The sequence below is a fragment of the Malania oleifera genome, chromosome 7, assembly GCF_029873635.1.
Source record: "Malania oleifera isolate guangnan ecotype guangnan chromosome 7, ASM2987363v1, whole genome shotgun sequence".
Taxonomy (NCBI): domain Eukaryota; kingdom Viridiplantae; phylum Streptophyta; class Magnoliopsida; order Santalales; family Ximeniaceae; genus Malania; species Malania oleifera.
In genome coordinates this window covers 81,290,300-81,362,388 of record NC_080423.1, presented here as the reverse complement: position 1 = coordinate 81,362,388, position 72,089 = coordinate 81,290,300, and the positions used below count along the sequence as shown (strand labels likewise).

Below are 72,089 nucleotides of genomic sequence, written 5' to 3'. Positions count from 1 at the left end.
TGACCTGAGGTCTGATTGACCAACCCAAAGGCAATTTTCCTTTTAGCGTGATTCGATCTATCGAGCTGATGATTCGGTCTGCCGGATCATCCTCACATAAATGCCGGTTAACCGGGCTGATGATCCGGTCAACTGAGCCCTTTAGAAAAATTAGGTTTCAGCTATCTTTTAACTTTCGTCGACTAGGTTTATGATCTGGTTGACTGGCCCCTTAAAAAAATTTGAGTTGCAGCCAATTTTAAGTTCAAAACCATTTCAAACCTTTTGATTTTATTTATCATTTTTAATAAAAAATTTTCCATGAAATCTTGAGTTCCTAGGGTCAATCTATGGTAATTATTGAGCATCACATCAGATCAAATAAGGTATGCATGGACAATTTAATCTAAATACATTACAACTGAAAAAAAAAAATACATGTCTTCACTCTATGCTCTTCACTTTGCCATGGAATGAGCCACGTGATATGTCATTTGAGTGCCTCATGGCTTCCATATTGCATTGACTATTTGTATTTTCGGAAAAATAAATCTATTCATATACTAAATGCATAAATGAGATGCTTATGATTTGTAATTATCAAAATGGGATAGGACTCAAAAAGTCAACAATCTCTCCTTTTTTTATTATGACAAATATATGAGCAAAATGAGTTTAGTCTGACAAGGCTCCCCCTTACAATATGCATAATGTAAATATTAACAGTGTATTTCAAGCATATCTAAAATGAAGACTTTGGAATTTTTTTAAGTTGATAAAATTTGAATTTTAGCTCAATTCTGCATTTTGTATTGAATTTGATTTTGAAAACAATCTCTTCAAATTAAATCTAAGCCAATTTTAAAAATCAAGAAGCATGGTACATTAAAAATGAATTTTGACAATTTTTCTTAGACACTTCTTCCCATTTTGTCATCAACAAGAGGACTAAGCTGAGCATGGAAAGAATCCCTCATTTTGAAAAGCTCTCCCTTTTTGACACAAAAAAGGACTTAGATAATAGACTTATAGCTATTTGAAAATTTTGACAATTTTGTACACATAAACAGTATAAGTGGCCTTTTAAGTTCAAAATGACATGTTAAACATGGTAAGACAAGAAATATCCATAAACCATCACAACTCTAATGTTACACAAGGCTTGTAAAGATTGGAGTTCGAAAATAAGGCTTACGTAATTTAAGTGTTGGTTTGAGCATATTTTCAGTTTATTTAATGGACAATTTCAGCACGACAACACCTAATTTGGTAATAATTGGCCAGCATTCTGTTATTAGTTTGTTCATCATGTCATCATGCAATCATCCTAATCAACTACCCACATGCAATCACAATCTCTACATCAACCATGCAGAGGGTATCAATACAACCAACATGCAATAACCTAATCAACTACAACTTGCAATTCTCAAGACTCTACATCAACCATGCAGGGGGTATTAAAATAACCACTATGCAACAACCTAGTTATCTCTACAGCATGCAATTTTCAAGTTTCTTCATCAACCATGTAGAGGGTATCAATCAATTCAGTATATCCACAAATAGTTCATGCTATAATAAAGAGATAATAACAATCCATAAAATGAATTTAAACATTCAACAATATATGGATAGTAAAATTTAGTGATGTGCTCACAAAACATAAAAACACAAATTAGATAAGATAGTGAGTGTTTATAATTTACAAAACCATAAAGTCAAATTGTTTATAAGACAAAATTGCTTCTCCCCCTCAATTAAGCAACCTAATCATCACGCCCATTATGTTCTCCCTCGGAAGAACCTGCCTCACCACTGTTGACCTCCATCGGATTTTTCCCCTTCAAGTTGTTGATGCCTTCCAGGTCATTGAAGCGGTTGTTAATGATGGTAAAGTTGGATTGCACAATATATGTTAATTTAATGAAATCATTATGAATCATGATGAACCGAGAATCAACAGAAGTTGCAAACTCATTAAAAGACTTGGAAAGCCTTTCAATGGCAACTAGGATTTCAAAATTGGGGGATTGATCAGGCTGTTAGGGCTAATCTTGTTTAGCTAGATACTAATCCCTTGCCCTCCTACGCAATGGAGCCTATGCTACCCATATTTTACCAACCAGTTCATAACCAATCTGTTTAAGCATTGTGGAGGAGAAGACATCAGTGGAGCGGTGTTTGACAAGCAACGAGGGTCCATGGGTTAGGCCTCATTTCTCAAAAATTTGATTGAGTATCCCCCCGTATGGCGTGATAATTCGATGCCCAGTGGTCTTAGCAAACATCAACTTAATTATCATATTGGGAAGGTCAACCTTCATGCCCATAAACAGGAATACTTTATGAAACAGTCTAGATATGAAACATAGACTCGGGATCCACTCTTAAGAAAAATATTATATGAAATTAGGTGGTGGATCACCTTGGCCTCTAGGGTAAAAGTTTTATATGCTGGAGGATGGTTTAGGTTTATAACTGGATATTCCATCACTTGATTTAGAAAGGCCTCGGGAGTGAAACCTTACTCATTTATCCAAGTGGAGCCAAAGTTTGGACAATCAAAATATCCTCTTTCTATCTCAAAGGTTTTGGCTAATAGATCGGCATCAAACCTAACAGGGTTGTTAAAGGATCTAAGTATAGTACCATTGTCATCATGTTCTAAGTTTGCATAAAAGAGGTGAACTTGATTTGGCTACACTCCCCTAGTTTGGAATGAGATGAATTTTAGGCAACCTAAAAATCTAAACGTTTCCCTCACATTTTGGAAGTACAAATTCATAAAAGCTAAATCTAAAACTTTACCGATGAATTTCTTTCTCTCGTTGGCAGAGATGTACCACTTCCCAGAGCTTTCACCTGCCTCATTAACATATTTCCTCTTCTCTTCCCTAGGTATGATGAAGTATGAAATCAAAGGATATGAGTTTTGTGGATTAAAGAGTGGAGAAAGGCTAGGAATTGAAAGAGAAACCCAATAGAGGGCCGGTAGGGAGGAGAGGATATGTTTGGAGATTAAGAGAGGGGAAGAAAATGAACCTTTGTGCATGTAAAAGTATTTAAACCCCGACGGTCAAGTCGACTGAGGCCAGGTCTAGTCTATTAGATCTTCATTAAAACTGTTCACTTTTCCTTCTATTCAGTTGACTGGGGATAGGTCCGGTCGACTGGATTTTCATAAAGGGCTCAAATTCCACTGGTCCGGTTAACTAAGGAAGGGTTCGATTGACTGGAGGGCACAAAAAAGGTTTCGGTCAATAGTCCAGTTTACTAGATTGCATGCGAAATGGATATGAGGGGCAAACAGAAGGTTCCGGTCGACTGGTCCTCTGGTCCAGTCGACTGGGCCTATACTTCGGTCGACTGAACTTCACTAATATTGAGATTTTTTCTTCTTTTTCACCTTCTTATGCCTTAGATGCTTAATCATAAGTTCTTATACAATTTCACTATTATATAATAAACCTAATTCAAGTCTAATTTGGATAAACCTACTCTCTTGAAGTGGTTTGGTGAATATGTCAGCCCATTGTTCATCAGTGCACAAAAATTCAAGTGTCACATCCCCTTTTTGCACATGATCACAAATGAAATGATGTCTCATTTCAATGTGCTTGGTTTGTGAGTATGAGATGGGGTTCTTTGAGATGTTTATGGCACTAATGTAATCACACTTGATTGGAACTATATCATAGTGCAATTTGTAATCCATAATTTGTTGTTTCATGTAAAGAGTTTGAGCACAACAACTTCCAGCTCCTATATACTCAGCCTCGACTATGGATAGTGCAACTGAGTTCTGTTTCTTGGAAAAGCAAGAAACTAGAGATTGTCCTAAGAAATGACAAGTACCACTCGTGCTCTTCAAATCAACTTTGTTACCAGCAAAGTCTGCATCGGAATAACTGACAGTCTCAAATGAGGTATACTTAGAGTACCATAAGCTTAAATCAATGGTTCTGATGAGGTATTTAAGTATCCTATTAACTGCAAGTAGGTGTGACTCTTTTGGTGTAGCTTGGAATCTAGCACACATACATACGCTAAACATAATGTCTAGTCTGCTAGATGTCAACTATAGCCGACTAACAATCATACCTTTGTAGAGCTTAATATCTACCAATATACCTTGCTCATCTTTATCTAATCTGGTGGAAGTGCTTATAGGTGTCCCTAGAATTTTGTCATCTTCCGTATTGAATTTCTTGAGCAAGTCTTTTACATATTTTGATTGGTTAACAAATGTTCCATGTTTAGCCTATTTAATCCGAAGTCTAAGAAAGAAAGTAAGTTCCTCCATCATGCTCATTTCAAATTCTTCTTGCATGCATTTGACGAACTCATTGCACATCTCTTCATTAGTTGCTCCAAATATGATACCATCTACGTATATTTGCACAGGGAGCATATTTTCTTTTTTAGATTTTATGAAGAGATTTGTGCCAATTTTTCCTCTAGTGAATCCCTGATCAAGGAGAAAACCACTCAGCCTTTCATACCAAACTTTAGGAGCTTGCTTTAGACCATATAAGACTTTTGATAGTTTAAACATATTGTTTAGATGTTTGTGGTTTTTAAAGCCTGGAGGTTGCTCAACATAAACTTCCTCGTTTATATAGCCATTTAAGAATGCACTTTTAACATCCATTTGATATAGCTTGAAGTCTTTAAAAGATACATAGGCTAATAACATACGAATGGCTTCCATTCTAACCTCTGGAGCATATGTTTCCTCAAGGTCTATTTCTTCTTCCTGGTTGTATCCTTGAGCTACTAATATGACTTTATCCCTAATTACAACCCCATTTTCATCCTTTTTGCTTCTATAAACCCACTTTGTTCTAATGATTGTACGATCATCTGGTCTGGGTACCAAGGTCCAAACTTTGTTTCTTTCAAACTGGTTTAGCTCTTCTTGCATTGACATCACCCAAGATTCATCCTCTATTGTCTCATGCACATTCTTAGGCTCTTCTTGAGACAAGAATGTCATGTGACAATACATATTTCTTAGTGATGAACGGGTGGTTACTTTATGTGAAGGTTCACCTATAATTTGGTCCTTAAGATGATTTCTCATAAATTTCCATTCCTTAGGCAGCTTATGAACCTCGCTCTCTATCTAAGTTTCCTCATCAGGCGCTTCTTTAACTTCTATGCCATTTTCTACATCATTTTCAATGGTCAAGTTTTCTAACCGTTTTCTTATCTCTAGATCATCTTTATCAGTCTTTTTAGAAAAGGGATTGGACTCATCAAATACTACATGGATAGATTCTACAATAGTTAAAGTTCTTCTGTTAAACACTCTATAGCCTTTACTATCTAGAGCATATCCTTGAAATATTCATTCATCAGATTTTGCATCAAATTTTCCCAAGTTATCTTTATCTCTTAGGATGAAACACTTGCACCCATAGACATGAAAGTATGAAATATTTGGGTTATGACCATTCCATAGTTCATATGGGGTTTTGTTGAGAGTTAGCCTAATTAACACTTTATTCATGACATACCGCTTCAGCTTAGAAGTATGTGGGAAGGTTGTGTTCATTTAACATAGTCCTACCTATTTCCTATAAGGATCCATTCTTTCTCTTAACTACTCCATTTTGTTGAGGGGTTCTAGGTGTATAAAAATTATGGGATATGCCATGTAAATCACAAAAGTTCTCCATATCCTTATTTTTAAATTCTCTTCCTCTATCTCTGTGGATATGTGTGATTGTATAGCCCTTTTCATTTTGGATTTTTCTACACAATTTGGCAAGTCTCTCACATGCTTCGTCCTTAGATGCTAGAACCCACGTGAATGTATAGTAATCGTCAACAATGACAAAAGCATAGCATTTACCTCATAGACTTTGGATTTGATTTGGACCGAATAAGTCTAGGTGAAGCATTTTTAGTGGCCTACTAGGGGAGATGAATTTCTTCTTTTTAAAACTAGACTTGGTTTGTTTACCGAGTTGATAGGCATTACAAATTTTATCTTTTACAAATTTTGTCTTAGGTAGGCCTTTAACTAATTCTCCTTTCACTAGTTTTGAAAGCAAGTGCATACTAGCATGACCTAGTCTCCTATGCCAAAGCCAACTAGCCTCATTAATTGCAGAAACACATTTTACATCTTGTGAGGTTAAGTTGTCAAAGCTAATAGTGTAAACATTCTTATGACGATCAGCAGTAAAGAGTATTTTATGCTCAAATGAATTTTCAACAATGCATTTATCTTGTTCAAAAGTAACCATGTACCCTTTATAAGATAATTGACTAATGCTTAACAAATTATGCTTCAAACCTTATACAAGCAAAACATTATCAATAATAAGAGAAGGTTCCTTTCCGACCTTCCCGAATCCGATGATTTTTCCTTTGGCATTATCTCCAAAAGTGATGTATCCTCCATCTTTTGCCGTAATGGATGCGAACTTTGCTTTATCACCTGTCATATGTCTCGAGCATCCACTGTCCATGTACCATTTATCCCTAGAGGAGGACGTCCTAAAGCATACGTGCAAGAAACACTTAGGCAACTACTTTTGGTACCCAATTTTTTTTGGGTCCTTTAGGGTTAGTACCTAATTCTTCTTTAACTCTTTAGACCATTTTAGATTTAGTGTCCTTGTTTTTGAAAGGACAGTCAAATTTAATGTGGCATTTCTTCTTACACATAAAACATGTGGCATGCATATAAGAAACTTTTAACGGCGTATAAGATTTTGATTCCCTTACAATATAGTCCATGAATAGATTATTCTATTTCTAATTTTCTTTTCCATTAAAACCAATTCCTTCATTGTCTAAAGATTTTCTTTGAGCACCTAGGAGTTTTTCAAAACTGCTTTTTCCTTCTGTAAACTTGTAAATGATTTTGGAGTCATCTTCCAATTTTCTTTTTAAATTTATAATAATACATAACATACTAATAATAATAATAATAATAATAATAATACTCGTACCAATATAACACATACCATAATAATATAAATATACCTATATAACACATACCCTAATAATAATAATCACGCATATCTTAATATATAATAACACATAATAATAATACCGTAGTAATGCTACCCGAATAATAATACCATAATAATAATATAACACATAATAATAATACCATAATAATACTACATTAATAATACTACCATAATGATAATATAACACATAATAATAATACCATAGTAATACTACCCTAATACTAATACCATTATAATAATATAACACATACTATAATAGTAATAACACATAATAATAATAATAATAATAATAATAATAATAATAATAATAATAATAATAATAGTAGTAGTAGTAGTAGTAGTAGTAGTAATAATACCTTAATAATAACACATAAATGGTAATAACATGCAAATAATAAAAACCCTAAATAGTATAACATAAATAATACTACTATAATAATAATAACACATAATAATAATACCATGGTAATACTACCTTAATAATACTACCATAATGAATATATAACACATACTATAATAATAATAACACCTAATAATAATACCATCATAATACTACCCTAATAATAATACCATGATAATAATACAACACATATAATAGTAATAACACATAATAATACTACCTTAATAATATAACACATACTATAATAATAATAACACATAATATGCAACGACCTCAATTTCTTAACATAAAATGTAACATAATGAATAGAAAAGACGACCCGAACCCGTGGGTAACGGGAACACCTGTCAATCATAGCGGAAATCTAAGCAGCAGTAAGTATAAAAATCTCAAACATCCAACCATAAAACATAATACAAGAGTTTACTATATCATCAAAATATTGTTTCTATATACAACCTCTAAAAAGTCAAAATACACTAGGATCGTACAACAAAAATTTCCTGATCCTAGTTCAACACTTACCCTTCTAGTAGGGAAGCTCCGATCACTCAACGGCGGCCTTGTCCCGCCAATCTCTCTGATTTCCTGAAAATCATTTAATGTTCGGGGGTGAAACACTTCTCAGTAAAGGAAAATAAATTAAATACAGCTGTGTCGCAACATGAATATTTAATGTAATTATACATATACAGTACATTTCAAATATCTGTAGACATTTATCATAACATACTGAATAATCATATACTTTCATAATTGCTGATAAATCATATCGTACATAAACATCTGTTATACTGATAATATTGAAAACATACCCAAGATGAATAGCTAGTTGATGTCATGTATTATCCCCCCAAGACGGGTTATACAGCTCGAAGGCGAGACCCGACAATGGTTGGCCGACCATTGTCGAGTCAAAAATGTCTGTAAGTACGATGAGCCCGCCACACCCTGGTCCAAACTGCCAGGTAGACGTCCACACTCTACTGAAAGCCACATCAACTATCCATCTCCTACCCCCCTCGTGGGGTGGTTAGCACTAATTTGATCATAAACGTCTGGTCTATAAGTTACGGTACCGAACTCCTGAACCAAACTAAACTAACATCAGGGTTCTGATAACATATAGTACATGATTATATAACATCTTTCATAATTACGGCCTCATGCCGAACATATCATAATTACGGCCTCATGCTGAACATATCATAATATCGTTTTGAAATTACATCAATTACCATGCATTTCAAAATCATCATAATATATTGTACTCTTTCATAATTTCACAAAACATATTTCATTCGTATCATCGTCGTATCATGATATTCTTACATGGAAAATAATATTCATGCCACACATATGTTGTATAAAACCATACATTATATTCTAAAAATCATAATTTCTAATATCTCATACATATATATACGTTTCATCACATTGACAGTATTTTTCTCAAACATACATTTATTCCATAATATTTAAATATTGTAAATACTTTTAGGAAATCAAGTTACTCGTAATTAATAATAATTTGCGTAAAAAGTAATTGCTTTAGTTTATTCCCTTACCTGGCTACTGAGAAAGTCCCTAAAGTATCCTAGTCTACCCCTCGTAGGATTTCCTGATCAATACCCTGAAACTGAAAACTCTCTGTATTAAACTTTAGTATTCTCACGCATACCTCATATCCTATAACTGTTGTAATATCAAATTTGGCTTAAAAAGCCTTACCTCAACTCAGGGATGATTTCCAACTTGTTTTCACCAACGATCCGCTTCGGCAAATTTAGAGAGAACTTCCCCAAAAGCGTCATGGTGACTTCGAAATGTTGAACCGGCGTAAATCCAACCCAAAATCGATGAGAGAGAGAGAGAGAGAGAGAGAGAGAGAGAGAGAGAGAGAGAGGACTAAAGAGGAGAGAGAGAGGAGAGAGAGTTTGCTTAAGGGTGAAGTTAAAAATTCAGATTTTTCATATTTATAGAACTGGATTCGTCGACGAAATTCAGTCGGCTCAAAACTTTCTCAGTATTTCTTCGTTGACAAAATTTAGTTTTCGTCGACGAATTCTCTTAAACCCTCGTCAACGAATCTCCTGTGTTTGTCGACGAGTTCTCTAGTAATTTCCTTTCATCTTTATTATTTAAATTCCATTTTTATTCGGGTTGTCACATAATAATAATACCATAATAATACTATCCTAATAATACCATAATAATACTATCCTAATAATAACACCATGATAATAATATAACACATACTATAATAGTAATAACACATAATAATAATAATAATAATAATAATAATACGTAAATAGTAATAACATGCAAATAATCAAAACTCTAAATAGTATTACATAAATATGACAAGAATACAATCAAAACCCTAACTATAATATTCCATACTCAAAACCTTACAATATATCATGCAATAATCAACACCCTAAAAATAATATGCAAAAACCCTAAAGTATATAAACAATAATGAAATAATTAAAACCCTAAAATAATATAAACAATAATGAAACCACTAAAAATATACCATGCAATAATCAACACCATAAAAATAATATGCAATGATAATAATAATAAAAAATAAAAAACCTAAAAATACTACCTTTCAAGAAGAGAGGTGGGTGAGGATGGTTGTGCGGCTATATGTGGTGGAGCAAGGAGGCTGTATGGAGAGGGACTGACTAGAGTTGCAAGAGGTGTAGTAGAGGGCAGTTGTGGTGGGGTGGTGGTGTGCACGCAACAACTGAAGGAGGGTTGGGGCTATTGTAGTGGCTGTTGGAGGTGTTGCCGAGGGAGAGAGAGGTTTGTGTGTGCGAGGGAGAGGGAGCTAGTGTAAGAGGAGGATGGTGCTGCGCAGGGGCTACTAGTCGTGGGTGGCTACAGGTTTTGAGAAAGGGGAGAGGTTGTTGGCTGTGAGGAAGGGGAGAGGCTGCTGGTCATGGGTGTGTGTGGAGTAGTGAAAGTGGGTGTGTGTGTGTCATAAGCCTATGATGGGGGTGTTGCGGCTATGTGGTGGAAGAAGGTGGCTGGCTGCGTGGGGGATTAGAGGTTGCTGTGTGGACTGGAGGATGAAATGGGGTGGTGCTATAGCTCCTTTGCTCATGGTTGTGTGTGTGTGTGTGTGTTCTTGGGCACGATTGCCTCTTTCTTGTTGTCCCCCCTCCCTTTGTGTGCATGTCCTTATTTATAAACCCAAAAACCCTAAAAATAAAACCCTAAGACCCTTTGAGTGTATCACCCCTCCCTTCTTATGTTTGTATGGGCCTTAATTTGCATGGCCCATGCATTCCCCTTAATGGCCTATTTTATCCTCAAAAATAATAAAGAGGCCCAGTAGAAAAGTGAACTTAATTCTCGATGACAGGAGGACCTGGATTCAAATTAATAAAATGAAAGGGACTCAATTTTAAAATTAAAGGAGCTTAATTTTGAAATTAAAGGAGCTTAATTTTAGAATTAAAAGAACTCAATTTTAAAATTAAAGAAACTCAAATTTAAAATTAAAGGAACTCAATTTTAAAATTAAAGGAACTCAATTTTAAAATTAAAGGAAATCAATTTTAAAATTAAAAGAACTCGATTTTAAAATTAAAGGGACTCAATTTTAAAATATCACGGGCTTAAAAATAATGGGGACTCAATCATAAAGGCTCGAGGCTCAATTGGATTTTTCAAAAAGAATCCTCCAATTCTCGGGATACAAAGTTGACTTCGTATTACGTATGGTCCCCTTGGAAAGAAAAAAAAGGCCTAGTTAAAATTGGGGTGTTTACAACTATCCCTCTTTATAAGTTTTGTTGTTTTAAGGTAATAGTAGGAATTTTCCTATGTTATCTTTAACAACAAGTCTATAAAGATAAAAGACACATATTTTGGTCGAGCCACACAACTGCCTCATGCTTTTAGATCAACCAGGTACTGTTTCCTTCTACCAAAAAGGGAGTAACTAGGGCAACCTAGGAATGTTAGTGGTTAGTAAATTTTCCTAGGATGTTAGTGATTAGTAAACTTTCCTAGAATGTTAGTGGTTAGAAAACTTTTATGGAATGTTAGTGAACTTTTCTGGGATGTCAGTGAACTTGGTGGAAGATGACTGCTCGGGGATTTGACCTCGAGGTAGCCAGAGTATTTTCTTGGTTGATAATGATTACTTGAGGATTTGGGCCCGAGATAGCCAGAGCATTTTCTTGGTGGAAGATGACTACTAGAGTGTAGGATCCCGAGAGCTAGAGCATTTTTTGGTTGGAAGATGACTACTTAGGTGTAGGATCCCGAGACTGAGAGCATTTTCTGGTTGGAAGATGACTACTCGGGTGTAGAAACTCGAGAGTCATAGCATTTTCTAGTTGAAAGATGATTACTTGGGTCTAGGATCTCGAGATCCAGAGCATTTTCTGATTGGAAGATGACTACTCGGGTATAGGATCCCGAGAGCTAGAGCATTTTCTAATTGGAAGATGACTACTCGAGTGTAGGATCCTGAGAGTCAGAGCATTTTATGATTGAAAGATGACTACTCGGGTGTAGGATCCCGCAAGCTAAAGCATTTTCTAATTAGAAGATGACTACTCGGGTGTAAGATCCTGAGAGCCAGAGCATTTTCTTATTGGAAAATGACTACTTGGGTATAGGGACTCAAGAGTCGAAGTATTTTCTAATTAGAAGATGACTACTTGGATGTAGGATCCTGAGAGCCAAAGCATTTTGTGATTGGAAGATGACTACTCAGGTGTAGAATCTCGAGAGTCAAAGCATTTTCTAATTGAAAGATGACTACTCAGGTGTAGGATCCCAAAATTTAGAGCATTTTCTGATTGGAAAATGACTACTTGGGTGTAGGATCCCGAGAGTCAGAGCCTTTTCTGATTGGAAGATGACTACTCGGGTTTAGGATCCCGAGAGCCATAGCACTCTCTGGTTGGAATATGACTACTCGGGTGTAGGATCCCGAGAGCTAGACCATTTTTTTTATTGGAAGATGACTACTAGGTGTAACATCCAGAAATCCAAAGCATTTTCTGGTTGGAAGATGATTACTTAGGTGTAGGACTCCAAGAGCTAAAGCATTTTCCTTGCAGATTTTATTTTTTAGATATGGAGGAAGATCGAGAAATTCCACTTATTCTTGGTCGACCATTCTTAGCCACCGGAAGAACTCTTATAGATGTGCAACGAGGGAAACTAATACTACGGGTGCAAGATGAACTTGCTGCATTTAATGTGTTTAAAGCAATGAAATATCCGTCAACAACCAATACATACTTCAACATAGATGTGATTGATGAACTCATGGTAGACACTTTTGAAGAGAGTTATCCCAAGGAACCACTTGAGGCATGTGACTCACTTCTAAAAATAAGTAGCATTAGGGCTATCCCAAGTATAGGAGCTACGTCGTGTAATAATTAGCTCAAATATGTTAGATCATTTCCACGAGGAATGTAGATTAGTTCTAGACTAGCGCGAAATAGGCAAAGAAAATAAGAAAACAAATTTCACTGAACGTGGTTCATATTCAAAATCTTGAAGTTTTTTGAGATTTTATGTTGAAATTAAATGACGCAAAACCTAAAATGTGAATCTAACACGCATAAAACCAACCAAACAACTCACCACTTAAACATTCAAATAACAAAACAAGGATAACTAAGATTAGACTTCAACAATAACTTAAGGATAATGAACCGACTCTACACAATAGTGACTTAGACAAAATGGATAGATCCTACGATACCTAGACATAAACTGAACCTAACAATGACTCAACTAATTGAACATAGAATAAACTAGACAATAAATAAAACTCAACTAAACAAATTAAAATAAACCTAACTAGGGATCTCAAAGGGAAATTAATAAATCATGGAAAACAACCGACATTAACCCATGACCCAAGTTATGAAACTTTGCCCCACATGCTTGCAATCCAAAATTTCCTTGTCAAATTACTTCCACAGTAAATATTTACAATAATAAAATAAAAGACAACAACTCAAAAGGACAATAAACTAGATGTCTACTAAAACTAAAAGAAAAATAATCAATCCACCCTATAATCATTCCAAACATTAAACTAAATGTATACTAAGTTAAACAACAAGTTAAACTAACCTAGAAGCATTCAACATAACAAACTTAAAGACAAGAAATTAATTAATCAAATAGACCACTGAAATAATAAAGTAAAAATTGATACTTAAACCCAACATTAACTACCCAAACAATAGATTTAAATAACATTAAAGTAAAGAGCCAAGATAAGGGAGAGGTAGAAACCCAACACTCATTGGAAGATAAATATTCAATGCAATAAATAACTCAACTACACTTTAAAATATCTATGGAAGATGACAAAGAAAAAATAAACAACAACTTAACAATACTCTTTAAATAAACAACAAGAGAGAGAGAGAGAGAATAAGAGAAGATAGAGGGGAGGTCGTGAGCTCCACAACACAACAGCGTAGCTACTGTCCTCCCTTTGCTGCAGCGCCGCTTTTACCCAGTGGCCCACACGGCTCCTTAAAAACCTCCTTAAGAAAACCCTACCAAAGCCCTACACTCCCCTTGCTTTTTGACCCTAGCATCCCTTTCTTTTTCTTTTACTTTTCATTCCCCTCCTAGCCACCTACTCCAGTTAATGCCAGCGCACCTCCCTTAGCATTGTATACACGGCCAACCCATTTGTTTGCATTTTAGAAAGGCCCTCCAACACATACACACTCCTAGCTTCCAAGCACTCCTCACACATACACACACGGGCTACCCATTGTTAGCTTGCATGGCCGGGTCACATCAAAGACCCGACCTTACTCTTTTTTTTTTTATTCCATTTTGGTTCCAGCCACTTCAAAGACCCATTTGCATACCTTATGGGCTCCAACATGTACACACACAACACAGCCCAGCATCTCAAAAGCATGCTCCCTTCTTTTTTTTCAATTCCAATTTTGGTTCTCACTCATGGGCTTGCTTTTGGTGTCCTTGCTAACGCATGGGCTCCCTAGCTATTGTTTTTTTTTTTTGCTTTACTCCAATTGCTGCCAGCGTACAAGTAATGTACCCGGCCCACATCTTTTTATTTCTTCAATTTCTTATTTTGTTTACTTCATTTTAAGTTTCTATCCCCTAGCGAACAAGTCTGATTTCGACCATACTAAAGTCCGTATCTCTCAAAGCTCAAAACATAAAAGTTATAGATCTTTTTCTCAAATTTCCCCAGAATTTTGAATCGTCTCGATCAGAGCTCGTACAATAAAGTACATCCAAATTACGGAGTAATGCCGAAATAGTCCATAAAACAATGTATGGTAACTTCACGTTCGATTTTGACCTTGATACAACTAGTATTTCTCAAAACGCAAAACATGAAAATTGTAGAGTGTTTTCTTATCTTTTTACATCATCTTCAATCATTGGAATCAGAGGTTGCATAAGAGAGTTACGCTCAGATTACAAAGTACCATCGGTTTTTAGCTTCCAATAATCGTCATGCGATAAAAAATATCAAAAATTCATAATTTACTCAATTAAACCCAAATATTTTAAACAGGACACAATGTTAATTTATTGAGATTAATTAGACATTTAATTAAAAATATAATTCGTAATGCATGAATTAAAATACCTAATTATGCAATTTAAGTGCGTAATCAGCATGTATTGTTCAATTTGGCACTATTGAATACAAGAATTCCAAGATAAGCAATTGTGCACACTACTTGGGAGCATCTCCACCTTACTTGCCTAAAGGGAAGCCAAAAAACGTAATATTGAGCCAAAGCACTATTCCACAAAAGCCATCCATTATTGAGGCTCCATCTTTAGAACTCAAATCTCTTCCTTCTCATCCTAAATATGCATATTTACATGACTCTTCTTTACCTGCAATAATTTCTTCATCTTTGACAGGTCTTGAAGAAGAGAAGTTACTTCGAGTTTTAAGAGCTTTAGGATAGACTATACCCGACATTAAGGGAATAAGCCCTTCACTTTACATGCACGAGGTTTTAATGGAAGAGAATTATAAGCCTACGGTGTAGCCACAAAGGAGACTTAATCCGAACTTGCAAGAAGTTGTAAAAAAAAAAATTTCCCAAATTGTTGGATGCTGGAATTATTTACCCTATTTCTGACAGTTCATGGGTAAGTTTGGTGCAAGTAGTGCCTAAGAAGGGAGGAGTGACGATAGTAGAGAATGAAAATAATTAACTCATTCCAACAAGAACATTCACGAGGTTGGAGAGTGTGCATAGACTACAGCAAGCTCAACGATGCCACACGACCATTGCACTCATACAACATTTTCAGGGAAGTTTACTTTTATCCTTTCATTTTTTTTTATTTCTTTCATTTTTTTTCTTTACATTGGGGACAATGTGTTCTTTAAGCTCGGGGGTAGGGGCAGTTTATTTTAGAGTATATATATATATATATATTCTCATTTTGTTTTGGTTTTGGGTCGATGATCACAAGCCTATGATATTGCTTGATTGAAATTGAATTGAATTTGTGGAAAATGTTAAATTTATCTTGTTTTGTGTTTAATTCTTATGTTTACTTGATTTATTTGAATTCCTTTGAACACTTTTGCACAATACCATGATGAATAAGTTGCTTTGTTGGCTTAGAATATATTTATGTGAATTAGATATTTGATATGATCTCACTGAACTCTAGAACCTATTTGATAATCTCTTGAGGCGAAATCCTAGGCAACACACCACTAAAGAAATTATCTAGGTCATCTTTGGAACATTTGAGTTTTTCTAGCCTACCCTAATTATCTATCTCTAGTCACCCCTTCAAGCCTTAAACACATTGGCCATTTTTCTTTCATTAACCCACATTAACCACGCCTTTTAACTCATAAACACTCATCCTACCTTTTCAAGAAAATTTGTTATTTGCTTAGTCATTGGAGAAGAGAAAAAGTTTGTTAGAGAGCTAAGAGAGCAAGGGCAAGTTGTGTTGTTCTATTAAAAAAATTAATAGTACAAATAAGACAACCTAAATTATAAAAAAAAAAAGTTTGGGGTTGTGGAATTGAAAAAAAGAAGAAGAAGAAGAAGAAGAAGAAGAAGAAGAAGAAAATATAGATGAATTAATTGCTCATAATTTGCTCTAGGAAGTAAATGTAAATATTTTTTTCTCTCTCTTCATTGGTGAAGCTTGTGTTGAATTTTCTTGCTTTGAATTCCATACCATTTTTTTTCTTTTGCCATTACCCTAAGCCGAACATTACAAGCTTTTATTAAGACCTTTTGATCTTTTGTGGTGTGTTTGTACTACATTAGTGGAGAGCTGATTTGAAAAATACGCCTTTCCCCTAGAGATCAATCATAATTCAATCAAATTTGCATAAATTTATATGAGTTAATAGAGTAACAAGTTGAGATTGGTCACTCACACTCAGACTCAAAGGTTTTAATGTAAACCTAAGCATGCTCTTGAATTAATCTAAAAACTTGTTAAAATGTTTAGACTTTTCCTTGAATCAATTTCTTTATGCGATCCATGAGGCAATCATTGTGAGAAATCAACCTATTCTATTTGTTTAATTTTTATTTTCTCTTTTTCTTTTTTGCTCGAGGGCTAGCAAATCATAAGTTTAGGGGTATTTTGATGTGTTTAATTTCTATACAAGTTTTGTCATACTTTCACTCTTATTTTTATGCTAGTTAGTGTTTAATTTTATAATTTATTAGAGTTTTGATTTATTTTATTTATTTTTGTTAAGGAATAAATAAATTAAAGGAGTCATGGGATTAGGAGGAAACTTTCCTTTTCAAATTCAAATTCTCTTCATTAAGAGTCTTTTTCAAACTCAAATTCCTCTCCCGAATTTCCTGAAATACCCGTCAGTATTTAAAACACAACTTTTACTAGAAAACTCCAAAAAGGACGATCTTGGTATCCATAGAAAGCTAAAAACAAATCCCACTCCTTTCATGTTGAAGATTTTTGAAGATGGGAAGATCTCGATAGAGAAAATCGCACATCAAGGTGACTGCAGAAAATGATGCAATTTGGATGATCTTGTTTTGGGAAGATAAGAAGGGAGGACGACCAGAGCTTTATAAAAGGAGGGCATTTGAAGCTAGAAAAAAAAAAAAAAAAAAGGAGGATTTTCTTCACCATTGGAGAGGAATTCGAAGCTTAGAAAATGAAGAAGAAGAAAAAGGCCGAATTTGAGTTGTTGACAATTGAGATTCTCGATCTGCATACAATTTCCTTCTTACTTCTTTCATCTTCTCTTTGTACAATTTGCATTATGAATTCTAGAATTATTATGGGTTGTTTTAATTCTATTATGAACTAATTGCTATTACTAAGACTACGATATAACATTTCCATGACAATTTCGAATCTTATTTCTATGCAATCATAATTTTATCATTTCTTTTGAGTATACATCATTGAGTTTAGTGCTTCCAATTATTTGGCCAATAGTTGAATTATTTGTTGTGCATGTTAATTCAAGAGATGATACATGTAGTTTAGCTTCGTATGATGTATTCCATGAATTAAGCGAATGACTGGAATGTGCCAACGTGATTTGTGCGGCTTTAAGGTAAAATATTATTAACCTTAATGTACTCAAATGCTTTTAAATTCGCATAGCTAATTCTACTTGAGAAAAGGTCTTAGATAAGTTAGAATATTTTGCTGTCAAGTAGGATGATAATTAATTGATTGCATGATTAGAATTTGAGATTAGATTGGTTAGGTGAGTCAGATACCTTAGTATTTTCTTCTTGGGCGAAATCATCTTCTTTTTAAGTATTTAGTTGATTCAATTTTATTTGTTTTTATTTTATTTTTCAGATTTAAAATCCACCACTTTTCTTGATTTTCAAATAATTTCGAATTAGAACAATTTCAATAGTTAATAGGTAAATAGTCATCGTGGTTTCGATATCCTTCTTTATCACTATATTACTTGTTACGATTTTGTGCACTTGCAAATTTTCACAACAAGTCGCAACCCACGAGATGTTTTTTGAGTAGCTTAGTACAAGGGACGATTCCTTGACGAGCCCCGAGACAGAGCTCTTCTGTTGACTTTTTGAGTCTGATCCCTATTTTGATGTTGACAAAACACTTGGAACTAATGTGTGTGCTTAGTTATTGAATAAGTTTATGATTCAGCACACACATGAGGTAAAGGAGAAATGGAAGCCCGAATGACTTATAGAACAAATTGTCCAGTGTATTCCATGAAGAACCAGAAGAGTAAAAGAAGGAGAAGAAGACATTTATTGTTTTATCTTGTAATGCATTTAATTTTGATTTGGTCTGTAATAATGCATGATATGATAGTTAAACTAAAGATCAACCATAGACTGACCTTAGGGACCATAACTTTCACAAAAAAAATTTCATACTCAAAATTAAAATCATACAAAGGTTTTAAAATGTTTTTTAAAGCAAAACAGGGCCAAAATTCAATGTCACACATACCTCGGTCGACCGACCCTTGCATGTTCATTTTACCCTAGCTGACCGACCCTGTTTATTGGCCAATTTTAAATTGCCTCAGTCGACCGACCCTTAAATGCCTTAATGTGCTCAGCCAACCGGGCTTTAGGTTTATCCGACCGGTCCTAGGGCCAACCGACCGAACCTACGAAGGTTTGGAAAATCGCCTTAGCTAGCCAACCGACACTTTCCTCGGTGGACCAACCATATTTGAAAATTCAAATTCTTGTGTGAGGTCAGTCGACTGGCGATGCCCTGGGTTGATCGAACCTCTCGGGTTCATGTAAATTTTTAGTACTAATCCAGGTTTAATTCTAAAATGACCAACGTGTCCCTAACGGTTAGATTTTTTAGAAACTCTATATATACCCCATTCATTAGCTTAATTAGTAGGAGATTAAGAAGAAAAATCCTCCCAAAATATTTTTGTCCTTTAATTATTTATACTCTCTTATCTTTATTATTTTGACAATCTTTTTTAAGAGAACATACATTTTGGGCATTCATTCTTCATAGCAAAAATCATTTTCCTCTCTTTCCCACATTCATTTGAAAAATTCTTTTTGAAAGAGAGCACTTTTTTTTAGGCATTTATATGTATTATATATCAAAGGCATATACTCTCACTCAATCTTTGTTTTGAAAATCATTTTGAGAATTTGCTTAGAATTTCTCCCAATTATTTTTCTTGATAAATATTTTTAGGAGTAAACTTTATATAGGTTTGTGAATCTTTGCTCTTCTATAGCAAGATTCAAAAGCTCACTTGTTCATATTTGTAAAAATCCTTTTTGAGCACAAGCCCTAACTTCCCTTGAACATTATTTGAAAAATTATTTTGGGAAAATTAGTGGGATATTGAAAGGAGAACCTTGAGCATATTTTTATAAATAATATCTTTGCTTGAAAGGTCTCTTATATTTTTTGAGAAAATTATTTTTCACACTCTCAATTTTAATTGAAAAATATCTTTGAGTGAAACATGTACATGCTCACGTGACCTTTATTTCATATCTATGTGAGTGCATTGTAGTGTTTCACTGTGTACACCTCTGCTTTTGTAGAAGCAATTTGTTTGTACAAAAATATTATTATCCTTGTATTCCAAGCGTGGCCTAAAGAGGGCGACTCGCCCTGTGAAGAGTCTTGGATTGGTTCAGACCCAGTTAGGAGAACTGGGATTTGCACCATCCCATAAAGTATGCATAGTTTGGCTTAGCCTGGTGAATTAAACTGAGGTGTCTCCGCCTTGTAAGAAGAATTGGTTGTGACTTAGCCCCGTAATTTGAGCCAAGGAGACTTCGCCATGTAAAGAAAGTGTAAGTGGCGTCACTCCGACCAGTTAAAGTGAGCACTAGTAGAATCCTCTTACTTGTTAGCTTGAGGGGGGGGACATAGGCAGGCTTAGCCAAACCCCGATAACAAATATTGTGTCGTTCTCTCTTCCCTACACATTTTAATTTTTGCACTTTAATTTTTGCTTATGTATGCTTAATTATATTGTCTTGTTTATTTGCATACATCATTATTAATGGGATTTGAGACTGATTGGGAAAATATTGAGACTGCTATTTGTGTTTAAATATTTGCTCAGTTATATGTTGTTGGGTTTGTAGTTGATTAGAAAGACCCTAGGTTGCGAAATATTGTTTTTGGATTTTGATTTAACCTAGGAAAAAATTTTAAATACCCAATTCATCCCCTTTCTTGGGAATACACCAATTACATCATCTTCAATGATGACCTACTCCAAAGGGAATGAAGGGAGCAAATGAGACTTCTAGGCTACAAAGATAGTAGAATTAGTTGCGAAGCAAAATGAATAGAAAAACAAAAGGAAAAATAGGATAGCAGATATCACTATCAAAAGGGGTTGACTAGGTGTGAGGGCCATGAAAGTTCAATTCCCCAGTTGTAAAAAAGAACCTAAACTTCCATTAATGCCTTGAGGAGGCGGCAAGGGTGAAGTGTTTAGATTTTTGGAGGCAGTTAAAAAAACCACCTCATTTTCAGTAAAATGCTTTCTGATATGGTGGCAAGATTAAAGTATCTTGACTGTAGGTTGGTGGTCCATGTTGATGAGAATAGTTGCAAAACACACTAGAGTAAGGTAAGAGTTTGGAGCCAGCTGACTAGGAGATAGATTGTAAAACGTAGAACATCAGAATAAAAGGATGGAAGGGTAGCCTAAGTCTAGTTTCAAAGTAGTCAACATACAAACAGACTTCATCTGGACTTGGCTGAAGGGCCGATTTTGAGCCACTTGGAACCTTGAGTCAAATGTTACTTAAAATAAAGTACAGGCTGCGTAAGCTCAACGGATCATTCGCAGAAAGGAAAGATCCGACGTTCCTTATACTAACTATTATTGAAGAAAAAGCTTAGGAAGTTTTCACTCTTTCAAAGGCTCCTAAAAGAAGGATAAACAACAAAAAGATGCTTTTACTCAACTGGTAAAGATCAAACGAAATTTCCTTTGGGAAAATTTTGAAGAAACCTATGAAGAAAACCAATAACACCAAGAACATGAAGAACACTATGAACAACACATGAAGAGTGCACCCAAAAAAAGAAAGTATATACACATGCTAGTAAAACTCCGAACAAGAGTATAAAGCAAAAAGAAAAAAACAAGGTACTTGCTGGCTATATGGGAAAAGTTTCTTGTGGAGACAAGAAAGAAATGAGTTAAAGGGGCAATTTATAAAGTCCCAACCATGCGAATCCCAGTGGCAGGAATTTCAACAACATGAATCGGTGGGAATTCCAAAGGCGCGAATCTTAAATGGCGCAATATTTAAATAAATAGCTCATATCACCAGAAATGACTAAACTAATAAGCACAACTTATAGGGCCCATAAGACATGCCTAGTTGATGAGCACGACTCATGAGGCAGCAAAAAGTGAGCACTGCTCACTGGAAATGGACCAATTGATAAGTACAACTCATGAAACCCAAAAGACACACCTAATTGATGAGCACGACTTATGAGGTAGCAAATAGTGAGCACTGCTCACTAGAAATGGCCCAACTAATGAGCATAACTTATAAGGCTTAGAAGACACGACCAGTTGATGAGCACAACTCATGAGGCAACAAAGAGTGAGCACTGTTTACTAGAAATGGCCCAGCTGATGAGCACAATTCATAAGGCCCAAAAGACATGCATAATTGATGAGCACAACTCACACGACAATAGAGCACTGTTCAATAGGAATGACCCAACCAATGAGCATGGCTCATAAGGCCCCAAACATAAGACCAATAAAGGATCCCAACTCAAAATTTGGCAAAGTGTGATAAAAGTATGATGTATACGACTTGGATTGAGCCAATTTGATAATTACACGATGAATTTGACTCGAATTGAGCCAATTGAGTCTTCCTATATCAATTCCAGCTTAGATTGAGCCGAGTAAATATGAATCTAGCTCGGATTAAGTCGATAAAATTCGAGTCCAGTTCAGATTGAGCTAAATATGGATGCATGTGGCTTGAATTGAGCCAATTGAATCATCATATGCCTAATCCAGCTCAAATTGAGCCAATTGAGTCATCCTATATTGAATCAGGCTCTGATTGAGCAAAATTGAATCATCCTATATCCAATCGGCTTAGATTGAGTCGAACAAATACGAATCCAACTTGTATTGAGCCGAATATGGATGTATGCAGCTCATATTGAGCTAATTGAATCATCCTATGTCGAATCCAAATCGGATTGAGTCGAACAAAGAAGAATCCAACTTGGATTAAGCCAAATACGGATGCATGGGGCTCCGATTGAGCCAATTGAATCATTATATGTCAAAATTGGCTTAGATTGAGCCAAATAAAAATGAATTCGACTCGAATTGAGCCGCATAAAAATGAATTTGGCTTGGATTGAGCCGAATAGGGATACAACCAGTTCAGATTGGGGAGAGTAGTGCTGTACATGGCTCATATTGAGTCGAGCAGTGATGCATATGGCTCGGATTGAGCCGAGCAGAGGTGAATTCGACTCAGATTGAGCTTTATAATGATGAATCCAGCTTATATTGGGTAAAATTACATGCACTAAGCCAAATGAGAGGAAATCCAGCTCGAATTGAGCCGAATATTAATGCAATTGGCTCGAATCGAGCTAAAGAAGTAGGCAAACGACTCTAATTAAGCTGTAGACAAAAAAGAAGAAAAAATAAAAAAAGGGGGGCTCAGATAAGCTAGCGAACATTGAATCCCTTGAACTTAAGAAATCTGTTTAAAAAATTTGAGTGTAGGGGAGGGGCAACTGATATACCCATAATATACCCAATAATGAAGGGAAATGGTTACAGAACCATTATTAACACTAATTCGTAACTGACATACTAAAATCAATATGCTTACTTATGAAGGGAAGTAGTTTAAAAACCATAATTAAAACTCCCATATAAATGCCCTTAAATTTCCATAACCCTTATAAGTACAATAATATGCTCATCAATGCCGAATTGAAAGAGGGTTAACCTCCACCACTGCAAAAGAAGATTTTGAGAAGAGGTAAGAATCTCATTCTCATCTACTTATTTTTACTGTTTGCAATTCAAAACTTCCCACAAGTCTCTAACTTAAGCATAAGAGTAATCCTTTGGAATACACCCCAAGTCCTCAAAGCCATTTACATTTGGTTCTTTTCATGTGGTCGCAGTTGAAGGACAATTCACAAAAGTCGTTCGATTTTCAGCCACAACAAATCCAAATAAACCTAATATCTCCACTTATTTTACCGTTATGCACTTATATAATAAGAGAAAAAAGGGCAGAAGACACTAATATTTTCTAAGGTATATAAAAAAAAGATATTGACTTCTTATAAGATTTCAAAAATTTCAAAACATATTATAAAAATCTCACGAATCTTCCACACTATTTGATTCTTATGGCAGTTAGACTACTTAAAAAATTTATCTTCTTATAAAATATAAGGAAAAATTATATTTTTTAGTTAATTTTAGGAATTTTGTAAAATTTTTGAAACATTATGAAAAGTTTGTAAAATTTTTAAATTTTTCATAAATAAAAGGTAAAAGTTTGTATATTTTTACCAAATAGAGGTAAATGCTTTTGGCACCAAGAAATAATGAGATAAAAGATATAGTCCAACACTCGAACCCAGAAAGCCAATGGCAAAACCTGGAGTGGGGGGCACCGAACCTGTCACCGCGTGTTCGAACCAGGGAACGAAATCGACCTCCAGGGACATTGGGAGAAATACGAACCGCTTTTGGACGGATTCCTCTCCTCATTAGTACGACAATGGAGAACCAGCAGACGAACAGCCCTAACCGTAGCACCGCGAAGAAGAAGAAAGCGAGGAAGGAAGAATTCGAGTTCTGCGAGGTGTGCAATCTCAATCACGATCAAGGCCGACGCCACATTTACTTCCCGAACCATAAGAAGTCTCTCTCCTCCTTTCTCTCTCGGTTCAGCGCCAAATTATCCGACGTGCGATTCTTCCTCAAGAACCCTAACTTTCTCCGCCCCGAACACGCCTCTCGCAATCGCTTCTGGTGCGTCTTCTGCAACCGCGATGTCGATGAGCTCGGAAGCTCCTTTGCTTGGTACAAAATTTTTTACCCCCTGCAAATAGCCCCTGTTTTGTTGCTTGAAACGGGTAGGGAAAGAAAAGAGAGTGAAGTATTGAATCGCATGACATTTATGCAGTTTTGGTTAAATGAAAATTTAAAACATCTCCTAAGCTAATGTAAATAGTTAAATTTGGCTCATCTGTGTGCATAACGATATCACGAGCTTGGAAGCTCCTTTGCTTGGAACAGAAGTCTTTTTTATTTTTGGTTTTCATTTTTCCGTGAATGTTTATGAGTTTGCCTTCCTTTGGCAGCTTGGAAATAGCAAGCGAAAGTAAATAAAGTTAAATATTGAGTTGTATTGTATTTATGTTGTTTTGGTTAAATGAAAAATTTTTTTCCTAAGGTTCTAAGCTAAGCTAAATAGTTGAATTAGGCTCCATTAAGGTGCATACTTTTTTGAAAATGATCTTCTTGTAGCCTTTTTCAGCAAGCAAACATGGCTATTTTCGTTTTAATTCTACTGTTATCTCAAACATCATGTCGTTGGATTCTGTTATCAGTAGCAATGCAATAAAGCATTTAGCAAGCTCGGACCATTCAAAGACTCTGAAGCATTTTTTCTGGAAATACGGTGCTGGGATGGATAGTGTGGACTCTTTCAGGATCTCTGAAGACGATTTAGAAAAGGTTTCTCTCTCTCTCTCTCTCTCTCTCTCTCTGGTATTAGTCACTCTAGATTTTCTGCGTATATATATATATATTCTGTAATTGTAGTTTATTTAAGCAGTAAATGTTTTTCAAAAAATTTGCAATGATGCTTACTGTCTGAGAATCATTACTCTGTTTCTCCAAGTATCATTCGATAATTAGATCTAAGACAAGGTGTAACACTTATAATTGTTAAAATTTCAGGTCTGTCAGTTTTATCTTATTAATTCATTTTTTTTGGAGGAACTATTATGAGTGCAGAACATCATCTTTATCTGGGTATTCGCAAACTCGGTTTGGCTCTTCCATCAGTTCCATGACTGATGAAAAGGAACTTTAGAAAAGGAAATAATGGGAAGGAATGATCCATGTTGTAAAAATTGTTTGCCCCTTGGTGAAAATTGAGCTTTTTGGTAGTGGCTGAAATGTTTAAAATTTCCAAAACGTATATGCCATTTTTTTTGATAATAAAGCAAATATATTAAACCAGAACTCATTACTACAGTGGAATGAGGATAAGAAATCCTCCAAGAAGAAAGTGCGAAAAAAATGAAAAATACTACATCAAAGCTGCCTTCCAATCCCTTTGAATATCTTACAGAAAAGACCCCACAAAACCCCAAAAGAATGAGCTAAAATAGATGCAAGAGCATCAACTTTCTCCCAAAGAGAGGTCTTTTGGTTTTTTAACAACTCTAATATTCCTTTCAAGCCAAAACAACCTAAGAATTATAAAAACTGCATAGTCTCAAAATGTCCTTCCTCTCTCCTTACTGAAACCCCTTAACTTCACCTTCAAAAGATCCTGCATGGCAGCCGGAGCTGCCCAATCCTCATAAGAGTACAAAAACAAACTGTTCCACATGTACCTTGCTACCTATGAATGAACATATGTCTAATAGTTTCATTGGACTCATAGCATAATATACAAATATCTGTACTGAGGGCTTTGTAAGGCCTGCTTATCTGTAGCATATCTTTCATATTGATCTTATTGAAAATTAAAGTTTAAATGAAAGCCTGAATTTAAAAGGAGCCTTTGCTTTCTAGACAGCTTTGTGTAGGAGGCAAGGGCTAGGGGTTGTGGATTTTATGAGACTAGAAAAGAAAGACTTTGAAGAGACAGACCTTTAAGTGCCCCCAATCCAAAGCCTCGTACCTCACGGTCAATTTGGCAAGAAAGAATCCAACATACCTAGTAAGCAAGTTAACTCATCAACCTCTCTTTCATTGATACTCCTAAAAAAATGGAAATCCCGAGAAAAGGAGCCCCTTCCACCTCCCTTCCCCCCATTTTCAAAGAATAGAAAACTTGGTGCATTGTGAACAAAGTAAACTCTAAGCAAGTGCGACACCAATAGCTCCAACGAAGACTCACCAACCCAAATGTCCTCCTAGAAATGGATTTTATCCCCATTGCCTGCTTTGAAATGTGTGTGACGAAAGAAAAGGCCATCAACTTGGGAAACAAACTTCCCAGGACTCGCATGAGTGGCATTACCACGCCCTCTTGGATCCCACCCATTCTTGTGTATTTTGTATTTACCATAGGAAATTAGATTCTAAGTGAAACATCTATAACCATTTCCCTATTAAGGATATGTTCTTAGACTCAAACCCCCTCTGACTTTGGCCTCTTAACAACATATCAACTTACTAAATGGTCCCTTTTCTTCTCCCCGGTGCTTTTGACCATAGGGAATTTCTCATAATCTTCTCCAACTTCCCTACCACCCTAAAGTGAATTTTGAAAAGAGATAGAAAATAGTTAGGAATATTAGCTAGTGAAGCACTATTGAGAGTGATTCTACTCCCTAGTGAAAGACAGGCCTTATTCTACCCCTCTAATCTATTCCTTACTCTCTGAATCACTGGGTCCTGAAAAACATCCGATAAAGGGTTACCCTCTAAAGGAAGACCAAGATAAGACGAAGGCCAAGCTAAGGATCCACAACTTGCTAAAGATCTAAATCTGAAGCTCCCTGTTGCACATATTAATACATGCTAATCTTCAAACTCTAGATTTTTTCACTAATTCTAAGCGATGTTAGAATCTTGCAAAGTTTCACAGCATTATTCTTGGGGAAAAAATTTGCAAACTGAAGGTGAGACACCTCCACCCCTTCCCATTCTATAGATAGGCAGCTAATAACCCTCAAGTTTTGGGCTCTAGAAGTCATCCTACTAAGAACTAAGAAGTAAGAACATCAACAATCACAATAAACAAGAAAGGGGATAACGGGCCTCCTAGCCTTGACTCTTGTGAAAGACCGAACTAATCCGTGGGCTGCCCATTAAGAATCACCGACATATTAGTAGAGTTGAGGCACTCTCTTTTCCACTTGAGCTAAAGATTCTTAACTCCCTTTTTCTGCACAACTTTCTTGATGATCATAACCTTTTGTTTAGAAGGATTTTGGGTATTCTTCAAGTTCTCGAGAGGGTTTATGGGCTTATTATTAATATGGGAAAGAGTGATTTAGCAGCCTGAAATGTATCCGTTAAGAGAACTAGTGATTGGGTTGTTGATGTGTGGTGTGGTTTATTGGATTGGCCTCTTAACTTATTTAGGGTTTTCGTTGGGATGGAATACTAGAGGGGTGAATTTTTGGAATCTAGTAATGGAAAGTAAGGCTGCAAACGAACCAAGCTGCTCATGAGCTCGATTCTGTAAGAGCTCATTTGGGCTTGTTTATTTCATAAATGAGCAATTTCCAAGCCCAATTTTCAGCCTTGTCTACTAAATTAGTCAAGTCTGCACAGAGACAGGATCATCTTATTTTGGATCATGAGTAGCTCGGTTAAAGGCTCGATTAGTCGTGATTAATAATTTGAATTAGGCTTGTTCATGGGCTCATTTAATAAGCTTAAGCTTAAGAGTAATAGGCTTGTTTAAATTAGTTATTAATTTATTTAAAACTTGAACTAAGCCAATAGATAAAACTTAAGATAAATGATTCAAATGGGAATAGGAGGTTTTTATAAAGGTGGGTGAGGGCTATGCCTTTCTTCTGAAACAATGCGGGACAAGGGAGAGGACCTGGAATAATTAACTTCCTACTTCATTACTTCAAACTAAAGGGCAAAGGTACCATTTAGTGTTCAAGGATTAAAAATTCGAATATCGGTTGAAAAGTACATTGAAAGTTCAGCTGATAATTAATAATGAGAGAATTCTATATCTGGGATTGGGAAGAAGGGATTGTGAGTAGCATTTTACACATTGTTATTTGATGCTCTTCACAGTATCTTGTGAAAAGAATTGTTAACCCTCTCCTACATTCCAAAGTAGATTTGGAAAAAAATGCATCAAAGAGGTGTGTTCAATTTATTAATATAAGGGCCGTACACAAGAAACAAAATTTGTCTCCTTGATTTCGCACACACAAGAATTCCTAACGGGTTCTTTGCACCCTCATGGGGCCACCGCCGCTAGGCCGTGTGCCATCAGTCGCTGTTGCCCATGTGCACTGTTGGCCTCTCAGCCGCCCTTCTCCATCCCACATCTTCTGCCAAGGTAAAATAATTCGAACCTGAGCTCGAGCGCAGTTTTTTGAGCTTGCTTTAATCCAAGCCTAAGCTGAGCCCTTAGTCTACCAACGAACACATTAAAACTCAACTTGGCCCAACTCATTTGCAGCCCTAGTGTAATGCGTAACAAAGAGATTAAGTGGTTGGAAGGGTACCCTTTTTTCTCTTGAGTATATAATTATGCTTATCTAGGCTTGTCCTTCTAGAATTCTGCTGTATTTTTTACCTATTCTAAAATTTTGATGGGGATTGCTATTGCTAGTAAGCTTGAGAGAATCATGAGAGATTTTTTTTGTGGTCTGGTGTGGGGAGTTGTAGGGACCATTTTGTAAGCTAGGTGGAGGTTTGTCGGTCTAAAAAGCAGGGGGGGGTGGGGGTTGGGTCTTGGAAACTTGGCATCTAAAAACACCACTTTTTAGCTAAATGGTACTGGGGCTCACCCTTAGAAGATCCCTATGGGATAGAGTTATACTTAGTAAGTTTGGGTTTGGATGAGAATGGGTGGGATAACAATGCTAGTTTGAGATGTTCTTTGGGGAGTTCGTGGAGGTCTATTTCCTAGATTTACCATATTTTCACCCATCACACTAAATTTGAAGTGGGGAAGGTTTCCCGGATTCGTTTTTGATGGCTCGGTATGTTTCTTTTTTCACTTGTTTCCTCATCTTTTTAGACCATGCTTTGAGCCGAAAAAGTTTTTTATTTTTTTTTAATTTTGTGGACAATGTGAGTAGTTCTCCGGTCTCTTGGAATCTTCACCTTAGGAGACCTCTAAATTGTTGACAGGTAGATGGTGGAGTTGACTTCCTTGTCCATATTGAACAATTGCAACTTATCTTTAGGAAGGGATGGTCATTTTTGGTGTTTGGATCAGTTGGGGTGCTTTCTAGTAAATCCTTCTATGAATTTTTGACCTATTCAAACTCTCCTTTTCCTCCTTATCCTATTATTTGGATGGTTAAAGATTCCCCACAAATAAAAGCATTTACTTGGTTGGTTGTGCTTAACAAAATTAATACCAATAACTTGCTGCAGATTAGGAGATCTTGGAAGGTTCTCTCTCTAGATGTTTGTGTGCTCTGTTATAGGAATTCCAAGACAGCTTCTCATCTCCTTTTGCTTTGTGACTTTGCATGGAGGATATGGAACAAACTGTTTGGTTTTTTAGGAAGAGAGTTGGGTTTGCCCTTATTTAGTGGAAGACTTGCTAGTCATCTCTTTCGTTGTCTTTGGAAGAAGGAAGGATAGGGCCCTGTGGAAGTGTAGCAAGCATGCAGTTTTATGGGGTTTATGGTGGGAATGTAATTTGTGAAGAAGTTGAATTCGTCATTGGTGTGGGAAAAGATTCAGTATTTGACTTTTTTATTGTGTGTTGGGTTTGGAATTTTCAGGGAAGCTAATGGGGATTGGAGGAACTGGTTGGCTTGACTTTTGTTGTTTTTAGTTTTTTTTTTTTTTTGGGTTGAACCAGATTTTTTGGGGAGAGTTCTTCCACCTTGTAAATTTTTTTCCTATTAATGAAATTTCTTTTTCTATTAAAAAAAAAAAAAAAACAAAATAAAAGCAGATTGGGCTAAAGACACTATCTCCAAACATCTCTTTCAACCTCCTCGAAAGAACCTTACAAGATAAACACTAGTGCCAAACTAATAGGCCCAAAATCCTTTACCCTCCTGTACCTATCCTTTTTCGGAATAAAAGCAATGAAAGCAGATTTGATACTCTTACACACCTCCTCCATATGAAACTCCTGAAAAGAATTTTTAATGTCCTTTTTCATAACAGCCCAACTATCCTGAAAGAAAGCCATCGTGAAGCCATTGGGGCTTGGTGCTTTATCTCTATCCATATCATCAAACATTGCACTTATAACTTCCTCATATCGAAAGGTTTCTCTAAACAATTGGCTCCCTTGTCCCCAATTGGTCTCCAATCTAAACCCTCCACTAACAAATTCTTGCATTCACCAGTATAGAATCCTCTAAAAAATCAGTAATCTTGTTTCCTATTGTTTATTATCTTTCACCACCCTCCTTGACCCTACCTCCTGCTTCTTAATGAGACTTAAAAAATCAGTAATCTCATTTCCAATTTGTTTATCTCTATCCATATCATCAAACATTGCACTTTTAACTTCCTCATATCAAAAGGCCTCTCTAAACACTTAGCTCCCTTGTCCCCTACTGGTCTCCAATCTAAACCATCCACTGACATATTCTTGCATTCGCCAGTATACAATCATTCAAAAAATCAGTAATCTTATTTCCAGTTGTTTATTATCTCTCACCACCCTCCATGACCTGACCTCCAGCTTCTTAATGAGACTTAAAAAATCAGTAATCGCGTTTCCAATTTGTTTATTATCTCTCACCACTCTCCTTGACCCTACCTCCAGCTCCTTAATGAGACTTTATTCCTTCTCTGGCCACCCTATGTAAAAGCCTAGAATTACAGTTGCCTTCTTTAACTCAACTAACACGCGACTTCTGACGCCAACTCCTCTTTTCCATGAACAAAGCACCTCAAGATCATTATTAAGTCAGATCCTTTTCTGTCTATCTTCCTCCCCAATATCCCACACTCCTGTAATCTATCGAAAGTGTATTTCCTTCAAAATATTATTTTTCCTCTCATTAATGTCCCCAAACACTTCTTTATTCTAGGCCTTAAGCTTACATTTGACAATTGCAATTTTTCATCAGCTTAAAACCCTCCCACTCCTTCCACCAAGCTCTAATGGTATCATGAAAAGAGGGATGGGAAAGACAAATTCTCGAACCTAAAAGGTATCGATCCCCACCAAATAGGATTAGAGTCCGAATGGATTGGGCAATGATCAGAGGTAGGCCTAACGAACACCTCTTGTACAATATTCGAGAACAAATCTTCCATGCATCAGTAAAAAGGAGTTTATCAATATTGATGCTTGTTTTTCCCACTAGCCATACGAGTAAAGCTACCATTATTCAAAGGGATATCCCTTGGGTCACTATCCCTAATGAAAGGTTCAAAAATCTCAAACTACCAGTCATCGCTGATCCCCCAAACTTCTCCTCAGAGGTTCTAATGACATTGAAATAACACCCTCTTACCCAACAGCGAAGCCCAAAGGAGCTAGCCAACTGTTAATGTCAAGTAGCAAAGACAAAGAGAAGGAGCTTGATACACAATCCTTACAATACACTATTCTAGTAACCCAAGCAACAATTTGACTCCCAAAGCCCTTGCAGGGTAGAGAAACCCAATGCTTAAATCTGTAATCCCAGTCTCACCTGATTTTTTGACTCTTGTAAAAGCATAATATATGGTTTCACTCTATTCACCAAGATTCTAACAACTCCTTTTTTATCTAACCCCTTTAGATCTCTAGCATCCCAAGATAAAATTTTCATTTGTTGACACTATCAACCCCCAAGCACCTAACCGTCGTGCTCATAGTTCACTGAGGTCACTAATCTAAATAACTCTTTGCTCAACTTTTTAGATTTTTTCCTCTCCCCTATTCCCTCCTTCTTAAGCCTAACCAAATCCTGAAGTGAGAGCAGTCAAGGTAAAACCTAAATCATCAAGAAGTTCCGCCTGGTTTTCGCTCTCATCCTTCCCCAGATTCTTAACTCCTTATGGCACTTCAAGAAATCAGAGTTAATATGGTAAGACACAGAATTACATGGATTATCTTCAAAAGTTGCAATGTTCTCCAAGTTTTCTCCTCTAGTGTTGTTTCACAAGTCCTTATTTGATGAATTGGTGTTTAGAAAAGGGCTAAATGGTTCAGATTTTTCAAATGAGTGTCTTTAGTTGCTGTGGAGAAACTGGTTCTTTTTGAGTTCCTGGCAGCATCCAAATCCTGAATTCATAAACCCAGACCAAGGCAAAAATCTGCCCGATGAAGGAGACCCTGTACTAAGCCTGTGTCAATTTCTCCATCCTCCAAAAATTTAATGCCTTCATTCTTGTCCTGTCCTTCCTCTTCTCTCCTCAAATTTTCAATTAGTAATTCATTGGCTTCAAGGTTGAAGGAGGACATTGACTCTTTCCTGTTTTCTGTGAAATCAGACAAGCCCTTCATCAGATTCCATGAATTCACAACCTCGTCACATTTTCTCTTGTCGCGAAAGCCCTCCTTTCCCATTGTTATGTTCACCTGTTCATAGACTTCCAAAAGTCTATGCAAGACTTGAGATTGCTTTCCTATTCTCTCAGACACCGCTGATGCCTCTATCACCTTGCTTTCAGGCACCTGATTTGTTGCCTCTCTCATTCTCCCTTTTCCCTCGTGTTCCCTTGTATCTTCTTCGGCAACCTGTATTTTGTCCAACTGAACTGCTGTATCTTGTCTCCTTCTCATTTTTTTTTGGCCCAAAAAAACGTTCATGTAAAGAAGAGGGCTCCTGCCTACTAGAATGTGTGGAAGCGCGTGTACCTCACAGTCCAACAAAACTTTGGTCTGTATGAAGTTCTGGTTGGTCATAAAAGAGCCCTTATCCTCCAGCCCTGTTTTCAGCACTGGGCAATGGGTGGCTCTCCTCAAGAAACATAATTGATGTGTAGATAATTTTCTAATATTTTCGAAAAACTTTAGATACCTATGGAATAGAATAAATTTGTTAAAAAAAGCGAGCTTATGGCTTTTAATAGCCCCATAACCTAAAAAAGCTGAGAGCTGGCTTAAAAGCTAGAAAACCTATTTACTGAACTCTTTCTATCTTGCATTTACTTTTTAAAGAGAAGTTCATCCAAAATGGGGGGAACAAACTCGTCCATATGTCACTATGCAAACAAACTTATCTGTTTATGCGCGTGATTCTATCTCTTTCGGTTTCAAGTGGAATAGAGTTCGCGCATTGAGTGTAGTGCTGTGAGAAACATTCCTTGGATTAGTGGATTAGGCATCCAAATAGTGATGGTTCTACCAAAGGATCATATTTAGTGAGTATTGAATATGTGCATTGATTTTATTGACTAGCTTGTATACTATACTTATTTTTTGAGCATTTGAAATTTCAATGCATTTGACTGCAATTTGTAAGGTGGAAATAAGATAATGCTTTATGCTGGTAACTTGTAAATAAATCATACAACTATCTTGCTTGAATTATGACTATAGAATCCGCATTCATGTGTTTATCAGGACTTTTTTTTTTGAGGTTGTTTAAGCTGGTAGATTGACATGCGAACATGGTAGATAAAGAATAAAATATGAAGGATTTAACGGTGATGAATATGAGAATTTATCAGTGATGATGGCAATGGAAAATGGGTTGTGTTCCTTGAGGATCACAATAACTTGCATTTAATTACTAATCTTTTAAGAAAATATATTATTTGCTGTGTTCAAAAATCACTCTAGAACCCTTTTTTTTTTGTGGCCAGATAAGGAGCTTTTCATTGTTATAATAAAGAAGCTCTTATTCTTAGGAGAGTTCCTTGTACAGTGAAATAGTGCTGTGGGACTGTGCTGATGCACTCTAGTGTTTGAAAAATGGCACAACAATGTCCAAAGTTTGATATTCTTCTGGATCTAAACATTAGATAGTTGATATTTCTGACACTTCTATAAAAGTGAGGTGGCTTGGGCCTGCTTTGTACGAAGATTCTATTTTCTCATCATATAATTTTTTTTTTCCTTTTTTCCTTACTTTCTTTGTATGTGTACTTTCTTTATCTGTGTTGACCTTTTCCCTGAATAAGAAAGGCTACTTGATATGTAAGAGAATACAAATAGGTAAAATTGAGTGATGGCAATATTTTAAGGCCTTTTGTCAGTTGGCCTCTTGCAGCTTTTATATATATTTATATATATATATATATATATATATATTGTTGTTTGTTTGTTCTGAAAGGAATAAGTTTTTGTGATACTTAAAAGTGGCTGCAGTTCTATGCGTAGGCAGTTTATTTTTCACATATTTTTGTCTGCTTAAGATTTAGATCCTTTAAAACCTTCGCTTCTGTGATTGGGTTCCATTTTTTTTTTTGGGTTGTCACTGTTCAAACATTTATCAGATCTCCTTTATTTATTGCAGTGGGAAAGAAAGTGTGAGTCATTGAAGATTGAAGCTGCAGAACCTAATGAAGGATCTTGCAGATCCTTACCTGGACCTTTGAATGATATCCATAATGCACTCAATTATCAACATATAGGAAATTTTAAAACAAACACAGTTTACTCTCTTGAATCAAGTATTTCATTTGGTGTTGTGCCTTTACCATATTACACAAATGAGAGATATCAGGGTCAGGTATCCCATTCAGAACTCTCTGAAGTTGCAAAGGTTGGCTCTCTTCAGCTCAATGTTACTTCTTCTTTGCCTGTGGGCACACAGTCTAATACAAATTTATGGGGTTCAAAGGATTTGGCAGGTGAACATAATTTGATTATCCGCTATTTCTTTCTTCTTTCAATTTTTTAATATATTGTGGAAATCCTTTCCAGCATATGAGAATACTTATGATAATCTGGTATTTGTATTTGCTTGTGTGGCCTAGTTCCTAGGTATAACCAGGGTTCTATCCCTTGTAATGGTGTGCATCACTCAGTTGATGGTTATCTTAGTAGTGCAGGGGTAAGTTGAACATTATTTATTAATTTTTTCTTTGATTGATATTTTACTTTTTCATTATTTTTTGAACCACTCATATCTGTATAAAATCTGAAGTTTCTTTGATCATTATATAGTATATGATTAATCATATGAGGTGATAAATTTGTTTTTAACTTGCTAGGGTGTAACTTAAAAATTGGTGTATAATGGGATACCACGCTGATCTTTAAAAAATAGATTTTGAGGGAGCTAAAAATTGTTTTTGTTAGAATCTGGCGTAGTGTATTGGACCTAGTGGTATTCTGTGCTCCCATGTCCTTGTTGATACCACACCCTGTCTGGGCCTCCGGGCGACTATTACCAAAACCTTTTTTTTGTGGGCCCTGTGTGCATCCCAGGGCCCAGCTCAATGAGATGTCCAGATTCATTCCCCTGCAATATATAGAAAGTATTCTAGCATTTAATTGAGGGAAATTGAGAGAGATCTTAAGATATTATTGCAAAATTTGAAGGAAAGGGTAGGGACAATAACACAGCTTGCGAATTGGGGAAACAAATTTGGGGTAATTAACACATAAAACCTTGCTGATGGAGAACAACCAATGGAGAACTTTAGATGTTCATATTTTACCCGAAGGTTTTTATTTTTGTTTGGGAAATTATTGCTATTTTAAAAATTTAGCTAATTTAGGTTTATTTTGTGTATTTTAAATACTTTTGGTTATTTTGTAGTTATATGTTTTAGTTGTATTGTTGTGTGCATAAATACTTTCTTTGTAATGTATGAGTTAGTGATCATTTGAATTCAAATTTTCTGACTGGTTTTCCCTCTCACTCGTGCAACCTCTCCCTCTACTTTCCTTCCTCCTCCCTTCTCTTCTCCTGCTCTTTTCTGTCTCTCTGTGTGTGTTTTTCGTTAACTCTCTGTTCTGTCCTTAACATCTGTTTCTTCTGGCTGTAGCATCTTACATTCTTCCTTCCTTCTCCCTTCTTAATTTTCTTCTCTTCTTTCTCAATTTGTCTACCCTGTTCTGTTTCCTGACCTGAATTCTCTCTCCTCTGTAGCATCTTACATTCTTCCTTCCTTCTCCCTTCTTAATTCTTCTTCTCTTGTTTCTCAATTTGTCTCCCCTGTTCTGTTTCCTGATCTGAACTCTCTCTCCTCTGTAGCATCTTACATTCTTCCTTCCTTCTCCCTTCTTAATTCTTCTTCTTCTCTTCTTTCTCAATTTGTCTCCCCTGTTCTTCTTTCCTGATCTGAACTCTCTCTCCTCTGTAGCATCTTACATTCTTCCTTCCTTCTCCCTTCTTAATTCTACTTCTTCTCTTCTTTCTCAATTTGTCTCCCCTGTTCTTCTTCTTCTTCTTCTTCTTTCTCCTCCTCTGCTTCTCTTCTTCATTCTCTCTCTTCATTCTCTATCTCGCCCTTAACACACACACACACACACATGCACGCTCTCTCTCTCCCTCCCCCCCCCTCTCTCTCTCCGTATCTGTTCTCCATCAATTTGGTATAAGAACAAATTCTGATTTGCCCACATTCTTCCCCTATAACTGATCCATCAAATTTCTAACTCCTACAATAGTCTCCATTGAAGGATATCATCCAAGATTCGAACCACATCCACCAAACAATTTCAATTTACTTCCACGTGCTTCAATTGCTGTGAAAACTGGTTCAGATATTGCAGGAAAATTCTGAAGCATTGTTACTCTGCAACTTTACTGAAAATTATAGTCGTGCTGCGGAGTGTTGAACACTATTTCCAGGCATTGTTTGACAACACCTTGCTCACCATTAAAAACGGAAACCCCCAAGACTCTGTCTGCTGAATTTTCTTCGCTGTCCAATTACCGGTCAAGCCCCATGCGCCTGGCCAAGCATCTCCTGGTCAACTACCCTTCAAAATCCACATCTGCCATTATTTTCCCGACACTCAGCCACAACCAACGAACTCACCACCCTTTGATCTGCTACTGGTCAGAATGCAATCGCTGGAAGATCCTCATTGGTGGCACACATGGGTGACTTACAAGGAAGAAACTGCCACGCTCTCCTGCATTTTCCAGAATCACAAGAAATTGAATTTCGCTATGATATTTTATATTTTTTGAGATATTTTGACTAGTCTTTTTTAGTCTTTGAGACATTTTGACCTATACTACAAAATCTTGGACTTCAAATGCAAATTTCAGTGTTTTGAAGGTCTGCTAGCATTCGTATTGAGGCTCAGCCACAGTATCTTGGGATTTATTGCGATAAATTAGCTTTCTTCACAAGATTTCTGAAGAAATCCAACTTTTTGATTATTTGGTACATATTTTTGGAGCATAAATACAGTGTGCCAGCACCATTTTTCCAGTTTATTAGTGGAGCATCTATGAGCATCTAAGGACCTTTTGTAAGGTTGCATAAACTTAATCTACTTGGAATGCACAGGAATTGCTTTAATGTTGCTTGATAGGTATTTGTTAGAATTTGCATTCCATATCTGCTCTTTGTTTTAAAGAAAGAAAATGACAAGTCAATTCTGCATATCTAGTTCCCACCTAGTTGGCAATTCTTAACGATTGATAAAGTCTAGGTGTCCTCCCGATTTTGATGGTTGTTCAAGTCCTTGGTTGGATGTGTTTTTGATTTGGATGTGTTTTTGATTGATTCTTTTATTGGCTTTGGGAAGAGGAAGGCTGCTGCAACTTTGTGGTGTGCCCTTTGCTGTTATGTGGCTATTTGATTGGAGCAAAATTCACGAATTTTAATGGGAAGAAGTTCAAGCTTTTTTTGGGATAGTATTCTGCATTGGTCTTTTTGGGTGTTTAAAGTAGGCTGTTTTAAGTGTACATATTTTGAGGATGTACAATGTGAATAGAAGGCTTTATTTTTTTGGTTTTATTCTTTATTTCTCATTTAAGGATTTCTTTTCCTCATCATTGTATATTTTTCTTTACTAATTACTAAAGTTCTATATATATATATATATGGAGGAATCGATGACTACAGCTAAAACTGTTGTGAATGAAACTTAGCAAGAGTAACCTAAAGAGTGTAAACTAGTGGATTTCAAGGACCAAAATAAATTAGGACTACCGGAGTCACATGAGAGGAGGAACTAGAATCAAGAACCTAGGGTGAGGAGGATGAATAGGCAAGGAGCCCTGCCATGCCTAACAGGCCACAGCAGCAGTAGATGTAGAAGACTAGGTTTGAAGCTAGAACAATGCAGATGAAGCTCCTCAACTTGACCTGGTTTGACCCGTTTGATAGGCCAATTTGACGGGCAAGGCTTTTTACAATTATTTTTAATTAGTATTTATTGTTTATTGTTTATTTTTATAGTTAAATAAAAATAAAAGAATGAACTTGTTTATTATTATTTCTATTTTTGATTTATTTTCACCATGAGGAAATAAAACAGTAGCAAAACAACAACAAAACCAAGCCTCAAGTCCCACTAGGTGGGGTAAACTATATGAATCCTTTTCTGCCAATTTATGTGATCATGAACCATTTGCTTTTGATAGATTTAGAGCAATTAAATTCTTACTATCTCATTCCAAGTTATTTTAGGCCTACGCTTACTCCTTTTACTGCCCCCCCACAGTTACTAACTCACTCTTACCGCGAATATGTTCATTCCTTAATTTATCTTTCGGTGTTACACCACTCATCCATCTAAGCATTCTTATCTTGACAACTTTTACTTTTTGGATATTCTGTTTCTTCGTCGCCCAACATTCTGATCCATATAGCATAGCTGGTCTTATAGCTATCCTATAAAACTTTCCTTTTAATTGTAAGGGTATTCTACGATCACAAAGTACACTTGAAACTCTTCTCTATTTTACCTAATTGGCTTTAACTCTATGCATTACATCATTTTCAATTTCTCCTTCAGCTTGCATGGTAAATCCAAGGTATTGAAATCTACAAGTGCTATTTATTTCATCATCATCAAGTTTAACTTAGTCTCCAATATTCCTCCTACCATTACTGAAATTACCATGAGGAAATAAAAAATGGAAAAAAAAGAAAGCAAAGTTTTTTAGGTAGTTTTAGGATTATTTTTAGTTTTATTTTGTTTTTATTTTAATCTTTTATTATTAGTGCTATTATTTATTTATAATTTTTTTAAATGTTAAAAAATCTCCAAAAAAGTGAAAATAATTTTAAAAAGTAAAGAAAAATATTTTTAGTTGATTAATTATGCTTTTTGATTGTCATTGTTATTTTTGATTATGAAATCCAAAAAAAAAATTGAAAGAGTGTTTTAAAAGATTTCGACCAAAAAATAAATCAAAGTAAAACATAAAGATCGAAAAAATCTAAACAAAAAATGAAAAATGGCCAAAAAGCCCAATGGCATTTCAAAGTTTTCAAAATGTATTAAAAAAATGCCTAAACTAGGTAGATGGTATATGCTAATTTTGATGTGATTTTTGGAATTTAGTGTTTAAAAGACCATAACAGAAATAAATATGATGATAGACATCCAAGGACTGCACACATTCGCAATCCTAGGGTTTCTTGAGGTTAGAGGATTGTTGCATGCCTGAACTATACTATCATGACTCATGCAAGATGCTTCAATATTAAAAGGAAGGTATGCCAATTAAATTTTTCAAAACATGGACTAATAGGTTTTGTGTTATTTGTTCGTTATTGATTTTTTTTTTTAAATTATTGTAACAAAAGAATAGATTTCAGTAATAGGAGAAGAATTTACCAAAAGGAATACAAGGCATCTCCTGGAAAAATTCTGGAACAAACTGGAAGGGAAAAACTAAAAAACAACAAAGAAAGAAAAGGAAAAATCAAGTCAAAAGATTCCTTCAATCTTGCTGAACTTTTGGAAAGCTAACTGCCTAACTCCATTAAAAGACCCAAACCCATATGTTCATTACGCACCAACCATAGCCCCCCACAACTTAGCAAAAATAAGACATTTCCATGACTCAGCCCTAGGGGTGTAATCATTTTTATTCGGTTTGATTTTAACTAAAATCGAAAACCGAACTGAAATATCTTTTTAAAAATCTTTTCCAACCGAAACCAAACTAAAAACTGTCAGTTCAACAAAAATCAAAACCACAGTTAAAATTGGTTTGGTTTGGTTGGTGTTGGTTTTTTAAAGTTTTTGACAGGATTAATGGTTTCATACTTGAGCAAGGGAATAAAAGGACTCATCTTTCCTAACGTAGTCGATGTGGGACAATTCCCACTCCCAACCCCAGCCTTTCCAAATTCCAAATGCCCAACTGTGCGACGCAAGGTCCACCAGGAGGTCAGCAATTCACATCTCTCTCTATCTCTCTGCACACATGCCTGTGTGTCCATGGGGTGTGCTGTGTGTGTGTAAGCTCAGCCACAACTGTTTATTGCTCATTTGCTTCCCTCCAACTCACCAAAATTGAAGTCACCGATCCAGCTTTGCATTTGATTTTGTAAATTGCTCTTTGTCGTCGGTGCTTGTGAGATCTGGAGCCTTAGGTGTTAAGCTTTAAATAGTTGAATGCAAAAACTAGAAGACAACAAAACCCATATCGCAGTACTCGACAAGGCAGGTTGTTTTGTTTGATTTTTGCTACTCACATTTTCTGTTTTCTCCAAGTATATTGGTAGGGTTAGATGACATGCTGTTTCTGAAAGGAGAATTGAAAGTTCTGCATGCTTTGAATGCTTGAAATTCAAGACAAGTTCCATGTGGTAATTGTTAATGCTGTCTCCTAGAATTGCAGCAAGAGCAATATATGAATTGAGATGTGGCTGACATTTTGATCACAGGGAGCGACTCTGAAGTGGGCAAGAAACTGCCCAGTGTCCACTGCCTCTCCCATGGTTGACCGTCCCACATCGATAAAATGGTGAATGGGAGAGCCTTTCTTGCTCTATAAATATATATTCCCTTCTCCTTTGTTGTATTTATTGTTAATATTTAATTGATTTTTTATAATATATATATATATATATATATATATATATATATATATTTAGTGGAAGACTTGCTAGTCATCCCTTACCCCTTCTACTATCCCTTATAATACCTCACTTTTCCTCACCGGCGCACTGTGTGGCCTACGTTGTAAGTGTTCAAATCATCTAAGTTGTCCTCCTTTATCTTATCTTCTACAGGAGTTTCACCTAACTTAGCACGAATATGTTCATTTCTTAATTTATCTTTTAATGTTGTATCATTCATCCATCTAAGCATTCTCATCTCGACAATTTTTTCTTTTTGAATATGCTGTTTCTTAGTTGCCAAACATTTTGATCTATATAGCATAGCTAGTCTTATAATCGTCTTGTAAAACTTCCCTTTTAATTTTAAGGGTATTCTATGATTACAAAGCACACTCGAAGCACTTCTCCATTTTGCTTAACTTGCTTTAACTCTATGCATTTATCTTCTTCAATTTCTCCTTTAGCTTGCATAATACATTGAAGGTATCGAAATATACTAGTGCTATTGATTTCTTTATCATCAAGTTTAACTTTGTCTCTAATATTCCTCCTACTATTACTGAAACTACATTTCATAAATTCTGTCTTATTTCTACTTATCCTGAGGCCTCTAGATTCTAACGCTTTCCCTATAATTCTAACTTTGATTTTACTCCCCCCCTAGTTTTATCAATCAAGACAATATCATTTGCAAACAACATACACCATGAAACCTTATTTTGGATACTCTTGGTTAATTCATCCGTCATTAAAGCAAAAAATAAGGGCTCAAAGCAAATCCTCGATGTACACCTTTTGTGATTGGAAATTCTCTAGTCTCTCCACCTATAGTTCTAACACTAGTCATTATTCCATCATACATATCCTTAATAACATTAGTATACCTACTAGATGGACTTTTTTTTTCTTTTTTTTTTTTCTAGAACCCACCACAAAAATTCCCTAAGTATCCTACCATACGCTTTCTCTAAGTCAATAAATAACATATGCAAGTCCTCCTCTTTTCTCTAAACTTTTCTATTAATCTTCTTAAAAGATATAGAACTTTTGTAGCAGATCTCCTAGGCATAAAACGAAATTGATTTTTCGAGACATTTGTTTCTTGCTTTAATCTTTGTTCAACGACCCTTTTCCACAGCTCATTGTATGTCTCGTAAGTTTGATTCCAAGATAGTTATTACAATTTTGAATATATCCTTTATTTTTGTATATAGGTATTAAAGTGTTTTCCTCCATTCATCTGACATTTTCTTAGTTTTTATAATTGTTTTAAATAAGTTAGTTAACCATATAATTCTGTTATCACCTAAGCATTTTCAAACTTCAATTGGGATGTTATCCGGTCCTATAGCTTTTCCATTTTTCATCTTCTTTAGTGCAAACTTAACTTCGTTAGCTCTAATCTTGCAAATAAATATCATATTTTTAGTTTTTTTTTTTTTTTCTCATTTGTCAATTCTAATTTTAATCTTTGTACTTGTTTTTTAATTAAATAGCTTACTAAAGTAATTTCGCCATCTTTCTTTTATGTCTTCTTCCTTAACCAAGATAATATCATCTTCACTTTTTATGCATTTTACATTACCTAAGTTCTTACTCTTTTTTTCTCTAGCTCTACCAAGTTTAAACAAGTTTTCTCCCCTTATTTTGTACCTAGTCTTGCTACAAATTATTAAATAATCTATGTTAGGTTTCACTAATGACCTATTTTTTGCATCTTCTCTGGTCTCTTTATACTTTTCGAAGTTTTCTGTGTTTCTACATTTTTGCCATGTTTTATACTACCTTTTGTCTTTACAGCTTTTTGGACATCTTGATCCCAACACTAACTTTCCTTTTTTGAGAATCTTCCTCTTGATCCACCTAAAATCTCTTTTGCTATCTTTTTGATAGAGCTAGCTATTCTACTCCAAATAGTGTTCATGTCCACACCATCCTCTATAGTCCAATTGCCATCTTTGATCGTTTTATCTTTAAATTTTTATTATATTTTCTTCCTTTAGGTTCTACTACCTACTCTTGCAACAGTTTATTTTATCCTTTCTCTTCCATTTTTTACTACATATATCTAACACTAAAACTCTATGTTGTGTGATTAAGCTTTCACTTAAGATAACTTTACAATCCATACACTATAAACGATATACACTCCTAGTTAAAAAAAAAATATTTGACTTTTATTTTGTCCACTTTTGAAGGTTATTGAGTGTTTTCTCTCTTCTTAAAGCAAGTATTCATTGTCATAAAATCCTATTAAATGGTGAAGTTTAAGATAATCTCCCTAGACTCATTTGTGTCCATATCCATAACCTCCATGTATCCTCTCATAATCTTTATTGTCCCTTCCAACTTGTCCATTCAAATCCACTTCTATGAACATTCTCCCAGTCCTTGATATGCCTTGCATAATACCATCCATATCTTCCCAAAATTGTCTCTTAAGATTTTCTCCTAAGCCTACTTGATTAGCATAAGCACTAATGACATTTATTATCTCTTGGCTTGAGACCATCTTGATTTTTATAATTCTATCCCCTACTCTTTGACATCTACTAGACTATCTTTTAAGTTTTTGTCTATAATAATTCCTACCCTATTCTTATGTTTTTCTTTTCTAGTGTACCAAAGTTTAAATCCTGATTTTTCATCTAGTTTTCTCCCCTACCCACTTGGTTTCTTGAAGTCAGATTAGATTAATTTTTAGTTTAGTCATTGTGTCAATAATTTCCATGCTTTTACTTGTGAGTGTCTCTATATTTCAAGTTTCTAATCTAATCCTAGTCTCTTGAATTAACTTCTTTACTCACCCTTGTCTAGAATGATGCGGAAATCCTCGCATATTTGACACTGTACTAGGGTTTCGATGCGGCGCGTCACTTTGGGATGACGACCTAGTCCACCCTCACCCACTTTTCACTACACCCGGATGGTATAAGCACGAGGCCAACACCCCCTTTCTCCCTACTTCTAGAACTCTAGCGAAACCCCTTTCCACCGCCCTATCCACCATCCTACTCAAAACATCTGCCATAAGAACAAACAAAAGAGGGGATAAAAGATTTCCTTGCCTAAAACCCTTGGAAGCACCAAACCATGATTTAGGTTCACCATTCACAATTATCAAAAACCACACATTAGACAAAGAACCACTGCTCTAGCAACTCCAACGCACACCAAAATCATTTCTCGTAAAAACCCTATCCAAAAAACTCCCGCTCACTCTATCGTAAGCTTCCTTAAAATGTAGTTTAAAGACGAACCTCCTCTTTTTATTCCTACGAATATCCTCCACCACCTCATTGCAGCTAAAATAGCATCCACAATCTACCTCCTCCCAACGAACGCGATTTGAGCAGTAGAGATGGTATCATCAAGCACCACCTACTAGTTAAGACTTTAGTAATAATCTTATACACACTAGAAACAAGATTAATAGGTCTAAATCCTCCACTTTAATAGAATTAGATTTCTTTGGAGCCAAGGCTATAAAGGAGGAAGTAATACTCTTATTGAGGACTCCATTATCAAAGAACTTGCTAAAAACCTTGAACAAATTCTCCTTTACTATATCCCAACAATCTTGAAAGAAAGCAATGTTAAAATCATCCGGGTCTGGAGCCTTATCCTTATCTATCCCAAAAACCACCCCTACTAACTTCTTCTAAAGGTCTCTTCAACAAACACATCTGATTAACAGATATAGAGTTCCAATCTCATCTATACCATCCCCCACATCTAACTCCCTAATCAAATTCTTCTTTTCCCATTAGCTAGTCTATGAAAGAAAGAAGAGTTGCAGTCCCCTTCCTTAATCCATTTGAATTTGGTCTTTTGTCCCCAACTCCTCATTTCCTGAAATATCACCTCTTCTAGTTTGTTTTTGAGGGAAACTCTCCTAATCACCTCGCTATCTGTAAGATTAAAATCCCGCTCCTTCCGATCAAGAGAAGTTAACTTGCTCAAGATGTTAGATTATCTAATTCTGATGTCAACAAACACCTTCTTATTTCAAACTTTCAACTTCTCCTTCAAGTGTTTCAACTTTCTCATGAAATAAAAACAACCCCAACCCATTTCCAAATCCTCTCCCCAAGAGTCCCTAACCAAAGGCTTAAAGGCAGCATGCTCCATCTATATATTCTCAAATCTAAAAGGTGTAAGACCCCAAGACACCTTACTAGATTCCAACAGGATTGGATAATGGTCAGATGTAGTCCTAGGAAGAACAAAATGAGAAAGGTTTGGAAATGCATCCTCCCACTTGCCACAAAACAAAAACCTATCAAGTCTGCTAGCCACCACTCTAGCCCCCACTACAGACCAAGTAAACAGAGCGTTCCTCAAGGGAATATCTCTTAAACCACAATCCTTGATAAGCAAATCAAAATTGTGCATGCTAGCTGTTCCTTTACCACTCCCTCTCTTCTCGCTGGGGAATATTAATGCATTAAATCCACCTCCCACAATCCACTTAAGGGAGTAGAAGCCAAAAACATTACACAACTCCTAAAAAGAACTCCTAAGAGTTGGTCTAGTAGGCCCATACACTGGAAACCCGCCATTAACCCCTCCCTCGCACTTCAAATTACATGGAAAGGGAGAAAAAACCGTACAAGTGTCCAACTTGGAAATATTTTGAGAATCTCACATAACTAAGATGCCACCAGAAGCACTGTGTGAGTATAAGAACTCCCACTCCCTACTACAGCTCCCCTATAAACTCCTAACAACCCCCCTCCCCCACATCAATCTCTTTCAATTTAGTATCTTGGATGAGGACAATATCTGGAGAGTATTTGTCTAGGACTTCCTTTATCCCTAGTCCTTGTACATTCCAACTAACAAGCTTCATAGTTAACTCACCTATGCCCCTTGCTAACCCCTTTACTGCATTCGTAATTAATAGAAGAAACCATATTTTTAAGCTCTTTTTGTACTTTCTTTTTCCTTTTTTTGTAAGTCCTTGGACTAAGGCCAACCTTCACTAGGTTTCCAACATGATCTAAAAGCTCCAACCCTAGATCCTCGAGGAGTTTAAGTGGGTCTAAATTGTCTCTCTCACCACCCTCACAACTAAACCTACAACCTTTTCCTCATATTAGAGTCCTTTTTAAGGCATAAATTTTCCGAAGAAAGAATGAGTTGGGTAGGAATAGGTAGAATACCTTTGTTAATTATAGGCGGGTCAGGGTCCTCCAAAAGATCACCCTTCCCAAGAGAGAATTCCCCCTAGCAACACAAGAAGGATTAGTAGAATTATCCAAAGGAGAACAAATGAACCCAAGTCCAGTATTAGAAGGCACAGGCCCCTCAACATTTAAGACTTTTAAATGATCAGAGTTGTAATTAATGAGATTTATACCTGCTTGAGCATTATCAAGTTTGGTTGAAGGTAATCTCTGTCTGACTGATGTGATACTGTTACCGAATTGACACCCTTACCAACTCTTTCCCTTTGTTTTCTTTACTGCAACTTTCCGATTGACCCAAATAGATAATATTATTCTGTGTTTCCTGAGGGGAAGCCTCTTGCCTCTTGATCTCACAACCACTCCTTTCTTGGCATCTAGGAATCTTCGATTTATCCAAAGTTTTTAACTGAGAAGAGCCTATACATGCATCTTCAAATTCTCAAATCTGCTCTCAAAGCAAACTATTATTATCCTCTAACCAGTCTTCCAATTCAATATCGAAGTCCTGCAAAGTACACCTTTGTTCGGCCTCACAAAGTTGTGCTGTATTTTCCGCAACTTTTTGAAGGATCTCATTCTTTTTAAGCACTTCTTCGATCTGAAGATTTTACACTATTTGCTGCTATCCTCTCTCCTTAAAGTGAGAGGTCTATATCAGGTTTTACTTTTTCTTGTGATGCTATCTTAGAATCCCCCATAATTGGCGAATGACTAGTTCCAACTTGTCAATCACTTGTGCCTTTGGCAAGTTAGAATCATGTTTACCTCCTGGATTCTTCCTTGAACTAGATTTTTCCATCTCCCCCCACCGTAGGTCCACTGATCTAGCCCACTTAGAATTTTTTGGGCCTACTGGGAAAACATGCTTCAATATAAGACCTCCTGGCCCACAGCGACTGGCGTAAAGTTGATTATCCACCTTCGCAATTTTTGGCCTTCTAAGCATACGAATTATCTTAGGCGGAGAGCTTTCACCTTTCTCCCGTAATTTTTCTCTTTCCAAAATCAGCCTTACCTTTCTCACTTGTCCGGCAGGATTCGCAGGAATAATTCCTTATCCGATCATTCTTAGCTCCATGCTTTATGACCTCTGCATAGCTTAGCTCATCGGGTTATCCCTTCAGTGTTGTAGCCATTCCTTTTCTCTGCTTTATTTCGATTGAACCACACTGTCTACACGCCATGCCTAGTAATTTTTGGTGGTTCCTTTTCAAGATTTCTTTGTCCCTTTTCAATGATCTGCAAAAACTCCACCAAATTTAGGCTTCCCTGCCCTCTGGAATTGCCAGAGAAAATCCACCCTGAGTACAGTAGTTTCTCAACTACTATCATTCTTCCAAATTTGTTTGACATAAATCTGATGATCAGCAAATCTCCTGGGAATTTCATTTGCTTAATCCACAGTAATTTAGTATTCTGCCCCCAGAACTCTGACATCTGTTCCTGGAACCAGTGGACCACGTTATTTTTCAAAACACAGTGAGATGTCTTCCTTCCCGCCTTCTCCAAAATTGGAAGGGCTCCCCATGCCAGAATCCATTAAAAAAGAGTAGTTCTGTCTATTGAGATGGATTTTGGCATCATGGGAATTTGCGTGCTTACTCTGTACTGTCTTCCTCAACCATCAGTTTCTAAGAAGTTCATAAGAAACAAAAGAACGCGCTATAACAGATTACCAGAAGCTAGGACTTCTGGGTTTGTGAGTCCTTCCAACAATAGAGGGCTGCTTTGAAAGGGAGAGCGCTTCGATTCTGCCCAAAGTGCGAAGACATATTTGAAAAGCACCAAAGAATAATTCTGTGATGTGAGACGATAGACCTGATATGCGGCAATAGAGAAGAGTCGCAATGGTGGAGTAGTCGTCGTTGCGATAGACGACAAGTCGTGAACAGAAAAGGAAATTGACTGCAGCTGATCTGCAGCGAGGAAGAAGAGTCGTGATGGTGTATGGGTCGTAGTTGCGAGAGAACAAGTCGCGAGAGTGACAATGGTGGAACAAAGGCTCTTTCAAAGGCTTCGGTTTTAGTACTTGACCCTTCGCTTGAAAAAAGGCTTCGATTCCTAGTGTTTAGCTCTCTGCCAGAGAGGAGGCTATGAGCCTACGAAAAGGCTAAAGTTATCATTGAAAATTGATGAGACAGAAGTGTTCGGCCACTCTATGCTGGGGGGAAGAGTCATGGGAACTAGGGCTCATTATCGTTCGTGTGTTTTTAGTTTACCTTGTACTGAGGAATTTGTTCATTCCTTAATTTATCTTGCAGCATTATACCACTCATCCATCTTAGCATTTCCATCTCAGCAACTTCTACTTTTTGGATATGTTGTTTCTTAGTTGCCCAACATTCTGATCCATATAATATATCAAGGCCTTACGTTTGTCCTATTGTACTTCCCTTTCAATTTGAGGGTACTTAACTATCACACGGTCGCTCAAAGTACTTCATTTACCAATTTACTTTAACTCTATCCATTACATCTTCTTCAATTTCTCTTTCATCATGCATAATAGATCTAAGGTATTGAAAGTAGTGTTATTGATTTCTTGACCATCAAGTCTAACCTTTTCTCTCCAATATTCCTCCTACAAAGACTGGGATTACATTTCATATAAATAAGGCTATAGCTGAAATTTACATTTTGTATATTTTTGTTTTATTTCTACTTATCCTAAACCTCTAGATTCTAAAGCTTCTGATCATTTTAATTTAGATTCTACTCCACCCCTTGTTTCATCAATCAAAACGATATTATTTGCAAACACCATACACCATGGAACTTCGTACTCCTAATAAGTTCATCCATCACTGGAGCAAAGATATAAGAGTTCAAAATAGATCCTTGATGTATTTTTAATATTTAAAATGAAAATAAATAATAGCACTAATAATAATGGACTAAAATAATGATAAAATAAAACTAATAATACTAATAATATCCTAAAACTACCTGAAGACTCCTTTTCTTGTTCTCCTCTCTCTCTTAATCCCATGTTTGTAACTTTTATGGTGAAAATAAATCAAATAATAGTAGCATCAATAATAATAGCAATAAAATTTGTTTTCTTCTTCATTTTCATTTAATAATAAAAAATAAAAAAACTAAGCATAACTAAAAATAAAATAAAATAATAAAAAAAGCCCAGGCCTACTCAACCTGGCTGCCTTTAATGGGTCAAACTGAGTGACCTGACCTGATTACATGAAATGGGAGTGGTGTCTTGGAACCTCTCTCCTTCAGGGCATCTAGGGTTTTGACGAGCTTCACCTGCATTATGCTCTAAGTCCTCTAGCCATGCACACCAAGGTACCCAGCCTAGCCGCCACTGCCATCCTTCCTGCCATACCATGTCACTGTCCCACTGGAGGTGGTGCTCACTGAAAAGATCTCCAGTGAGAATTGTTTTTTTATCCCTTGTTTTCTATTATTTTCAGTCAACCATAGTTTCTCATCCATGGGCATGCTTCTGTCAGTTTGCTGGCGAGCCTTGCCAGACGAGTCCTAGCTACCTCAGTACTGGTCATTTCCAGCAACAAAGCTGCAGTGGGGTCTCCTCTGCTGTTGCTGCCTGCTTCTCTTTCTCTAGATCTCTTCTCTTCTCTATTTTTTTTTTATTTTAATTTTTTTGAAGATAAATATTGAAGAAAATGAAGATAGGAGTTCAGTTCTGGATGCTGTGCTGCACTAGTGGTGTTGCAGTGGGTTCGGATGGTTGTGTTTCAAATGATCATGGTGGCCTTTGCACATCTTGAGTGTTCTCTTGTGGCTTTTGCAAGCTGCTATAGTGGAAGTTTAACTGTGGTTGGGAGGTTGATGAGATGATGCTAGGATTTTATGTGATGTGGTTGTTCTTATTATCATCATAGGGTTTAGGAGTAATGAGGATGTAGACGTTGATGAATGTATAACTGGGAGTGTAGGGATCCATCTCCCCTTTGAGGACACAAACCTCCATTAAATAGGCAGAAAGTCGTGCCTGTTTGGTTCTGGTTCATTTTCCATGTTAATTTTCTAAAAAAATTACAAAAAAAAGTCATCTAATTTTTCAGTCTTACAGCATTTGTATAAAAACAATGAAAGACGCTTAAAAGTTTGAGCACCATTCACTTGTGGAAATGGTTTTATTTTCCATTTCTAATTTTTAAAAGAATTACAAGAATGCTACTTTGTTTTCTAATTTTCTAAATTTATATAGGAAAATTGGAAAACATTTTTTTTTGTTTTCTAGATTTTTGATTTCTTACCTTGCATTTGGGAGCATGAAATTTTGATCTTGTATTTAGATTTTGTGCCGGTTTAGAAAAAAATACAATATTAGATTGTATTGAGTTTCTTCTAAATCCTCACAATTCCAAATTCAAGTTGCAAAGCCCATCCTCCCAGACACCACCTTATATAATTTTTTGAAAATTGGAAAACAACTTGTCTTTTCTTGCAATTATTTTGAAATTTAGAAATAAAAAATGAGAATTGTTTTGCACAAATAATCAAATTATTTATATTTTAATTTTTTTTATATGAATTTTGAAGAAGTAAAGAACAAGCTGAAGTTTTATAGTTCTTTGAAAAACTTAAAATAGAACATGGAAAATGTTTTCAATGACTAAATGGGCACCTAGGTTTTCTGTATTTATTTCCCTAATTTGCAAGCTCTAATATTGCCCCTGATCTCCCTTTCCTTCTTCCAATTATGCAGTAGTATCTCAAGATCTCTCAATATTGCCCATTTAAATGCTAGAAATCTTTCACATTTGTAGGGGAATGAAATAGGACATCTCACTTGGCTGGGACTAGGGACTCGCACTGGACCCACCAAAAGGGTTGGTTATCCTGTAGACAAAATTTGGTGTCAGCAGTCATAACTATAAAAAATTATATTTTTTTCTCTCAAGGGATATTTGTTTTCTGACATTTATGTACCTCCATATTCTTGGTACATTTGGTTTGTAGGGAGGAATTCTTTTTAATTTTAAATTTATGTGATATTATTGCAAACATGTAATTTAGTTCATATAGATGTACCAGGTATGTGAGCATGAAAGGATGGTTAAGGAACAGAGCAGTTCTCAGGGTAATCTTCGACCAAGTTTTGTTTTTGTTATCTTCAATTTTTGTGCAGATATAGTTGTCCAGATGCTATATGGATACATCATTTAGGTGATGTTATTCCTAAGAAGGGAGTTACGAATATCGAAGTGACATAATTCTGTACGTTTTTGGTAGAAGGATAAGTTTAGTGATGTGAGGTATCTTTATTTTATTTTTTATTTTTTATTTTTGGCGGTAAGTGTAGTCTGTGCACATTAAGAATAGCTAGGAAAATTTACATGAACATGTAATACTCTGCTGAAAACAATATTTGATATCATCCTTTATATGATAACTGAGTTGAGGTTGTTCCCCAGATTAAATTTAAAGGATGCAGGGGAAAAACTCTTTTAATATTTTTATCATTCTATTTCTACTCTTTCTGAACTCTGTCACATTAATAACCTATAGAAATCAATTTCTTCAACATTAAAAGCCATTTTGAGTTATTATTATTTTTGCAATAATTTATTAATTTCTTTACATTGATTTAAAAACTTATTTTGTAAGAAAATGATTAGCAACCAACTAAAAATATAAAAAATTATACTTGATTCAATTTGTTGACCATGATGGGCTTTGCTATAAAATTCATTTATTAGTGCATCTCTGGCTGGGCTGCGGAGGAGATGATATAATGGTGTTCCTTTTGACATGTGTCCGTTGTTATGCTTACTCTTCAGGTTTGCAGAATATCAATCAAATTTCTCCTATGTCTACGGAAGAGGTTGGAAATGTGCATTCTGGAGCATCCCCTCCTTGGTTTGATGGGACTGAAGAAAAGAAGCTCAGTGTTCCCCCAAAAACAGTAATGGATAGCCTCGTTTCTTCTAAAGCAGGGAAGGCCCCTAGATTGAACCCTAAGCGGGTGGGAGCTGCTTGGGCAGAGAAAAGAAAGATTGAACTACAGATGGAGAAGAGAGGAGAGATTGTCGCTAATAATTTTGATAATGATTGGCTCCCTAATTTTGGCAGAGTATGGCAATCAGGAAGCCGAAAAGAATCCAGAAAAGAATTTGAGATGGAGAAACGGAAGCATCTCAAGGATGAAAGTCAATCTGACACGTCATTCACGATCCAGCCTTACATTAGCAAGCGGATGGTATGTCTGCATCCCATCTATTGTTATGGAGAGTTTTGCATCCTTTTTAGGCTAGCTCATCACAAGGTCTGAGATTGGAAAATCCCATCATTCTTGCTTCATTGTCCATGCCTGTGTATGCTGTAATTTGTTATTGTTCTGCTACAGCTTGCACGAGCCATCTTTTTTTCACTCTTCCAGTATGCATTTATTTTTTCTAGTTTTAAAAGTTTAAAACACTATATTCTGTCGGATGCTAGCACTTTTTTATTTTTTGTTTTTTTGGGGACATTAATTTGAATCAACAAAATATTTGGTAGCGGTTGACTTCTATGGAACTCCTAGTGCACTTCATTATTTAATACTTGGCCTTCTCTCGAGCACGAACTCCATACCTCTATTTTTATTAGTTCATATGATGATGAGCAGTATTTGTTTAAAGCTTGATATGCATTGTTGGCCACAACCTAACAACTTGAGTTTTTAGGTAAAGTGGTAATCTAATAGTATTATTGATCTGAGTTGATATGCCAAATAGAAATCTGGTTGCTTCTGGAAAAATAGTAAAATTGTGTCTAATTAAATTTCTACAGCTGTTAGTTTACTGATGGAGTTCATAAGGCTTCCCTTCTTAATTCTTGCAGCGAAGAGAAGCTTGTGAATGATGATTCTAGTAATGATCTTGTTGAGACAGGATGCGATTTGAGCTTGTACGTTCTTCTATTTTTTCTCTGGACAAAGATCTGATATAGGCAGAACAACCACTACCCAAAGGAGCAGAATTCTGCTCAGAATTTGGAAGTTTTTTATTAAGCTTTTGCAGCGAGGAGCGATGTCAACCAAGATGCAATATGTGCTTGCTGTACTGGCGCATTTGTTAATCCCTTAGATGCATATATGTATCTTGAATCTTTGTTTTCAACAACTAGAGGTTTGTTGTGCGGAGATCCTGCTTGGGAAGGAGGGGGTTTGGGGCATGCTGCGTATAGGCGTGCCACGTTGTGAACCATGGGAAGGGAATATATGTAATTTATCCGTTTTTAGTTTCATTTGCCACCATGTAATTTGACAAATCGTATATTTTCTGCATGTTCAGCCATGAATAAACAGAGATGCACAGCTGCAGCATGCAATGAAATGGATAAACAGTCAGTCAGGAGAGAGATACAGGAAGAGCTTTAGGAACCTTTTTTGATTTTTTGGTTTTTTTTTTTTAAAAAATTTCAATACCCTTATTGGATGTTCATTTGCCACTAATAAAAATAATTGACATTTTAAATATGATTGAGCAACTTAAAGGGGTTAATCAATTTGATTAATCAATTAGCTTTAAGTTTGATTAATCAATTTAAAATTTACTGATCAATTGAATTTAATCTAACTGCTTCACTCAGGTCTATAAATAGAGGCCTTCCGAGGACAGATACATAGACAATTAAGAGGAGTAGGAGACAGAAAACCAAGAGTTTGAGAGAGTGAAAGAAATTGTTTTTGTGGAAAAATTAAGAGTGAATTGTTGAGTGATCAAGTGGTTGAGATCCTAGTGCTTAACTTCAAATAATTTTCTAAGAATATAGGCCTGAACTTGGAGTATTGATACCCAATTACTTGAATTTGGGTCAGCTTGACTCAAATTAATCTCTCAACCTGAAAACCTGAGTCAACCCAATCCAAATCCAAGCCAATTGACCTAAATACCCAACCTAGGTCCAATGATCTGGGTCTTACCAAGACATTTGGAGCCAAGTCAATGTTGACTTGGGTCAGTGTGGCGTAGCCCAATTAACCTGTTTCTTGTTTCTTGGCCCGAATGGGCTCGATAAACCTAAACCTAGTTTAAGTCCAAACATACACAACTCATTTAATCCAAGTTTGTTAACTCAAACATGCACATCCCATTTAATATAAGCCTACCAACCCAAACATTCATGGCCCATCAAATCCAAACCAACTAACCCATTCATCAAAACCACTAACCTTAACTCGAACTTGGATAAGAACTTAACCTAGGTTAGAACTCCAAGTCAATTAATACCCCAAACCCTATTTGGATCTTAAGAAAAATTCAAGAAAACTAAAGAAATTTACACATAAAAAGAATAAATAAAGGGAACTTATCTAAGGGTTTGAGGTCGACAAGATTGTCCTTGGCTTTCTTCTACGGATTAAACCTATAAAAATGAAACAAAAATTAGATTAGCAGAAAGAAAATAAAGAGAGAGACATAGAGTGATTTGTGTAAAGAAAAGAGAAATAGAGAGAGATAGAGAGTGATATGTGTGAAAAACAGAGATCGATAAGTTAAGAATAAGTTTATGTTTACACATAACTCACCTTATATGCTTTAATAACCCAAGATAACGTATGAAATATGAACAAACACAATTGAGCAATTAATTCAATCAAATAATAAGTAATGTAAGAGAGTAGGGAGAGAAAAGCTTAAACTCTTTTATAGTGGTTTGGTCTCCTTCATGAGCACATACGTACGCTCTCTTGAAAAAATTCAAGCCAAGGTTCCACTAGCAAACTTCTTGCTTTTCAACTGGGACAAGAGCATAATTACAAGACCTAACCTTTCACTGGGACTAGAATATTAAACGAGCCTTGCACTAGAGCTTAAACAACACTTACAATAATGAGATTTTACAAATGATATGTGACTTAGTATCCCTAAGTAGATTGATGCCACAACTTAAGCTTATAGCTCAAACTCTCTCAAAGGAATGAGACTTGAAACTTGAAAAGAGTTAAAACAAATAAAAAGAACTTTTATAAGAAAGTGCCCTCTTAAGTAAGAAAAAAACACTCTATCACTTATGGAGGAGAATGGGAGACCTTTTTTATAGTGATCTTTATAAGAAAGTGCTCTCTTAAGAAAGAAAAAAACACTCTATCACTTAGAAATATGAAGGAGAATGGGAGACCTTTTTTATAGCGATCTCTCTTATTTTTCTTCCTTGAAATTGGACTCCTTTTATAGTCAAAGTTTTCCTCTAGACATTGAAGAGGTTTTGGCTCCATGTGAATAAAGTTGGAGCTAAACAAGTAATAATATGACAAGAAATTTGATTTTTAAGTGAGATGATATATTTTATAAAATCACATACAGTCACGTAAATACCAAATAAAATTCTATAAAATTCATATTGACTTATCAATGAGTCTAGTTTCTAATAAAAAATGAATCACGCCAATTGGAGTAGCCATTGAAGAGATAAAATTCAAACACAACAAATATGTTGAGCGGCTTTTATGATAGAGATAAGAATTTTCTAGTTGATTTGTACAATTCATAACAAATAGAATCTTTATTCAAATTAAGTGTGCTATATCGTTCTAGAAGTCCCATAACATCAACTTTCATAAAAAAGAAGAAAGAAATATTTTCAGGCTTTTTTATAGTAAGGTATGTCTAATTTACTACAACGTACTAATTTTTGCTTTTGACTTTATGGTAGTGCAGAATGACCATATTGTATTAATTATTAATCCAACATATAACTTCAAAACTTCTACATGAATTTTTTCTAAAAAGAATGATGAGTCTAATTTTATATAAAATAATATTACATTTTTTGGACTCAAGGAATAAAATATAGAATTAGATTCACAAATAGTACAAAATTATAGTTTAACTTTTTTTTTTTTAAGACATAGAGTGCACTTTTACAAAAACACCCATTTCGGCTCTCGATATATAAGAGTCAAATTGAATGTTCTTAAAAAGATTTATGAGTTAATTTTTAAATATAATGAGACTTTTCATATTTGGAGTTTTCAAAAAAAATATGTGGTCATTTTTACTTTATGATACTTAAGTTGGTACATTTGTTTTCTAGTTAGGTATTAACGTACTTAGTCCTAAATACCAAAAATGATTTCCATGTATAAATATAAAAGGAAATAACTATTACATAATAATTCATGGAGCAAAAATTCAAAAATGATTACCACATATAAACATAAAAGAAAATAACTATCACATAATAATTAATGGAGCACAAATTCATATAACACATGCACTAATTCTTATATAATGATTTTCACATATAAACATAAAAGAAAATAACTATCACATAATAATTCATATAACACAAATTCATGTAACACATGCACTAATTCTTATTAATTTTGTCATCATCAAAATCAACATGAAACCTAGTGGACTAACACATCATCCTCTTGGTTTTCATTTTAGATGCAAGAAGGGACTCGAGCAACTCCTCAACAGGAAGTTCTTGCAGATATTTTGACTCCATGATTACGGTCTTCTAGGTTGCTCACTCTTTTGGCAAGCACCTAAGTATCTTTTGCACAAGTTTAAAATTAGTATAATTATTGCCAAGAGATTTTAAAATTAGTATATCCTAAATAGCTTTACCCTAGATGTTCCCTTATTAGTCACATGAAGTGTGTGCCAAATTCGATTAGTGGAGGTACATCCAATGATGTGATTAAATCCTTTGTGGTCTAGTGCACAATGCAACGTGTTCATATCTATAGAATTTATTTGGTGCATGCAATTTTTTGTTATCGTTTCAATATATCTAGGCCTTGGTTTGATCTCACCATTCTTCAACATGGTTGGGGAAGTTTATCCATCTTGGATAACATCCCAAATTTCAAAGTAAAGGGAATTTAGAAAAATGGTTATCCTATTCTTCCAATAAGAAATATATTCTCCATTAAAGAATGTAGGTCAAAAGGTGGAGAATCCCTCAATGCCAACATTGGTAGTTTTTTGAAAAATAAGGTAAACTCCCAAGAGGGGAGTGGGGTTGAATTGGGTTTTTAAAATTTCTTTACTTACTTTTGTATTTAAAAATTCCTTAGTCAAATTTTAATCTCAGCAATACGTACTTTTAGCAATTTACCAATAACCACAATACTATTGATAATCAATCAAGTTTAACCAATATTCAATCTCAAGTTCAACTCTTTGATATTGACATTCAGCTGATTAAATTCCAAAAATTAGATTAGGATGGTTTAAAATAAAATTCAGATTTCAAATTCAAAAACTTATATTTTATTCCTTTACTCCAATTGATGAAATATGATTTTTGAAAACTTCTAAATTAAAATTCCTTGCAGCTATTTTAATATTCAAAATTAGAACTTTGATGAATTTATCAAACCAACCAACTAGTTAATGTATGTTGAATTTAAATAGGCTTCAGAATCAAGACTCTAACACTCCCAAAGGTTTTGCAAAATATAAAGATCATATACGCATTTAATATCTTTGCAGAAATTTAAAGAGAGTAGGGAGAAGAGTTTAGAACCGTATTATTACAAGGTTCGGCCTCCAGCCTACGTCCTTGTCCCAAGCAACCGCTGTGAGGATTCCAACCTTTTTATTAGGCAAAGTTACAACCTCTCTCCTTCTCAGGTGGAGATCCCTCTCTAATAAGAATACCCCTTCTCGTTAGCCAACGATTCAACAACCTTGAATCATCAAAACAAAATAACAAGAAAAGCAAACTTTGTTGCCGTACAATGAACACTCTTAGTTAGAGCATATTTGTACAAGTTAAAAGCACAATATACTAAAGCAAATAAACAATATAAAGAGATGAAACTCAAAGTAAATATCACCGAGGTTCTTTCTTAGATTGTAAAATTCAATTAGAGCACAAGAACCGTAAGATTTAATTTAACAAGTACTCAGCAATAGCTTTCAGCAAAGTATTTAGCAAGAACTCTTTAAAAGTATGAGAATTTGATCAATAGCTGCTTGTTGTTAATTGTTGGTGTGTTTAATCTTTAGATTTAACATGTATTTATAGATAGAAAAAGTAATTTTCGTATTCCCCATGTTTCTTGTAGTGTTTCCCAAGTTTTCATAAAGTTTGGAACCAAGTAATTAGTTTTGGAAACTTTCTCTCGCAATTTTAAATTTGAAAAACCGAAGGTCAGTCGATTGAGAGTTTGATCTTTTATAGAACAGAAAATTTTGAAAGTCAGTGTAGTGTTAGTCGCCTAATCCTGAATGGTCAGTTGCCTGAACTTTTACAATTCAGTATATTTCAAAAGTTAGTACTGAATCAGTCACCTGAACCTATGAGATGAGTTGCCTGATTCTATTCTGTTTGCTCAAAAAAGTTTTTTTAGCATAATTAAGTCAGTCAACCGATGAAACCTACCAGTCGTCTAATCTTACAACTTTTAGAAATTTCCAAAAACTTTTATTTCAACATTTTATCCCTGTGATTTTGAAAAACTTAAATGAGACTTTTGAAAAATATTTCTAGGGTTTTCAAAATCAGGTCTCTAAGTCAATAATTATTCCTAAGAGCTTCAACCATTTATATTGAAATTTAATGAAGTACTTACATAAGACTTTAAAACTTATATACTCTAAACACTAAGTCTTCATGCTTTTGCTTCCATTCTTTTGAGTTTATCTTGACTTCATTCTTCAATAGATTTTAAGCTTCATTAGATCTTCTGCTTTTAATGAACTTCATTAAGCACTTGGAATCTTGAACCTTTTATTAAAACCATTTGAATCCTGAAACATCATCACTTAACCAAATATGTTAAGTTCCTTTGATTTGTTATCATAAAAATAAGATTCGTAAGCCTTATTAGGCCAACAATCTCCCCCTTTTTGATAACGACAAACAAGGAGCTAAAAAATGAGTTAGCCTTAAAAAGGCTCCCCCTTACAATAAGCATCAACTTAACAATATATATACATGAAGGCATATTGAGTCATTGTATATGTCAAAGATCAATGTCAATATGATGCTCAGACTGAGTTAGTGTATATGTTGAAGATTAATGTAATATCATACTCAGTTAACAAGATCAATATTTAGCAAGTTATAGTCAGATTTATATGCTATGTCAATTTAAGATTTAATGCTCAGTTTTTCTTGTCTTAGTTTTGTTAAAAAAATTCTCCCTTTGTTGACATCAATCAAAAAGAGAGGTGTAACAATAAACACATATAATCCAAAACATAAAGTAGTTATTAGCACAAAAGCAACATGTTGTAATCAAGGAGTCCAAGAGCAACATGAGAAACATCCAAGAATTACAAAGCAAATGTCTGAAATACAAATTTTAAAAAAATATCTAAGCATCTGTAGCTGTAACATCATCTTCATCATCATCATCATCATCATCATCATCATCATCTTTGTTGACTTTTTGAGTCCGATCCCTAGTTTTGATTATGACAAACTGCATATTACTAATATGTGTGCCTAGTACTTGAACATGTCATTAATTCAGTACACACACATGAGAAAGGATCGTTGGAAGCCTGAAAGACTTAAAGATCATACTCCTGGCATATTCCATGGAGAATCCGAAGAGCAGAAGAAAGAAGAAGAAAATTCTTATTGTAAATGCATTTATGTTTTAAATTTGGTCTGTAATAATCTATATCGGTCTGTAATAATCTTTGCATGTCATGCATGTAAGTAATTGTAAGCTCAACAAGACCGTAGTTTGACCATAGGGGGCCAAAGGACCTTAGGACACCCTACACATATGCACAAACAATCCTCATAATAACTTGCTCAATCAGGGGATCAAATTGAAAATGAATTGGACCATATAGGCAAAATTGTGAGAGGTCAGGCAACCAAGCCCTTGGTGTTCAAAACACCTCGGGCACCCAAATAGTTGGGAAGTTAGTGGGTTGACTTTGGTTTCGGGCGACCGAACCAAATATGAACGTACCTCCCTAGGGCGACCGAACTCTTAAAAGGACACATTTCACCAACTCGGGTTGCCGAACACTTTAGTTCAAAATAGGCCTCGGGTGACCAAACACTTGTGTTCGATTAACCGAACTTAACTTCGGGTAGCTGAACTGTGGACATAAAAGTTTCTGAATTTTGTTCAGCCAACCGAGCTTGAACTCGGGCACTAGAACCTTTCAAAATGGCCTTTTTGAGCTGAGTCTATTTGAGCAACCGAACTAAAGTTCAGCCACCCGAAACCTCTCGGTTGCAAAATTTTTACCCAAGAAAATTTAAGGTAATTGGGGTTAATTTTTCTAAACACAATTAAAACATTTTGAAAAATTCCCAGCATGTCCCCCAACGATTATTTTCCGCCCATTTCTATATATACCCAATCATTTGTCAAAATTAGTGGGGGATTAGTAAAAAGATTAGGGCAAAAATTCTTTGAAAATCCATAACCTTATTTTGCCCATACTACCCCCAAATGCTCACATATGCTCCTCTCCTTGATCATCCATCTATTGTGAGTGATCCAAGTGTGATTATGGTAAATCCTAAGATTGCTAAATACTCTCTCGTATGCTTATTGTTTGTGCTTGATTTTTGAGAGTTAAGCAAGGGTGTTTCCCATCAATCTCATTTGATAAATTTTGTGTGGGAAAACTCATTGGCCTTAGGATCTTTGCATTGTTGTTGCAAGATTCTTTGTGCTACATTTTTTTTGTGTGCAAAAACCCATTTTCCAAAGCTTATTTTTCAAATAGCTTTTGTGCCTTTTACATTGAAGAAAATATTATTAAGGTTGTTTGAATATTATGATTGGCATTTTTGAAACCCTAAGCTTGCATTGAGATATTTTATATTGTGTTTCAAAGAAAACCTTGTTTATACACCCTTGTGCATATTTGAGATTATCCATAATACTGAGTGTTGATTGCACATAATCACATCACTGAGCTTACAATTCCTATATTGTTGATGTGTGTTGATTGATTGTCATTTGGTACATATCTGCTTGATTGAGAAGCATAATCACCGTACTTGGCTTGGTTTGTACTGTATTGGTTGTATTCTAGGCGTGAGGCCTGAAAAGGGAGACTAGCCCTATGGAATAGTCCTATATTGGCTTAGACTTGGTTAGGAAAGTTAGGTGCACCATACTGGTAAGGTGTAGGTTGAGGTCAACCCCGCTAATTGACCTGGTTGTAAATGGTGCTGCTCCACTCGTTAAGTGAGCTTATAGTTTAATCCTTGTACTGGTGAGCTAAGGTGGGGGCGTAGGCATAGTTGGCCGAACCCTGATAACATATCCTGTGTCGGCTTTCTCTCTTCCTATACTCTTTATATTACTGCAATTTAATTTATGCACATGTATGCTTATATTTGAATAGTTATACGAATGTTGTGCATGCTTTAAATACTATGAATGATTTGGAAATTCTGAGTCTGCTGCATCTGTTTTATATATCTGCTTAATATTATTCTGTTGGGGTATTGGTATCTGCGTAGACAGACCCTAGATTGGGAATTACTAATTGTGGAATTGAAATCAACCTAGGAAATTTTAATTACCTAATTCACCCTCCTCTTGGGAATACACCAAATCCAACAATCATCTTCTTCTTCATCTCCTTCTTCTTCAGTGCCTGCTTCACTTATCTCCATTGGATCTTTTCCTTGAGAAGAATCAGCTATATGCTGTTTAATATGACCAGGCCGTTGATCTAGTGAAGAATAGTTAACCTGAGGAGTAGTAAAGTTGTCTTGGAGAGTTCGAAAGCCAACTCTCATGTCACCATTAAAATCGATGAATTTCTAATGGTAAGTTTAAAAACAAGATGGTGCATCATCAGTTGTAGGAGCAGGGTGCTGTTCTGGTTACGGAACTGGTTGGTGTTGTTCCTAAGCTTGTAGGCGTCTACAATTAAACTTAGGAAACCAACCTTGATCTAGTTTTTCATAACCCATTTGATTAAGTGTAGTAGATGTGAAAAGATCATAATGGGTACGCTTGATGAATAGGTAAGATGAAGAGGTTATATTGAGATAAGAAAATATGAGATTCAGAATTCCTCCATAAGGAAGAATTGCTTAATGGTCTTCTGTGAGAGAGATCATCAATTTGAGAATCAAGCTTGATAAATCAAGCTTCTTCTCTTTCAGTAAGCACCACATGACAAAATAGTCCAAATATAACATGTAGTCGTGAGAACCAACTTGAGGCAAGATGTTGTATGTGATTAGCGTCTGTAGGATCTGTGCCTGAAGGTTTAGTTGCTTATATAGTGGAGGATGACCAAAATAGTCTAATTCCTCAGTTATGATTAGTGGCAAAAATTCTTCAGGGGTGAAACCTTGTTTCATGATCCAAGATTGTCAAAATGTTGGACATTCAAATTCACCTTGTCAAATATTGAGAATTGTTGCCAAGGTCTGTGGAGTGAGAGCAATAGGTTTTCCCATGATTTGGGTAGTGATTATAGTTTCTCCTTTAACCATATTAGCATAGAAAATTTTAACCAAGTTCAAATAGAGTCCTTTGCCTTGATAAGTAATAAACTTCTTCCATCCTAAATTTTTAAACATGGTTAAAATGTCGGGAAATTCTTTTTCAAAGAACGTGGTGTCCAAAACCTTACTAAGAATAGGATCAAATGAACGAATATGCTCTCTGTATAGCAGTTTTGCATGAGGAGTTACAAGCCATTGCTCGATATTGTTGTCATCCTTTCCTAAAGTAGAACCACGATTTGCCATTTGTTTTGTTCTTGGCATTTTGAAGAAAATGAATGGTGAAATCCTAGAAGATCGTGAGAGAATGATGTAGAGAGATGTTCTTCAAAGTTTAAACGGAGGATTTTGAGTGATGGAGGCACTTGGGATTAAAGCAGAACAGGTGGTGGAGAGGAGAGAAATAGGGTCAGATGCCTGGGAAGTTGAAAGGTTAGGGTTTCACATACTTCAGGTATTTAAATCGCCGTCAGTCAGTCGACTGAAATCGAGGGTCCAGTCGCCTAACAATTTAGCGCATTTAAATTTTACCCATTCAGTAGCGAGTCAATTAACTGAAGCTCAGAGGGTCATTCGCCTAACTTTACTGATCCTGAAATACTAACAAAGTCAGAAAGGGTTTACTCAACTATGCCTTATGTTTCAGTCGCTTGACCTCACTTGCCTTTCAAATTTTACTTTACTAATCATTTAATATCCTCTTTAAACAACTTCTCTACTATCCTAATTCTCTTCATATAGATGTAAATCTATCTTTTGGAAGAGGTTTGGTAAAAATATCTGACCATTGGTCACTTGTATTCACAAATTCAAGTAAGATGTCTTCTTTTTGCACATGATCTCTTAAGAAATGATGCCTTATGTCTATATGCTTGGTTCTCGAGTGTGATATAGGTTTTTTGAAAATATTTATGGCACTAGTATTATAAAACTTTATAGGTATAGCTAAATATTTCAAATTGAAATATTTTAATTGTTGCTTCATGCAGAGAATTTGTGCACAATAGCTACCTGCTGCCACATACTCAGCTACAGTAGTAAATAGGGCTACAAAATTTTTTTTCTTGGAGAACCAAGACACAAGAGATCTTCTTGGAAAGTGACAAGTATCACTTGTACTTTTTCTATCAATTTAACATCCAACATAATTTGCTTCTAAATAGCTAATCATTTCAAAGCCAATGTCTTTAGGATACCATAGACCCAAGTCAATAGTTCTATTAAATATCTTAAGATTCTTTTGATGGCTATTTGGTGAGATTCCTTAGGGGCTGCCTAAAATCAAGCACACATGCAAACACTAAACATTATGTTTGGTTTACTAGTTATCAAATATAGTAGACTTCCTATCATGCCTCGGCAATATTTCATATCTACCAGTTTTCCTTTTTCATCCTTGTCAAGACTTATAGACGTACTCTTTAGGGCTCCTATTGGTTTCCTACTTTCCATATCAAACTTTTTAAGTATATCCTTTATATATTTTGATTGATTTATGAAGGTTCCATTTTTAGATTGCTTAATTTGAAGTCCTAGGAAGTAAGTCAATTCTCACATCATACTCATTTCAAATTCATCTTACATATATTGTGCAAAGTCTTTACATAAATCGTCATTTGTAGCACGAAAGATGATATCATCCACATAAATTTGAATGATAAGCATATCTTCATTGTTAGATTTAATAAATAGTGTACTGTCTACTTTACCTTTAGAAAAGCCTTTATCCAATAGAAATCCACTCAACCTCTCATACCAAGCTCTAAGAGCTTGTTTTAGTCCATATAGTGCTTTTGTTAATCTAAACACATGATCATAGTTATGAATATATTCAAAATCTGGAGGTTGTACCGCACAAACTTTTTCATTTATAAATCCATTTAAGAGTGCACTCTTCACATCCATTTGATATAGTTTAAATTCTCTGTGAGATGCATAGGCTAATAGCATTCTTATGGCTTTCATTCTAGCTACGGGAGCTATGGGCTCATCATAGTCTATTCCTTCTTCTTGATTATATCCTTGAGCTACAAGTCTAGCTTTATTATGTACTATTGGCCTCATAAGACTTAGAATCTTGTTTTGATGATAACAAAGCAAAGGAACTTAACATATTTGGTTAAGTGATGATTTAAGACTCATGTGTTCAAGAACAAGTGCTGGACAAAGTCTTTTAAAAGCTTGAACTTAATGCTACAAGATCTTATGAAGCTAAAGACTATTGAAGCTTAAAGTCAAGTCAAACATGAAGGAAGTCAAAGTAAATACATGAAGATTTAGTGTGAATTTAGGTGTCATCCCAAGAGGGGGGGGGGTGAATTGGGTATTTAAATTTTTTTTGATCTCTTAATACCTAATTTAAAAAATCCAACCATACAAGCACAAATTTGGAGATACATAGATTACAGTATTACACAACCTACTCAATTCAATTTGTGGATATCTCAACCTATTCAGTATAACCCAATTAATCTCAAGTATTTTAAGATATTTAGATTTGCCAGTATTTAAAATATGCACAACAGATCAAATATGAACACAAGTGCAGAAATATAAAGAGAGATAGAGAGAGAGCGCAAACACAGGATTTTTAACGAGGTTTGGCCAAACTCGGCCTACGTCCTCGCCTTGGGAAAAACATCCAAGGATTCCACTATTCCGCTCCTTAAATTGGGATGGAGCTTCCCGTTTACAATTCGCTGGTTACAAGAGGCGTAGCTTCCTCCTAATCCACTGCTTACAAGAGGCACAACTTCCTGCTAATCTGCTGCTTACAAGAGGCACAACTTCCTCCTAATTTGATGCTTACAAGAGGCGGAGCTTCCTCACCACGACTCACACACCGAACCTTAAATACAATAGATGAATACAATTTCTGGATACACTCAAATGCTTCTCAACAAGCTAATGTGTACAATAAGCCCTAAGTGCTCCCACACAATATAACTTGAAGCTCAAGAGAGAATATGTGTTAATCTCAATATGATTTATGTAACGAAAAATATATGATATTATTATATAAAAATGTGTATGATGAGTTTTCTAAAAGATCTACACCCAATGCAATATGTCTCCAAAAATTGATTTTTTAAATAATATGTGTTGGAGATCTAGGGTTTTCTCAAATAACTTTTGGCACAAATAAAAGAATATAAAATCTTTGAATAAAAATAATATTAAGAATGCTTCAAAGATTTAAAGTCCTAGAATGAACTTTTCCTAAAAGATTTTTCAAACAAATATATGGGAAACTAGGGTTTTTGCTCTCTCAATAAAATATTACATAAAAGAATACGAGAGAAGAAATACTTTGAAAACACAAATCAAATACTTGCTTTTATCAAACCTCAATCCAAAAGATGTTTGCAAGATGTATGTGTGAAATCTCTTTGATAAACTGAGAGAATGCCCAAAAGATGTCTGAATGCGATAAAGTGTAGGTAAGAGGTTCAAAAGTTGTTCAATTAGGGTTTAAGGTTGATATTTATAAGTAATCTCGGCACCTAAATTATTTATGGCCGTTGGATCATTTAAAATATATTTAATGATAAAAATATGACCGTTTCAGCGCTGGAGCGTCAGTCTGCGTCACAGCCTCATAGACGAGTGGATACATTCATCGCTGAGTGTCCTACAATCATTTGTCAACAATACCAGGGGATTCATCGACGACGTACTAACAGAGAAAAGTACTGACTTGGTTTTTTCTCGTCGACGAGGATGTGAATTTGTTGACGAGTGGCCTTCATGGATTTGTCGACGAGGCCATGGGATTCATCAACGAGCCTCCTATTTTTCAACCCTATTAATCCTTTAAAATGCAGATCCAATCTATGATAAATGCATATGAATATGTCATAAAAAACATGCATCCTAAGGTCAATCTATATGTCATTTTGAGCTTATAACTATATCATGTGAGCATGCATATACAAATATAATCTAAAACAATACAACTAAAATAAAACTACATCTTCATTCATTTGCTCTTGAATTCTATATGGAATGGGCCAAGATATGTGAGCTTTATATTCCTTACGGCTCCCATTTTTCCTTTGCCATGTGTGCGTGTTTGAAGTATAAACATGTTTAAGTACTAAACGTATAGATGAGATATTTGTGTTTCGTCATTATCAAAATGCGATCGGACTCAAAAAGTCAACAATCTCCGTCTTTTTGATGATGACAAACACAAGAGCAAAATGCATAAATAGACATTTAAAAAGTAAGGAGTATAATAAAATTTATCATTTTTCTTAACAATCCTATTTATCTCCCTCTTTTGTCATCAGCAAAGGGTTAAGCTACGTGTAAAAAAATTTAAAAAAATTTCTTAGCTTTAAAAAGATAACTCCCCCTTTTTGAAACAATTTTTATTTAAGCTCAAAAAGATTCTCCCCCTTTTTGGCAATTGAGCTCATAAAGATAGTATAACTGGCCATTAAAAGATTAAAATGACATGTTAAACATAGTTAGACCAGAAGTATCTACAAACCACTTCAATTAAAAACATATCATAAGACCCGTTAAAGATTTATAATTTAAAACATACAACAAATCATAACAAAATAGTAGGTTTGAGCATGATTTCCGTCTAACTAGGTCGCATGCATTGTTATGTGCATTCACGGAATCAGTTATGCAATTCAAAAGCATATATATAAAGAATAAGGCAAGAGGAGGAAGAATTTTAGTGTAAAAATAGTCCTTGCCATAAAAAAATTGATTTGAAAAGATTTCCCTTTGATATTTATCAATTAGCACTGGGGATGGTGTTTGCTGAGAAAGAAACTACAATTCAAAGCTTAAGCAGACACACATCTTTCTAGTTAAGTATTTTGAGTACATTCTGAAAAGAAATATAACTAGAAAGACTAACCATACAGATCCTAATAATATCAATGCATTTTAAAACAATATCATATGGTTAACTCAAGGAACCTGTCGCAAAGCAATATATATATATATATATATATATATATATATATATATATATTGGAATATTCAATAAAATCATCATAATTAAGTACATGCCACAAAAAGTTCAATGCACATCTAAGCATACAAATATTGGTGAATATAATAAGATCGGAAATAATTTTCAGATACTCCCCCTATGAGTTTGAAAACTTGCTTAGATGAAATGAAATGTTTATACTTATCAAAGATTAATTTCACTAATATTTCCAAGCTGTATAAACTATCATTTTAGAATAACTTACACCAACTTTAGCGATACCATGATGCATATGCGTTCTTTATGCTCTTTCTTTAGGGATGGAGCTCAGCTCCCCTAAATATTTTCAAGCATGTAACAAGTTTAGTTCAGTATAGTTTAAAAAAATCCATGTGGTTAACAAGTTGCATCAAATATGCATAAAAGAATTTACACATACCATTCATTATTTGATACCAAATGTAAATGTTAGGTATGATACCAAATGTGATTATGCTTATTTTTCAGAGCCATAGTATTTTTAAGTTAATTTGCTCCTCTCAGTTATGCACTTATCATTGTCTTATGTCTTTTTCTTTTAATCATTCTTCACCAGTTTAGCCGAGTGTTCTAAGATTTTCATTGATTTATACTTGACTTTACCTGCTTTGGCTTAGAGGACCAAAAAGTTATAAACAATTTTTCTTCAGGGTCATAAGCCTATATTGCTTCTTTTCTTATGGATCTCAACGCATAGGTTTCCTAGTCATTTGCATTTTCATATATATTCAAATCTATTGCAAATAACTTAGCCATTTGACATATTCAAAAGCTTATAATAGATTTGATTTGAGGTTTGAAAGCTTGTGAAGTGGGATTGAACATATAGTGACCTAAAGAAATTATAGTATTTAAATAATAAATAAGGAGGAAAAAGGAAAATGTAGCAGGGCCTCGTCGATGAGTACAGGGGGTTTGTCGACGAGAGAACATGAGGGGCTCGTCGATGAGGGAGCGTTTTGTCAATGATAAAATATCGAGAGGATGTTTTGGCAATTTTGAATTTTGTCAACGAGGGGAGAGTTCGTCGATGAATTGCCTTCTAGACCTTGTCAACGAGGTGACATGGCTCGTCAACGAAGGTTTGTGTATAAATAGGCCAAACTTCATTTTTAGGCTAAAATTCGACGCACCAAACCCTTTTCTCTCTCCCTTTTCGGTTTTCACCCCTTCTTTTTTCATTTTTGGGCCCGTTCTTCGTCGAATCGACGATCCAAAACCACCACGATACTCCTGGGGAAGTTCTCTACATATTTGCTGGAGTGGATCATCGGCGGGACAAGCTTGAAATTCATCCCAGATTCAAGGTAAGACTTTTTATTCAGAATTTGGCTTTACCATAGTTGTAGGAAATGTTATATACGAAGAAATACTGAAGTTTAGTTCTGGGAGATGCTGTTTTCAGGGTGTTGACCGGGGAACCTTGCGGGTGTTGGAGTGATTGTTTAAAGGTTTTTTTTTTTTTTTTTCTAGGAATCAGGTAAGGGGATAAACTAAGCTAGTTGTTTTATGAAAATATATGTATAATCTTATAGCATTTGATTATTATATATATATATATATATATATATATATATATATATATCTACATTATGTTGGGAAATACTGCTGTAAATGACGATATGTTCTGAATATACATAATACCCATTTTGTGTGGCATGAGTAGAATTTAAAATGAATTACTATTTTATGGGGAAATGCCAAATGATACAGAGTTTTAATATGATATACCGGCGTATGGGCCGAGAGTTTTAATATGATAAACCGGCGTACAGGTCGAGAGTTTTTAATATGATATACCGGCGTACGGGCCGAGATATTTATATGATATGCCGGCGTATGGGCCGAGCTTGTTACATGTTCTGCCAGTGTATGGGCCGAGCCATTTATATGATATGCCGGCATATGGGCCGAGCCTCTTATGGATATGTGATACGGCGTACGGGCTATAATTGATAAAATATGAAATGTCGGTGTACAGGCTAATGATTTTCACATTAAATATATGAAATGTGATATGATGATATTGAATTGACAATTATTATTATGGAATAGCAATGTATCACAATTTGAAATATGTTATATGTTATCAGAACTTGGTTGGTTTGGTTTAGGGTTACACTTGCACGGTACCGTAGCTATGTGTTCATGATCATCATGATATTAGTGTTATCGCTGTCGTACGGGGCAGCGTGAGGATGGATAGTCGATGTTGTTTATTGAAGCGTTGGCGCCCCTGGTGGACGGACTAGGTCTGGCAGACCTATCGTACTTACAGATTGTACTTTTGACTTGGCAATGGTTGGCCAACCATTGTCAGGTCTCGCCTTCGGGTCACATAACCCAGTCATGTGGGGGTAATACATGACACCAACCAGATAACCTTCTAGGGTATTTTTGTATTATTGATATATAAGATGAAATATGTTTGTAGAAATCCAGTATGTTCTACCATGTGATGATTATAAATGTTTTCCCAGATATGTTACAGAAGGTTTACTAAATATGTGTATGTATGATTTATGTATAACACGGAAAAACTCATGTTGCCATACACTGATATTAGTTTATTTTCCCTTACTAAGAGGTGTCTTACCTCTAATTATATGAACATTTCAGGAGCCCTTGATAGGAGAGCGGATAAAGCTTCGCTGAGATAGATACAACTAGTCTACCCTTTCTAAAGGGTAAGTGTTTTGGTAGGGTCAGATGGATTTTGTGGGAAATGACCCTAGGACTCCTTTTGGGTTGTGTACATAATTACAATGGATGTAGTAACTCTGGTATTGTGATGAACGGTGCTATGTTGTATGGTAATATGAGGTGTTTATGATTTTATGTTTCCTACTGCTTAGGCTTCCGTACTATATTTTTGATGTATCCCTGGTACCCACGGGTTCAGGTTGATTATAATCTGCTGGATTTGTTATATTAGTTTTTATTATATTGAAAAAAAAATATATGAAAATTAAGAAGGTCGTTACAGTTTGGTATCAGAGCCTAGGCTGCTAGGTTCTGTAGACTTTAGAGTGCAGCGAAAACGATACTAGAATATAGGAAAAGAATTTGAGTTGTTGTTCTATAGTCTAGAGGCGGGACTTCCGGGGTGATTTTTGTGTTTTTCCTAGGGTGATGATTTTAGGAAAATCATAGTAGACTATTGTCGGGTTATGCTTCTAGAATGTAGGACTGGGGTTAGAAATAAGTTGAGACTATTAAGATAAGAGGTCAGATTAGGTGGGTAGATGATAAGGATGGGATTTCTAGGTTACGTTTGTTGTCTTTTAGGATGGATCTAGAAGGAGGTAGTTCCCATGCAAGCGGCAGTGATGGGGCAGGGCCCTCGGGAATAGGCAGGACTGACTCTGATGCAGTATTACATAGCTTGTTTCAACAGGTTATGGCTGAGATTGCTAGGAGCTCTAGAGAGCAGGGTGGTCCATCTGCAGGCCATGGGTGTACCATAAAGAAGTTTACGAAGATAAATCCTCTGACATTTTTAGGAGTCAATCATGTAGTTGCTGAGAATTGAATGCAGGAGATTCGAGAAAGTCTTAGCCGTGTTGCAGTGTACGGAAAAACAGAGGGTCCTCTTCGCCACTTATAAACTGATGGGGGAGGCTGAGAGGTGGTGGACAGCTGTGAGACTTTTGGAGCCGCAGAGGACAACACTGATAGCGATGACATGAGATCGATTTAAAGAGCTATTCTTTGACAGATATTTCCCAACCACTGTTAGGGAGGCTAAAGTGGAAGAGTTCCTGAGTTTGAAGTAGGGACAGTTATTAGTCCAGCAATATGCGGAGCGATTTATAGAGCTCTCTCGCTTCACTTCGTATATTGTTCCTGATGAGGTGAAAAAGGTGAGATAGTTTGAAAGAGGTTTGAGGCGAAGCATATTCAAGCATGTGGTAGTGCTAAAGATCTATGATTTTGCTGTGTTAGTTGACAGAGCAGCCTTGATAGAGGTTGGTGAGCGTATGGATGTAGAGGATCAAGGACAGAGGAAGAGAACTGCATCATCGGGCTACCAGCAGGGTCCTAGGTAGGGTCAGTGGAGGAGAGGAAATTATGGCAGAGGATGGAGGCAGGAGACTGGAGGTCATGAGGTTCAGGTAGTGCAGAGTTCTCCATCCGTCAGACTTGTGGGAGGAAACACTGGGGAGAGTGTTGGGTAGGTGAAGCTGTTTGGTATCACTGCGGTAGATAGGGACATCTGATGCAGGATTGCCCTACACCACCAGATGCAGCTCCTACTCCCAAACCTTAACGGGGAGGCTATCAAGCGCCACGTGGGGGCCAGCAAAGGAATATGGCTCTAGCTAGAGTGTTTGCTCTGATGCCAGATGATGCT

General features: G+C 35.6%; 1 protein-coding gene across 7 annotated transcripts; it reads left to right on the top strand.

Moving 5' to 3' along the window:
• The first annotated feature begins 24,010 nt into the window (after positions 1 to 24,010).
• Positions 24,011 to 53,660, top strand: LOC131160525 (TITAN-like protein). 7 transcript variants are annotated; one of them, XM_058116307.1, is made up of 7 exons: positions 24,011 to 24,451; positions 24,982 to 25,108; positions 34,687 to 35,023; positions 35,150 to 35,226; positions 51,379 to 51,424; positions 52,125 to 52,543; positions 53,167 to 53,660. In XM_058116307.1, the coding sequence occupies exons 1-7, from the start codon at positions 24,147 to 24,149 to the stop codon at positions 53,185 to 53,187; spliced, it is 1,332 nt and encodes a 443-aa protein (XP_057972290.1). In that variant the 5' UTR covers positions 24,011 to 24,146; the 3' UTR covers positions 53,188 to 53,660. The 7 variants fall into 7 exon arrangements, with proteins under 7 accessions (XP_057972290.1, XP_057972292.1, XP_057972291.1 ...); XM_058116305.1 differs by having other exon boundaries at positions 24,022 to 24,451; positions 51,370 to 51,424; XM_058116306.1 differs by lacking the exon at positions 53,167 to 53,660 and having other exon boundaries at positions 24,022 to 24,400; positions 51,370 to 51,424; positions 52,125 to 52,884.
• The last annotated feature ends 18,429 nt before the right edge of the window (positions 53,661 to 72,089 follow it).

Coding starts and splice junctions, on each gene's coding strand:
- LOC131160525 (XM_058116303.1), top strand. CDS start 24,147: ATGGAGAACCAGCAGACGAACAGCCCTAACCGTAGCACCGCGAAGAAG. Junction 24,452..24,981: donor CTCGGAAGCTCCTTTGCTTG/GTACAAAATTTT, acceptor TTCTGTTATCAG/TAGCAATGCAATAAAGCATT. Junction 35,227..51,369: donor GTTATCTTAGTAGTGCAGGG/GTAAGTTGAACA, acceptor TAGTTCATATAG/ATGTACCAGGTATGTGAGCA.